The sequence below is a fragment of the Benincasa hispida genome, chromosome 8, assembly GCF_027475165.1.
Source record: "Benincasa hispida cultivar pf3 chromosome 8, pf3_genome.v1.1, whole genome shotgun sequence".
In the NCBI taxonomy this organism is placed as follows: domain Eukaryota; kingdom Viridiplantae; phylum Streptophyta; class Magnoliopsida; order Cucurbitales; family Cucurbitaceae; genus Benincasa; species Benincasa hispida.
Window position 1 is genome coordinate 34,573,726 of NC_143485.1, and position 63,486 is coordinate 34,637,211.

A 63,486-nucleotide genomic window follows, 5' to 3' on the forward strand; every position below is an offset into this window, starting at 1 on the left:
TAACAAATAGAGAGAAAAGGCAATTAGGCCAATACCCAATAGCCCGCGTCGACCAATAATCCCACGTGAGTGACCGATCCACAACAATCCTTTATTTTGGAACATCCCTAATAGCCTAAGTCCAGCCTCGAGTATCTGATTTCCAAGTAGGTAAATGAAGTAGATTCCAAATCCTAAAGGGATAAGGAAGACCCCTGAACTCCATTATAAATAGAACATGATAACCCTGCAAAAGGTAAGTTCATCTCTTATCTAAAACTGCTTGCTTTGATCTTTGTGCTGAGATTTGAATTAAATATCGAGGTGTTTGTAGCAAGCACTACATCGATGTGTTATTTTTTATTGTTTTGCAAGTGACTTTTCCTCAAATTCTAAATTTAGCATCAGGTGAGTTTGCTTGGCTGAATTTTGCCATCAACACTTAGCAACCAAATAAGACCCATAACTTCAAGTTAAAGTATAAAATCCTACAAAATCTCACAAAGTTCCAAAATCCCCTTTCAAACTCAGGAAAAGGATGAATTGTCAAATACAAAAAGGTTGATAAAAGAATATCAACTTCAACCATGGAAACCTTATTAAATGGCAACAATATATAAACTAATTTGATCAACCAAAAATAGAATCGATAAAATCTTCATCATTGCAAACATTATCGTGCCCATATTTTTCTTTCTTTTCCCTCCTAATAGTTGTCCATAGAACTATAACCCAAATTCTCAACAAGTCTCTCTTTGTATATATTGAATCCAAACACATTAGTTCACACTTTATAATTAAAGTATAACCTTATTAAAATATTCAAGTACTAAGATCTTTAGGAGGCATTTGGGACAATGAGTTAGTTATTATAGTCCTAGGTTATTATAGTTGGGTCATGATAGTTTGTTTTGAGGTGTAGATTATTTTAGTTTGGGTTATAATAGTATGTGTTTGAGGTGTAAACTATTTTAGTTTGAGAAGGAAATAGTAAACACTGTAGCAAATAATAAAAAAATGATGAATGTAAAATAGTAAAAACTGTAGTAAATAGTAAATACCGTAGCAAATAGAGGTTTTGAAATAATGTTGACTGTAGCTAATTTGAAGTTTTGAAATAGTTTTTACTGTAGCAAGAGGTGGTTATAATATTTTGATGATAATCCTTACCCCAAACGTCCCCTTAGTAATCTGTCTACATATTTCCTGTCCACTTTCAAAGCCCCTATGTTTGTTTGCAAATCTATAGAAAAACTTATGCATGATTTCTTATGGGAAGATGCTGATAAATCTAAGGGATCGCATATGGTTCATTGGGATCTTGTTACTTTGCCTAAAAATAAAAAGATCATCGCATTGATAAAGTTAAGATTCCTAATGATGCTCTAGTAAGCAATGGATTTGGCAGTACCTTGTCAATGACAACAACCTTTGGAAGAACCTTATTGATATTAAATATATTTCTAACCTACCTGGTTTGATTCCAAGCAGATGCAAATTTATTAGTGCAAAGGCTCCATGGTTCAAGTATTAAACCTTTATGCTAAGCAACATCAACTGGAAAATTTCCAATGGGACGAACACACTATTCTGGCATTATAAGTATCGAACCTTTTTTTTTCCAGTTAAATCTCTTAAGAATATGCTAGCGACATCTCAATTGATCACTGTTAACACTTCGGTGGGTTTGTATGGTCCACAAATCTTCCCAAAAATGTAAGTTCTTCATTTGGAGACTGCTTCACAAAAGTATTAATACCATCGTAAAGTGTCAAGTTTGCTTTCCTCAGCTTTGTCTCAACCCCAACTGGTGTTATTTATGTAAAAACCTCATGAATCAATGGAGCATTTTTTCTCTTAATGTCCATATTCTAAAAGAATTTGGTCCTACCAATATTTTAATAGTTTCTCAACTCGACATTTGAATTTGGATGATCGTTTACTACAACTTATGAGTCTTGCGCAAAGCTCCACTAAAAGCATTATCAGATGCAATTTAACTGGGGCTTCCTTATGGAGTTTATGGATTGAGAGAAATAATAGAACTTTGAATGTAATTTAAAAATCATCAACTCATCTATGGGAAGATATTATTTATTTGGCGGCCTCTTGGTGATAGCATCGAAAATGTGCTTTCTCTTTTTAATTTGAGGTCGTTATTGTGTTTAATGTATTTATTTAGTGTTTTTGTAGGTATCAAGCATCTTGGAGGTATAATTGGCCGTTACGGGCTATTTGGGATTAATTTGAATCAATTAGTAGCTAAATTGAGCAATTGGACTTCAAAGGGTGTAAAATGACGAAAATGCCCCTAGAGGAGCGTAGCAATGCTCAACCGAGTATAGTGCTATACTCAAAGGCAATAGCCTCAACGTGCTAGAGAAGTAGGGTAGTGTTGCAATGCTCCATGTAATGTTGCGATACTCCAAATTTTGACGGTGGTGGAATGCAGTGCGTGCGCACTCGAGCGTAGCGACGACCCCTACACTACGGCAACTTGAAAACCAATGTCGCAACGCTCTTGCTGAACGTTGCAATGCTACGCTGCTGGTATAAATGTGTTTCCTTTGATTTTAGGGCAAAATAATCACTCCCATTAGCAACCAACCAAATTTCTTCCCCCCTTTTTTCTCTTCCATTTATATTTTTCTTCCTTTCTCCTCATATAGTTGGTAGAGATGAAGCCAGATCTTGCCTTTTCCATCTCCATGGAAAGGTAAGGTTCATGGATTTCTAGTTTAAAGGATTTTGAGATGAGCTCATCGTAATTTTTGGGAGTTTTATTTGAATACAAATTTATATCTTGGCCATGAGTTTCTTTTCTGATTGAATTTCTTTGAAATTATATTTTCTTTTGATTATTTGACAAACTACTTGGGGATTTTATAATTGAATGCTTGAGATTGACTCGTAGTATAAGAGATGAAATTATAGGTTAATTTCCAAGAAGCAAAAGGTTAGATATATTTGCAATTTGTTGTTTATAACGAATATGATTGTTTCTATTGACCTAGGGAAAACTGTATTGAATGTTTAATTAGACTGTATAAATTAAATATTCATCCTAGCGTAAACCCTAGAGCTTAATGCAATAGGTTAAATGTGGTTAGTATGGATTCATTTAACATGTTTACCTAATTAGGTAATTAGGACCATTGGTTGGATCTCCAACCAATTAGGCCCGACATAATCAAGAGCCATAAAATTACATTTGAACAATTTGATGACAAGGTTATGTTGAGTCATTTCGATCTCCATCCTATAAGCTAGAACGTCTATATTAATTACATTTTTATCCTTTATTTTTTTGCAATTTACTTTTATGCATTTTCGATTATCAATCCACATCGACCCCTCCTTTCCCCCCCTTCCCATTTACCATTTTAACTAAAAATGAGCTTTGAGGAACTAAGCTTCCGTGCTTCCCTGTGGTTTGACCTTGGACTTTTCGTTTGTGCTACTAGTTAGTATAAGGTTTTAGTTTGGTGAGTTATAAATATTATTTGACTTGTGATCTTTTGCGAGCGACACTAAAAAGGCTTACGATCAAATTGGCGCTACTGTTGGGGAAGCCAATTAGTTCTTCTTAGTTTTTAGTTAAAGTTTCTTTTACTTTGATTTATTTTCATTTTGTGTCAATTGAGCATGACAAGATTTCCAAATCAATCTTGGATGTCCAAAAGCTGAGTTGCAGATCCTGACGATGAGGTAAGTGGACTTAGCCGCTAAATTACCGAATTAGCCGCCTTGGTGGGCCACATGTTGAGATGGAATTCGCATCAAGTAGAGGCAGTAGGCCTGAGGTTACAATGGAGTCCAGTACCACATGGCTTTTCTAGGTAGGGGTATTATAGTCATTAGAACTATGAGTCTCACCATTCTTGGTAAGAGGAGTCATTTGACCATGGATACTCAGGATGGCAACATGGCCTGGACAACCGAGATTTCACAGCACCCCACCAGTCTACTCATGCTCAGTCGTCAGGGTCAGGTAAGTCTTTAGAAACTTTGGTTTTAGAGTTTGTTGATAGTACTTTCGAGTTTCAGAAGGACGCCCTCCGTAGGCAGTAAGAGTTCGAGCGCTTCCCGCAGGAGAGTCTTTGCCCTGAGGTGGAGGCTATAATTGACTTGCAAAGTCTGAGTGATCTTGTTGCTCAGCTAGCAACTTTAGTTGGGAGGTCGAACGTGTTGGGGTGTATGCCCTAAAGCCTCGTAATTTTATGTTAGTTGAATCAACGGTTTTATACTACTTGTGCAATAATCCATTAACCTAAGATCCAAGGCTATCTGATGTAACTTAAACATGTATGTGGAGACATACAAGTGTATCATGTTTAAGTGATAACCTAAATGGTTTGTAGTATATAAATAAGGATGGGTACCTTATCCTGGTAACCCTTTTGATACGACCCGCTTTGTAGTTATTACAATTATTGTAAAATACTACAAATGATCTGATCTCGATCATTCTTATGGAGACATATAAGTGGAGGTATCTTATTGTTAGGTTTTATGTCCTAAAATTTGTGGTTTGTAAACAATAAACTTATTCTGTTATCAATAAAGATGTTATTGAGGCTTATTCAATAAAGCTGTTATTGAACGTATGAATTGTTCATTTTGTTTTAGAAAGAACCTAAGTCCAATATACTAAGATTCATGGCTCTTACATGAATACCTGAACTTTATATAGTGGCATAAAAGTGGATCAAGTTCGAGTAAATATTCTAAACAGTCTATAGTATATGGATAAGACTGGATACTTTATCCTGGGGATACTATCGGATGTGGGCCATTATGTATTTAGTACGAACGATGTGATCCTGAGTCGTTCATGTGGAGACATGCGAGTGGAGGAATTCTATGCAAAAAGTTTACATAAGACCGAACCAAGAAATAAGTCACTCTTACTTTATAACGCTGTTTAATGTTTAAGACTAACTATTTCAAAGCGATGGCCTAGGTAACTTGACCTTAATCCTGAGCTAACTATGAACTTCTGTTTATTCGGGATTATCCTTAGATTTGCATGGGTGAAGGTTGACTCAATAGCACTGATTCAATAAGCCTTTCATTTCAGGGGTAAGACCGGGTAGATAGCTGGGGACATAGGATGCAAGACGAAATTCACTTCTACCTAGTTTTAGGGATAGTAGAGAGGTTGTTCCTTTAAGTGTTGACTTCAGTTCTTGAACAAGAGATCCCACCTCTCATTGGCCTGAAAGAAACTTGATTTAGTGATTAGATCACAAACTAATTATTCATTAGAGGATCAATGGGACTTAAGGAGCAAGATGTAATCTCGGGGGTAAAACAGCTTTTGACCCAGTCATTATTACAAACAACTTGTGAAAGGTTGACTTACTGATTATAGTTATATCGGGTGGCCAGAAATATATCTAAAGTGAGGGGAATGAAACTACTGAGATTTAGTAGAGTGATCCGATAGTTAACGAAAGTTGGTTAATTGGATTAAAGAGTTTAGCCGGTTAATCTCAGATCGTTGGGGCACATGATCTGTAGGTCCATGAATTTTAAGTGTGACGAATGAATTTGAAGTGTGACGAATGAATTTGAAGTGTTCAAATTCGGTTTTTGGAGCAAAATGTTAAATATATACGATATGCTTAACCTAGTATTTAATTGTGAATTAAACATAAAGAGAGAGAAAATAGGAGATATTTAAATAAGATTATGAATAGGGATTCATATTGATTGAGATTATTGTTGGATTTACTATTAAATTAAATTAATTAATTAATTAAAAATATTAATTTAATTTTAAAATTAATTATTAGAATTAGTTGTGAAATTAAATGGAATCGGTAAAAATTGCAATAAAAGTCAAAATAGTTGACTAGGTTATTGCATCCAAAATTGTTGACTGGGTAAAAAATGCAATAAAAGTCAAAATGTTGACTTTTGACTTTGAAAGTCAAAAAGTCAAAATTTTGACTTTGGACTTTGAGAGTCAAACTTTGACCTTTGACAAAGTTAGTGGAGAGATCCAACGATTTTGTTTTCAATTGAATACACTTGCCCCACTAATCCCACATTGAGTTAGTTGATATTTTATTGTCAAATTCTCATCAAACTCAAAATTGCATGTTTTGCTTGATATGGCCTATAAAAAGAAGAGTTCTGTGAAATTTAGTCTTCTTGGCAAAGTGGGCTTTTATGAGATTTTTGAGAAAAATCTTAACTTAATTCTCTCTCAATTCCCTTCCCTTTTCCTCTTAAAACTAGTCATTCATCGGATCCTACCATCCAGTTTTAAGGTCGGAGAATAGTCGGGAATACTCTCTGATGGTCTACAAATCGTTCGTGAGGAAATTGGAGCGGATTTGGAGAAGAATTAAGACTACTAAGGTTGTATAATTTTTATCCCTTTGTTTTAATTGAAATTGCATGCTCATTCTTTTGAAATTAACATGATTAGAGTACTTTAAATCCTTTATTTCTTCCGTTGTGCATGTGTTCATTCCATCACTTATACAAAAAAGTTTGTATAAAGACCGGATCACGAAATGTCAAGTCTCTCTTTATGACGTCGTTGCTAGAAGAGACTTACATTTCACAAGGATGACCATAGGTAACTTGACCTTAATCCTGAGTGAGTTGTGAACCCCTACCTATGAGGGCGATCATTTGATTTTTATGGGTGAGAGTGGCCAGATTTACCGACTTAATAAGCCTAACATTTTGAGGATTCGTCTGATTGGGGATCTGGGAACACAACTACAGAAGAAGGAATTCACTCCTTCCCTATAGTTAGGATAAGAAGATAAATTGCTCTCTTAAAGACTGATTCTGGGGCTTGAACAATGAGGCGCCTCACCCACTCTTGGTCTAAAGGGGTTCGATCATAGTTAGACTATGACTAATTGTTCATTAGAGGGATCAATGATACTTAAGGAGTTAGATGTAACTACAGGGGTAAAACAGTAATTTGACCCAGCTATACTTTTGAGCAATTTGTAAAGGGTCAACACACTGTTGATTGGTTATATCCAATGGACACATAATTATATCTATAGTGCAAAAAGTTCAGCTGTCGGTCTTGAAGGAACTCTTAGAGAAAAGAACCTTGAGCGAAAGCAAGATCAACCAAAATCCACTTTGTATTGAATAGACATTTTATACTAAACAAGAAACAAGATATGCATTTATTTATAAATTACTATAGGATCTAAAGGCAACACTAGAGGGGGGTGAATAGGGTTGACTACCAATTTTTTTTTTTTTTGAATAATTTTATCTTCAAACAATGCTCAATAAAGTTAACCCACTAATTTGATTAAAAAAAATTTATGCAAGACAAAACTTAAATCATGCAAGCTATGATAACTTCAAAGACAATTTAATCAAGGATAAATTTAAATAACACACTAAAAATTAAATCATGCAATTTGGAAAGATTAAAAAAATAACTAAGACAAGAAGCAAAAAAATTTGAAAACAAAAAATAAAAGAGAGAGGAAGAAAAACCACCGGGAATTATAGTGGTTTGGCAAATTGCCTACTCCACTCTCCAAGACTCCTTGGGTATTTCACTAAGTGATCCTCTTGCAGGTGAGGACCAAACCGACATATGACCCTCTTTTTCCCAGGCTAAAGAGAAATCCAAGATCTTTTTTACTGGTTCAAGATCAAACCAATTTCTTTTTCTCACAACCCAAGGTGTACCCACACCTTAATACAATTCCCAAAAATTAAAAGAAAACCTCACAATATTACCTCTTGAAGGTTAAATACACAAGTTGAGCACTAAAAAAAAAACTCACAAAAATAACTCTAGGTCAATTTAGGAGCAAAGAGGACAAGAATTTGAGAGTAGAGAGAATTGAGAGCTTAAGACTTGATAGCTTTTTGGTGTGTCAATGAAGAGTAAAATCAAGTCGAATTTGTAGGCGAGGGAGATAAATTTTGGTCATTGGATATGATTGCAAATGAAGGGTGGAGATTGAATGAAAATAGAAAAGGAAAGGATTTGAAAAGGAATTTTGAAAGAATAGAATGATTGAGAGTTGGAGGATAAAAAGGATTTGAATGATGAAAATTTAGGAAGGAAATCAAATTTGAAAAAGCTGAAATTTGGTGAGAATTTGGAGAAAATTGGATTAGGAAATTAAAGGAAAATAAGAGAATAAAAATGAAAATAAAAAATAGTCGGATGATATGAGCACCATGTGCACAAGGGAGAAGATTGAGCATCAAGTGCCGCATTCTGTGAAGAAACCGCAGGCACGTGCGGCGCATGCGCGCGTGAAGCTGGGTGACCGCCACTTGTCATTATCTCATTCGTCCACGGTCGCCACGTCACTGCTACATCATGTGCCACGCCATCGCCATATCAGTAAAAAGTGATCGATTGGAGCGTCACGTCATCCGCCATGTCATCAATATTGACCGTTTGTGTGCCACATTAGCCGCCACGTCGGATGCCACGTCAGCAAGGTGCCATGTGTCACTGCCACGTTGGATTTCCTCCCAAATCTTCTTTTGCTTATAACTTTCCCGTTTGAACTTCGATTTAAGCAATTCAAATTGAGTTGGAATCGTCTTTTCGAGCTCTACAAGATAGTGACTCTGAAACACTGGAAAAAATCTGAGATTTTTATCATCAAAATACTTGGAAAAAATCTGAGATTTTTATCATCAAAATACTTGGTTTGATTGAAGCCCTAAAGCTAACAATCTCCCCCTTTTTAATGATGAAAAACCACCATAATACCAAAAAATACTTCTCCCCCTTTTGTTATCAACAAAAAGATATACAAGTGATTTTTCTCCCCTTTAATCATACAAATAATGTTCCCCCTCAATAAATTATAACACATAAATTCATAGAAATATGAATAATGCTCCTCCTATCAAACATAATTAGGCAATTCTAATAATACCAAGTGCCAGTCTATTTTTTGCAAAATGTTTCTTCATTTAATGCCTTTGTAAGAATATCTGCTATATGGTTCTCAGTATTAACATAATTAATGACAATATTCTTATTTTGCACATGCTCTTGAAGAAATTGATGTCTAATATCTATATGCTTTATTCTAGAATGTTGAATGGGATTTTTAGTTAAATTAATTGAACTAGTATTATCACAAAAGATTGGTACTTGTTCAAAATTTAAACCAAAATCACGCAACGTTTGTTTCATTCATAAAACTTGAGAACAATAACTAGAAACATCAATATATTCAGCCTCAGTGGTAAATAATGCAACAAAATTTTGCTTTTTACTATACCAAGATATTAAAGAACTACCTAGAAAATTACATGTTCCACTAGTACTTTTTCTATCAGTTAGACTACCAGCATAATCAGCATTAGAATATGCAATCGAATCTAAAGATGCATTTTTAGGATACCATAAGCCTAAATCAACGGTACCAAGCAAATATTTAAAAATGCTTTTTACAACATGTAAGTGCGAATCTTTAGGACATGATTGAAATCTAGCACACATGCATACACTAAACATAATATCAAGCCTACTCGTAGTTAAGTAAAGCAAGGATCCGATCATACCTCTATAAGCTCTAATATCTACGTTTTTACCTTTTTCATCCTTATCAAGCTTTGTAGTGGTACTCATCGGGGTCTTTGCTACTTTTGCATTATCGAACTTAAACCTTTTGAGTAGATCCCTTGTGTACTTTTCTTGATTTATGAAGATTCCATCTTCAAGTTGTTTAATTTGAAGCCCAAGGAAGAATTTAAGTTCTCCCATCATGCTCATTTCAAACTCACTATGCATACATTTAGAAAATTCTTCACAAAGAGAAGAGTTAGTAGCACCAAATATAATATCATCAACATAGATTTGTACTAATAAAATATCATTATCTTTAATTTTGATATAAAAAAAAAAAGTAGTATCAATAAGTCCCATTTTAAAACCATTTTCTAGCAAAAATTTACTCGAATGGTCATACCAAGCTCTAGGAGCTTGTTTAAGACTATAAAGTGCTTTATTTAATTTAAAAACATGATTTGAATTATCAAAGCTTTCAAAACCAGGAGGTTGTTCAACATACACTTCCTCCATTATGAAACCATTTAAGAAAGCACTATTTACGTCCATTTGAAATAAAGTAACATTCTTATGAGATGCAAATGCAAGTAACATGCAAATAGATTCTAATCTAGCAACAGGAGCAAATGTTTCCTCATAATCTATTCCTTCTTCTTGACTATAGCCTTGAGCAATTAGTCTAGCTTTATTTCTAACAATATTATCAGATTCATCCATTTTATTTCTAAATATCCATTTAGTACCTATAACAGGATGATCACTAGGACGCGGGACTAGTTCCCACACATTATTTCTTTCAAATTGATTTAATTCTTCTTGCATAGCAATTAACCAGAACTCATCAGATTTAGCATCTTTAAAAGACTTTGGTTCAATTTGAGACACGAAAGCAACATTATTGAAAGCATTTAAAGAAGAGCGAGTTCTTACCCCTTGAGATACATCACCTATTATTAACTCATAATGATGGTAAGTGGAGAATCTCCAATCCTGAAGGAGGTATTTTTCTGGCTCTTTCTGAGATTCATTTGATATTACTTCCTTATCTTTAATACTAAGATCTTCAATAGGTATTTCTAATTCATCACTAACAGAAACTCTATTAGTGGCAACATGTGTTTCATCAAAAACAACATTCATTGACTTTTCAAGTACATGAGTTCTTTTATTAAAAACTCTATATGCTTTACTACATATAGAATATCCTAAGAATATGCCAAAGTCCGTGTTTGACTCAAACTTTCCAAGTTTCCCTTTGTCTTTACTCAAACTTTCCAAGTTTCCCTTTGTCTTTCAAAATAAAATATTTGCAACCAAAGACTTTGAAATAGCTAATATTTGGAGTTTTATTATTAAAAAGCTCATAAGGAGTTTTATCTAAAACAGGTCTTATTAAAACACGATTCATTACATAAGATGTAATATCGATTTTTCCTTTCTACAACACCATTTTGTTGAGGTATTTTTTGGAGAGGAAAAATCATGAGAAATTCCATTTTCTTCAGAAAAATTTTCAAAAGAAGCATTTTCAAATTCTCCTCCATGATCATTTCTAATTTTCGAAATCATAAAACCTTTTTCATTTTAAATTCTTTTTGAAAAGCTAATAAAAGATTTTAAAGCTTCATCCTTATGAGATAAAAATAAAACCCAAGTAAATCTCGAAAAATCATCAACTATAACAAACGCGTAATGTTTTCCACTTAGACTTGTAACTCTAGAGGTCCAAAAAGGTCCATATGCAACAGTTGCAAAGGTCTAGAAGTAGAAACCATTTTCTTTGGTTTGAAAGAAGACTTAGTTTGTTTATCCATTCGACAAGCATCACAAATTTTATCTTTTTCAAAGTTTAATTTTGGAAGACCTATAACAAGGGATTTCTTAGAAAAATTTGAAATTAAATGCATGCTAGCATGACCTAACCTTCTATGCCATAACCACGAATCTTCATGCAATGCAGATAAACATTTATTTTCTACTATAGGACAATCTAATAGATCAATAATATAAACATTTTTATCTCTATTTCCTACAAACAGAACTTTTCTATCACATGCATTTTCTATTGTACAATTTTTATCACTAAAAATTACTCTATATCCTTTATCACATAATTGACTAATACTTAATAAATCATGCTATAAAACATCATCCAACAAAACATTTTCAATAAGAAAATTCGAACCGTTACTAATATTACCTTTGCCAACAATCTTACCCTTTTTATTGTCACCAAAGTTAATGAATCCTCCATATGTTTTGAACATCCACTGTCCAAGTACCACTTATTTGTTATGGATCTCAAACATACCTAAGAGAATTAATTCTCAAGATGTAACCTTAGGTACCCAAATTTGTTTGGGTCCTTGGGGGTTAGCTAACAAAAGTTTAGGAATCCATCTCTTTTCATTCATAATATTGATTTTTCTTAAATTGCATGCATAAGCTTTATGACCATGTTTTCCATATGTATGACAAATAATAGAACCTTATTTGACAAAGTAGTTTGTAAATTTCTTTTGTTTATGGTGAGGTTTATAACCTAAGCCACTTTTATCAAATATGCATTGTTGCTTACCCATCATGATATCTAAATTCTTTTTCCCATTTGTAAACTTTAAAAGAGTAGCTGAAATATCTTCATTTTTATTTTCTAATAATTTATACTCTTCTTTTAAAGCATGCAAATTTGATTTAGATAAATCTAGATCTTTTCCTAATGTCTCATTTTTCTGGTTTAGATTATCTAGCTCAATTAATAAATTATTATTTTCAAGAGCTAATTTAGCATTTTTCTTCCTAAGAGACATATATTTGCAACCTAGTTTTTCAAATTCAATTTTAACTTCATTATATGCATCAATGAGCTCATCAAAAGTAAGGTTTTCAGGACTTACCCCATCATCGTCGTCGTTGTCGTCTCCAAAAGCCATAATGCACAGATTTACTACTTCTTCCTCGCTTACAGATTCACTTTCATCGCTTTTGTCCCAAGTAGCTTTCATGGCCTTCCTGCTCTTTTTTGAAATGGATTTTCTTTGAGGACAGTCCCACTTCACGTGTCCGGACTTTTTGCATTCATAACAGATGGTTGTATCTCTGTTGCTCTTTTCTCCTTTGCCTTCTTGATTGTTGACTTTCTTTGAGAAGTTCATTTTCCTAAAATGCTTTTTGAACTTCTTGGTCAAGTAAGCGAACTCCTCATCATTTAGTTTAGCTTCAGTTTCAGAGTCCTCTTGAACTTGAGTGGACTTTAATGCTAGGCTCTTCTTCTTTTTGACATCTTCTTCCACATTGGCCTTCATGATTATCTCATGTGTCATGAGAGATCCAATGAGCTCCTCCAGTGGAAGTTTTGAGAGGTCTTTTGCTTCTTGGATTGCCCCACCTTAGCTTCCCAACTCTTAGGCAATGATCTAAGAATTTTTCTCACATTTTCAGAGGTGGTATGAGATTTTCCTAATCCCTTCAAAGCATTAACAATATTCGAACCTAGTAAACATTTCAGATATAGTTTCATTTGCATCCATTTTAAACAATTCATAATTATGAACTAACATGCTAATCTTTGACTCTTTAACTTGATTAGTTCCTTCATGAGTTACTTCAAGCATGTCCCAAATTTCTTTAGCAGAATTACATGCAGAGACTCGATTAAATCATCAGGACATAAAACACAAAACAGACAGTTCATGACTTTAGCATTAATAGAAAACTTCTTTTTATCTTCATCATTAAACTCTTTTTCTTCCTTAGGAATATTTTTATTATCAACTATCTTAGTAGGAGTTAAAGAACCATTAAAAACAATTTCCCATAGATTATAGTCAATAGAAATCAAATAAATTCTCATCCTAGTTTTCCACAATGCATAATTATTTTCATAAAACAAAGGTAGCCTAGTGGTAGATTGACCTTCACCATACCCATTTATTCCAGTAGTTGCCATAAGCTCGAACAATTAAGTTTTTCGAAAGAGGAAGAGAATATAATAATTTTTTTTAAAGATTTTTGTAAAGAGAAATACTTTTCCAAAATTTAGATTTTAATAAAAAAGATTTCAAAGATTAAGAAGTAGAGAAAAAAAACAAGGTTTTAATAACCAATTTTCAAGACAAAAAAATTCTAATAAAAACAGCTTTTAAAACTCAAATTTTCAAAAATTTTGCAAAAATTAGAAAAATTCCAGATTTAATAAGATTAAAAAAAAAAACAGAATGTAAAATCAAGAAAAAAAATACAAAACCTTTTTGAAATAAGAAAACCGATCTACCTGCTCTAATATCAATTGTAGGATCTAAAGGCAACGGTGAATAGGGTTGACTACCAATTTTTTTAAAAAATAATTTTATCTTCAAACAATGCTCAATAAAGTTAACCCACTAATTTGATTAAAGAAAATTTATGCAAGACAAAATTCAAATCATGCAAGCTATGATAACTTCAAATTTAAAGACAATTTAATCAAGGATAAATTTAAATAACACACTAAAAATTAAATCATGCAATTTGGAAAGATTAAAAAAAATAACTAAGACAAAGAAACAAAAAAAATGAAAACAAGAAATAAAAGAGAGAGGAAGAGAAACCACCAGGAATTATAGTGGTTTGGCAAATTGCCTACTCCACTCTCCAAGAATTCTTCTTGGATATTTCACTAAGTGATTAGGTGAGGACCAAACCGACACACGACCCTCTTTTTCCTAGACTAAAGAGGAACCCAAGATCCTTTTACTGGTTCAGGATCAAACCAATTTCTTTTTCTCACAACCTAAGGTGTACCCACACCTTAATACAATTCCCAAAAATAAAAGAAAATCTCACAATTTTACCTCTTGAAGGCTAAACACACAAGTTGAGCACTAAAAAAAAACTCATAAAAATAACTCTAGGTCAATTTAGGAGCAAGGAGGACAAGAATTTGAGAGTAGAGAGAATTGAGAGCTTAAGACTTGATAGCTTTTTAGTGTGTCAATGAAGAGTAAAATCAAGTCAAATTTATAGGTGAGGGGGATAAATTTTGGTCATTGGATATGATTGCAAATGAAGGGTGGAGATTGAATGAAAATAAAAAAGGAAAGGATTTGAAAAGGAATTTTGAAAGAATGGAATTATTGAGATTTGGAGAATAAAAAGGATTTGAAGGATGAAAATTTAGGAAGAAAATCAAATTTGAAAAGGCTGAAATTTAGTGAGAATTTGGAGATTATTGGATCAGGAAATTAAAGAAAAATAAGAGAATAAAAATGAAAATAAAAAATAGCCAGATGATATGAGCACCACGTGCACAGGGAAGGAGATTGAGCGTCACGCACCGCATTCTGTGAAGAAACCGTAGGCACGTGCGGCGCACGTGAAGCTGGGTGACCGTCACTTGTCATTTTCTCATTCGTCCACGGGCGCCACGTCACTGCCACATCATGTGCCACGTCATCGCCACATCAACAAAAAGTGACCGGTTGAAGCGTCACGTCATCTGCCACGTCAGCTGCCACACCATCAATATTAACCATTTGTGTGCCACGTCGGATGCCACATCAGCAAGGTGCCACATGTCACTGCCACGTTGAATTTCCTCTCCAATTTTCTTTTGCTTATAACTTTCTCGTTTGAACTCCGATTTGAGCGATTCAAATTACGTTGGAATCGTCTTTCTGAGCTCTATAAGATAGTGTGCAAAAAATCTGAGTTTTTTTATCATCAAAATACTTGGTTTGAGTACAAAAAATCTGAGTTTGTTATCATCAAAATACTTGGTTTGATTGAAGCCCTAAAGTTAACAATTACAACATGCTAATGAAAGGGTTTTAGAAACCTCACATTTGAAGATATTTCTTCAAGAATTCCCTCGAACAACACACAAACCTCTTGAAGACTTTGTCCAAGAAAAAATCTCGAACAAGTTCGAACTCGACCACAATGGTTCCCTCGGTATTCTCAGGGTGAGAACCCAGGAGTGGTGAACTCTGGCTATTTTGGATTTGAGGAATTTTGTGGGGAGGAAGAAGGAATTGCAAATGTTCACTAACAAAATTTAATTCCCACACACAAAACTCTTATGTCTTTTTCCCATTGTCAAATTCGACTATTTAGTAAGAAGAAGAAACCTTTTCTTTTTCAATATGCCAAAACCTTGCCAAAATTAACAACCACCCACTTACGTGGGTGGAGAGAAAAGAAAGGAAGGGAGTTATAACTCCCTCATATTAAAATAATAATGAATATAACTAACTTATCATATCATATTATATTTTATATATATATATATATATATATATATATATAATTATATGTTATATCAAATGTAACATATAACCTATAGTTTTAATATTGTATCACATACAATATAAACTATAGTTTTTTTTCTATTTTATATGGCATTTAACATAAATAACATTTATGTCAAATTTAACAACTATGAATCCAATTTATAGAAACTATATTTGAATCTCAATCAAATATTTATTTCCTCTCATTAAGCTATAATGTATCAATACATTACAATAATTATATCACATATAATTGAAACAACTTAATTATATCATATATATTTAAATCTCTCTATTAATTTGAACAATTTGAATTAATCCAAAAATTGATTCTCAATTAATCTTATTAAGCTACCAAGGGAACCTCATGGACCTGTAGCTTGAAGCTCCAACGGTATATGAATAATTAATTAAACTCTTTAATTAAATTATTCATCATCCGTTAATTGTCGAGCACTCCATTAAAGACCGACAACTGCACTCTTCGCACTACATATATATTTCTTTGTCCATTAGATATAATCAATCAACAGTACGATGACCATTTACAAATTGCTCGTAAGTACAGCCAGGCCAAATTATCGTTTTGCCCCTGTAGTTACATCTAACTTCTTAAGTACCACTGATTCCTCTAATGAACAATAGATCATAGTCCAACTATGACTAAACCCCTCTCGGGCCAGGAGAGGGTGTGGCGCCGCATTGTTCAAGACCTGGAATCAGCTTTTAAGGAAGCAATTTATCTACTTATCCCTGTCTCAGGGAAGGAGTGAATTCCATCTTGTGTAGCTGTGTTTCCAACTCTCCAATTAGATGAATCCTCAAAATGGTAGGCTTGTTGAGTCAAAGGATCACCCTTATAACCAAAAGTTCACAACTTACTCAGGATTCAGGTCATGTTACCTATGGTCATCTTGGTGAAATGTAAGTCTCTATTATGAATGACGTTATATAATGAAACTGAACATTTCATGGTCCGATCTTATACAAACTTCTTTGTATAGAATAGCTCTGCTCACATGTCTATACATGAATGATCAAGATCAGATCATTTGTAGCACTTTACAACAATTATAACACCTACAAAGCGGGCCATATTCGTAGTGTCACCAAGATAAGGTACCAAGCCTTATCCATCTACTATACACCATTTAGGTTATCACTTAAATATGATCCACCCGTATATCTCTACATACATGTTTAAGTTGCAAGGATAACCTTGGATGTTAGTTTATTGGTTTGTGGTTAATGCAACTAAAATATCATATATTTTATATACAATGAATTTGAATAAAATATCATATATTTTATTAAATACACAATGAGTTTGTTCAATAATATTTACAAACTATAGGAACATACGAGATTTAAGGCATCAACCCAACCGGTCTTTAGTGGAGTGACTGACAGTTAATGAATGTTAATTAATTTGTTAAAAGAGTTTAATCAATTAATCTCGTATCATTGGAGCTTCAATCTATAGGTCCGTAAGGTCCCCCATTGGATCAATGAGGACTTGTGGGAATCAAATTAATTTTGGTGTGATTTGAATTGTTTAAATTAATTAAAGAAAATTAATTGTATAATATATAATTAAATAATGTATATTGAAAATTATATAATATAATATATGTTGATACATTTTTATTAGAGAAATAAATATTTTAATATGATTCAAATATTAATTATATGAATATGATTCATATAAAACTCAATGTTAAAGGCCAACAAGAGCATAGCTCAACAAGCATAGTGCTTGTACTATTGACCTTGAAGTCTGAGGTTTAATTCTCCACTCTACATTTTAATTACAATACCTTTTTTTAAAAAAAAAAACTATATGTTAAAACTTAGTGTGAATATGATTCATATAGAAACTATATGTTAAAATTAATATTATTATGATTCATGTTAAATTTATATAGTTTGATGAGAGGGGTTGTTATTTGAATGTGATTCAAATATTAAATTATATGAATGTGATTTATATAAACTATAAGTTATATATTATATGTGATATAACATATAATTTAATACTTATATATATTAAGTTAGTTTATATGTATATATACACACACATATATACATACATATATTTTATTAAATTTCAAATTCTAAATTTGAATTAATTTTTTTTTAAAAAAGGAGTTATAACTCCCCCAACCCTCACATCTCTCAATTTTTACGTAAAAGAAAGGAGAGTAAGAGAAAATAGGTTATCTGATCATCATCTTCTTCCTCCCTCTCCTTCTCTTTGTTTTATCTGCAGAAAATTTTCTCAAAAAAATCTCTCATACTCCTCCCTAAGCTGAGATTGAGTGCAAACCCACATCTCTACATGATTCTTGTCTCTGATAATAATGAGAAAGACCCTGTCGTGGTGTCCGGTTGCGATGTTCGTGGGATCGAGAAAAGATTATGCAAATTAGAGAGGAACACAAAGAATTGATCTTCAAGGGTATGGTGATATCCTAACCCTTCTTCTTCTTCTTGTACAGTAGAAAACATGTTTAATTAGTTTTGTTTATCCTGTATTTTTGTCCTCTAATTATTGTTCTATAAAATTAAAATTGGGACATAATTTCTTTCGCAGTGGGGAATTTCAATCCCTTTAGGAAGAGCAATTTCCAAACCATTTCCTTGACTTCTTAGAGGCCCAGAGGCATGAGGTAGTCCATGTCGATGCAGTGGAGAAGGATGAACCACTTCCAAGAGATTCGTGCCAGGTATGACTTTAGAGTTCTTAATTTATGAACCTGTTAATAGTTTTCTTTAGTTTTGGTAGGACACTCAAGCTCAAATGCAAAGCATGGCTGACCATGTTGCCCAGTTGATCAAAGAGCCAACCGAAGCAACCCATCATCTTTACCTCAGAGACAGAATTTCTTGCGGAGTACTACTTCTCTAATGATGATAAGGATATCACACCATGCTTGCTCGTTTGTGAGGCTAAGGAGAATCTTGAGCCTAAACCTGACGACATCCAGGTATTAGAATTAGAGGTCAAAAGATCTTGGCCTGTTCTAACACCTGGTATTTCGTATATTGTTTAATTTTCCTCCTTTTGTTCTTATGCGTCTGTTAGTGTTTTGTTTCTTTCGACTCTTTGGGCCATTTGAGTCATTTGATTCTTTCTTTTTCCTTTTTTTTTTTCATTATTCCAAAAATCACAAATTCGACCTGTTTGGTTCTCTTTAAAAGATGAAGAGCCTTGTAGCCTATATCGACTCATCTAAGAAGGGACTAGAGAAATACGATAATTTCTTTGTGCCTCGATAGGGGATAGGTCACGTCAAACAACCGACGTTAAAAATTTGCCCTTTCTGGAGGAAGCTAGGTGACAAAATTTATTGCTTTCTTTTACTGCTTTCTAGTTTAACTTCTTGTTTTTCTTTTGTAAGTTCTTTTCCTCTATGCTAAAAGAAGAAGAAGATCAATTTAAGTGTGAGCCCTCTTACCACCATCCCGTGCATGAAAACACCATCAAGGGAGGTTTCTGTTCCTTTGACTCTTTTATTTTAATGGGCTTAGACTAGAGATACATTGGGGACAATGTATCATTTTAAGTTGGGGGTGTTGAGTTTTATGTCCTAAAACTCGTAGATAGTAAATGTAACTATTGATTGTTCATTAATAAATTATTATTAATGTTTTTCAATAAAGCATTATTGTTTATATTATGTTAATCATGCCTAAATAACTATAATCTAATAAACTAACATCCTGGGTTGTTGTATGAGTCTTGAGCTGTATGTGGAGACATACGGGGATCACTATTCAAGATACAACCTAAAAGGTCTATAGTATAGGGATAAGGTTGGGTACCTTATCCTGTAACACTATGGATACGGCCTACTTTGTATTTGATACAAATACAATGGTTCAAAGTGCTCGTGTAGGAGGCATGTGAGTGAGGGTATCCCATGCAATGAGTTTGCATGAGACCGGACCGTGAAATAGTAACCCTTAGTTATAATATTGTTGACTAGTTAGGTCTCTATTTCACTAGGATGACCTAGGCAACTTAGTCTCAATCCTGAATGAGTTATGAACTCTTGTTCATGAGAGATTGTTCTTTGATTTGTATGGGTGAGAGTGGCTGGCTCACCAACTCGATAGGCCTACCATTTTGAGGACAAAATCGAGTGGATAACTGGGAACGTAATTTCATAAGATGGAATTCACTCCTTTCCTACTTTAGGAAAGTAGATGAGTTTTTCCTTAAGTGGTATTTTTGGGTCTTGAACATAGGGTGTCGCCTTCTCATTGACATGAGAGGGATCTTTGTTTGTTTGTTGGTTGGACCACAAACAGGTTGTTCATTAGAGGAACATTAGTACTTAAGGATGTAGAAGTAATCCAGGGGCAAAATGATAATTTGACCCAGCTGGTGTTACGAACACTCGTGAAGGACTAACTTGTTGTTATTGGTCTATATCCGTGGACATAGAAATATATCTACAGTGAGAAGAGTGCAACTGTAAGTCTATAGTGGAGTGTACTCACAGTTAACGAATATCGATTAACTCGATTAATGAGTTTAACCAATTAGTCTCATATCGTTGGAGCTTCTGATTTGTAGGTCCATTAGGTTCCACTGGTAGCTCATTCAAGGGTGATGAGGAAATTAAAGTAATTTGAATAGTTCAAATTTACTAAGGGAAAATAATATAATGTATGTTGATACATTATAATATAAAGTTTATAATTTAATTAAATTTTATGATATACATTTGTTTTTGAATTTGATTTTAAAACTAATTTATGGGGGAATTAAATATTTGAAGGATTTCAAATATTAAATGTAATATGAATTAATTTCATATTAAAACTATAGGTTAAAAATAATACGCATAAGATGCACATTAAAACTATAGATTATATGAGAGAAAGATAATTGAATGTGATTCAATTATAAGGTTAAATTAAATATGATGTGATATTTAATTTAATGATTAATTAATTGGAGAATTAGTTATTTTAATTTAATTATATTTAATCAAATATGATTTGATTAAGTTAATTGAATTGAAACTATAGGCTACATGAGAATGATGTATTAGAATATGGTTCTAATACATATTTAATTAAATATGAGAGATATTTAATTATTAGTAATTAATTTGATTAATTAGTTTTAATAAATTAAATATATTTATTTTTATTTAATTAATTAAAATTAGATTTATTTATTTTAATTAATAGTAATAATTAATTAATTAATTAAAAAAATTTGTAACTCTCCACGTTGGGGAGTTACGTTTTTCAAGGGGAGAGTGAGTTTTCTCCTCATTTTTCTCCCTCTCCCTTATATGCTCTCATAGAGGTTAATTTTGTTACAGAGTTAACAACAAAGAAAAAAAACTCTCTAAAAAATTTTGTCCTTCCAATTTCTTTTTCCCTTACTTCAAGATTGAGAAGAGGGGATCCTACCATCCCGCCTCATAAAATCCATCAAAGGATACCAGTGAAGGTCTTTTGGGAGTTATTTTGATCAAGTCGTCTAAAGGTAAGCAATTCTTCTCTTTTTTTTTTCTTTATTTTGTTAAAAATGTATGTTAAGCCTATGTTTATTTTCCAATGCTATCTTTGCTTGGTATTAAATTAGAGTTAAATTTATTTTTTTTCGCTGCACAGGGCTTTAATCCCTACAAGGGATGGGCTATGTTGTGATAGCTTAGGGTCCTTGAGCGTTGTGCTTGGACAATGATGTGTGCTTGAATTGTTTGCTTTCTCTTTTGCTTGGTTTGTTATGATGAATAGTTGTTGACATGCCCTTTTTGTGAATATACTTGCATGAAATAATATTTGAAGAGCATAATCATGTTTTTTAGCCCGTTAAATTTTTTTTATCTCTCATACATCTTTAGGTCCTTTGTCTAACTAAATTAGGTCTTGCATGCATAGAGTTGTATTATTTGGCTTATATTTTTGTTGTCACCCCGAAAGGCCTAGGTGACAAGTGTTAAGTGATTGAAAGCTCAACCTAGCCTAAGTTTTTGCCAAACTCTTGTTTTGTATTGTAAAAGCCAAGTATGTTGTAAAGTAAAAGAAAGTTTGTAAAAGGAAAAACATGTTGTAAAGTAAAAGCAAGTTTGTACGCAATTTTTGAAGGGGATTACTCCTCTTTCTTGGAGTTATGATTAACCTGGGACGGCTATTGTTGGGTTTTATGTCCTAAAACTTGTGGTATGTAAACAATGGAGCTTATTCTAAAATTCAATAAAGGTGTTATTGAATAAATCTATTGCTTGAATGGAAATCCAATAAACCTAAAAATCTTTTGATTATTAGATGAGTAGTGAACTTTGTGTGGAGACATAAAGGTGGATCAGGTTCGAGTAAATAGTCAAAATGATCTATAGTATATGGATAAGGTTGGGTACCTTATTTTAGTAACACTATTGGATACGACATGCTCTGTAGTTGTTACAAGGAGTTGTAAAGTGCTACAAATGAAGTGATCCTAATTCGTTCATGTCGGATATGAGGAGTGGGGGTGTCCTTGTGCAAAGGAGTTTATACAAGATCGGACGACGAAATGAGTCACTCTTACTTTTTAACGCTGTTTACTGTTTAAGACTGACTATTTCAAAGTGATGACCTAGGTAACTTGACCTCAATCCTGAGCTAACTATGAACTCCTGTTTATCTGGGATTACCCTTAGATTTGCATACGTGAGGGTTGGCTCAACAGCGCCGAGTCAATATGACTACCATTTCAGGGGTAAGATCGGATAGATAGCTGGGGACATAGGGTGCAAAAGGGAATTCACTCCTACCCGCTTTAGGGATAGTAGAGAGGTTGTTCCCTTTAAGTGCTGATTCTAGGGCTTGAACAAAGGATCCCACCCTCTCATTTGGTATGAGAAGGACTCGATTTTGTGATTGAATCACAAAACAATTGTTCATTAGAGAATCAGTGGAGACTTAAGGAACAAGAGGTAATTTCGGGGGTAAAACAAAGATTTGACCCAGCCGTTATTACGAACAACCTGTGAAATGTTAACTTACTCATTATGGTTATATCGAGTGGACATAATATATCTACAGTGAAGGGAGTTCAATTATGGGCTTTAGTGGAGTGACCCATTAGTTAATGAATGGGGGTTAGATCGGTCTAATGAGTTTAGCCGATTAATCTCGGATCGTTGGAGTCTTTGATCTGTAGATCCATGAAATCCCCCTACTAGCTCATAAATGGATTAACTCTACTAGCTCATAAATGGATTAACTCTAAAGTAGCGTGATAAGTTAATTTGAAACGTTCAAATTAGAATCAAATGGGATTGGAAAAAATATATTTAAATATGATTTAAATATATGAAGATGAATTTGTGTAAAAATTAATTTAATATTGGATCTTAAATTAATTAGAATTATTTAAATTGTTTAAATAATTATTTATTAATTTATTAGAAAATTAATTTATGAAATTAATTTGTAAAATTAATAAACTTTGATTTTAAAATCAAAATAGATTTTGGAAATTGAAAAATTAGACAAAATTAAAAATGGGGTTTTCATGTTCATCTTCAACTAGCTTACAAGGAACCCACCTCTTCCTTTGGTTTACTCCAAGCATGAGTTGTATCGCAGAGCTTAATGCGGTTGGTTAAACATCTTTAGTATGGATTCATCTAGCATGTTTAGCTAATTAGGTAATTAGGACCATTGGTTAGATTTTCAACCAATTGGGCTAGGTATAATCAAAAACCATAAAATTACATCTAAACAATTTGATGAACAAGGTTACGTTGATTTATTTCTGATCTCCATCCTCTAAGCTAGAACGTCTTTACTAATTGCATTTTTATCCTCTATTTTTTTGCAATTAACTTTTATGCATTTTCGATTATCAATCCACACCAAATCTCCCTTTTACTTTAACTAAAAATGAGCTTCGAGGAACTAATCTCCTGTGCTTCCTTGTGGTTCGACCCCAGACTTGCCACTTGTGCTATTAGTTAGTATAAGTTGTTAGTTCGATGAATTATAAATAGTATTTGATTTGTGGTCTTTTAGGAGCGACGCCAAAAAGGCTTGCGATCATTTGGTTTACTAGATTACAAATAATACTAGATATTATTTGTAATTATGATGTTGTTACCATCGTTATAAATTGGAAGGTTTCCTCTAGCCTTCTCTTTTTTTTGTTCTTCATTACTGTTGTATCATACTCTCTTGTATTTTTCATCACATGGCAATGAATCTTTTCTCTATCGAGACTGGGTATGATAAGGACGCTACAAAGGTGTCAGTCAACCTAGTTGAGATGTTTTGGTGCGTCTAATGATCCTTTCTATTCCTTAAGTGATTTTTTTTTGGGGAAAATTGCTGAAAATTATTATTTTCTCTTAGGAGGAAAGAGTTTATGAAATAGAAAAAAAACTCAATTACAAATAAGGAAAGAATATACAACAAATAAATACAATGGAGAATTTTACAAAAAAAGAAAATAATTAACACTCCCTCTCTAGTTCGTTTAAAGATATCATTCATGGCTAGCTTGTCAATCAAATAGTTGAATTGCCACTTTGGAAGACCTTTAGTTAGCACATCTGAAATTTTCTATATTGTTGTAAGGTAGGGAATGCATATTATTCCTGCATTAATTTTCTCCTTTATGAAGTGTTTATCAATTTCACTATATTTCGTCCTATCGTGAAGGAATGGATTATGGGCAATGGAAATTGCTGACGTGTTATCACATTAAAGGCGTATGGGCACTGTCTAAGAGAATTTCTGAAGAGATTGAATCCTACAGTGGAAGCGTTGTGAACATTTTGCATCCCACAATTCGATTTTTACATAAACAAATTCAATATACTAAAATAGAACATAAACATGTAATATAACATGTTGTAGGGAAAAATATTAGAACCATTCTTACCTTTGTAGATTCACAAACTTCACGAACAATCTTCTTTAAGTTCCAATGAACGGCTCCTCCAATGATCTTGATCACGAATGATTTCTTGAACAATCTCTTACACTACACGAGAATAACCTTGTTATTCTCTAAGATTCCAATAGAGGGATAGGTGGTGTCCTATGAAGCACAAATACTTCAAAAGGTGCAGAGAATTGGTATCAGATACGTATCTGATACTGATACGTTCAGATACATGGCAGATATATGAAATAGAGTATTTAATTTTTTTTTAAATTTCGGATACGCGTATCCCCATCAAGATACGTGAAGGGGATACGACAAGCTAAAATTTGTTAATTTTTCCTCTTCAGCCCAATAGCCCATTAACCCAAAAATAAGTTAAATAACCCACTTACTACTTAGTTTTCTAATTTTATTAATATAATTATTAAAAAAAAAAGTCTACAATCGAATTCCTAAAACAAAAGTAAAAGTTAAAACTAAAACTAAAAAATAAAAGTAAAAAAAAACCCTAAAATCTAAAACTAAAAGTCAACTGTAAACTTAAACTCTCAAATTCTCATCTCATCTTCTGTTTGACGGGTGACGGCAGTCAACACTCAAGTTCCTTCTAGTCCAGTTCTTCTTCTTCCCTTCGTCTTCGACTCTTCCTCTTCACTTCACCAGTTAGTCCAGTTCACTTCTTCTTCTTCAGTTTTTCTTCATCAACCCAGCCACCGACGACGACTTCGACCGCTCCAGTCAGCAGAGTCTAGATTCATCTCAGGTTAGCCCAGACGACGACGGCTTCGTCTCATTCGTTCAGCACATCGTCAACTCACCGTGGACACCATAAACGTTCATTCTTCCTTAATCCTTCCGTTCAGATTTTGATTTCCATTTTTTTTTATCAAGTTTTCAAGTTTTCATTTTCAATCTCTGAAATTTCCATTTCTTTTGGTTTGAATATTTGATTTTAGGTGTTTAATTTTAATTTTTAACAATAGTAAGTTTCCTTTGGTCTGAAATCTGAATCTTTGATTTTAATTTTTAATAGTAGTAAGTTAAATTTTAATTTTCCATTTCCATTTCTTCTCCGTTCTTGTTTATACTGGCTCTGTTCTTGTTTAAATGACATCTTCATCAAGCCAAAGTCAATCATCAAATCCTTCCATAAACTCATCCTCCTCCATTGTTGAAGATGATACAAAACCTCTTTGGACATATGGACCAAAATTCAAAAATTAGGCGATGGGGGTGGAAAATTCTTTTAGCAATGTAACCTTTGTAATATTTCAAAGAAGAGCTCTTATACACGGGTTAGAGCTCATTTATTGAAGATAAGTGGTCAAGGAATTGGACCTTGTTTAAAAATCACTTCTTCCATTTTGAGTGAAATGCAAAAATTGGAAGAAGAAGTAAAGACTCGACTAGAAAAAAAAGGTCCAAAGTACGTTCCCTTACCACCTCCAGTCATAACAATTGGTGGTGTTAATGTTAGTAATTCTCCTATTACAAGCAAATTGGACTTTGAGTAGAAGAGAAAGTATAGTAGTAGTGATGCAAATACAATTGAAAAATCATTCAACAATGCATCACGAGACCAATTACATTCATTAATTGCCATAATGTTTTATTCCGCTGGTTTGCCATTTCATTTAGCAAGAAATCACATTTTAGAGGAGCATTTTCTTATGCAACAAATAATTTATTGTCAGGATATTTTCCTCCCAGATATAATATGTTGAGGACAGCTCTTCTTTAGAGAGAAAAGACAAATATTGAGCGATTATTAATTCCAATTCGAGATGGATGGCGTACTAAAGGGGTGAGTATTGTGAGTGATGGATGGAGTGGCCCACAAAGGAGGCCTTTGATTAATTTTATGGCAATTTAAGAAGGACAACCTATGTTTCTAAAGTCAGTGGATTGTTCTGGCGAGACTAAAAACAAGTATTTCATTGCAAATTTGATTAAAGAAGTTATTAATGAAGTTGGGCATGAGAAAGTGATTTAAGTGATAACTGACAATGCTCCTAATTGCAAAGCCGCAAGACAAATTATCGAATCACAATTTCCCACGATTATATGGACATCATGTGTAGTGCATACCTTGAACCTTGCTTTGAAGAATATATGTACTGCTAAAAATGTTGAAAACAACTAACTTGTGTATAAGGAATGCAGTTGGATCTCTGATATTGCTAGTGAAGTCATGTTTGTGAAAATTTTTATTATGAATCATTCGATGCGGCTTGCCATGTTTAATGAATTTGTATATCTGAAATTGCTTTATGTGGCTAAAACACGCTTTGCATCTAGTATCATCATGCTTAAGAGGTTTAAACTTATTAAAGGTGGTTTTACAAGCCATGGTCATCAGTGATAAATGGGAAAATTATAGGGAAGATGATGTGATAAAGGCAAGGCGTGTGAAGGATTTGGTGCTTAACGACTTTTGGTGGGACAAAATTGATTATATTCTTGCCTTTACTACACCTATCTATGACATGATTAGAGCTTGTGATACAGATGCACCTTGTCTACATTTGATGTAAGATATGTGGGATGAAATGATTGTAAAAGTGAAGACAACTATTTATAAGCATGAAGGATTGCAACCAACTGAACCTAGTGACTTTTCCTCTTTTTATGACGTGGTTTATAATATTCTCATTGTTCGCTGGAATAAAAACAATACTCAACTTTATTGTTTACCACACTCCTTGAATCCGAGGTACTTGATTACACTATCTTGTTTATCTTTTATATATATATATATATATATATTATCCATCTTATATTCTAACCTTTATCTATTTTAGGTACTATAGTGAAGAATGGCTTTTAAAGTCCCCTAATCGAGTGGCCCCACACCAAGATATCGAACTATCTCGAGAGAGGATGAAGTGTTTTAAGAAATATTTTAGTGACCCTGGGGATCGTGCAAAAGTGAACATAGAGTTTGCAAACTTTTCTACCAAATCTAAAGATTTCAGTGACCCTGGTTCCATATCTCAAAGATGTATAATTGATCCTATAAGTTGGTGGGCCACTCATGGTGTCTATGCCCCAATGCTTCAACCAATTGCATTGAAAGTACTTAGGCAACCTTCTTCCTCTTCCTGTTGTGAGAGAAATTGGAGCACATACTCTTTTATTAACTCTCTCAAAAGGAATAAGTTGACACCTCAACGTGCAGAAGATTTGGTATATATTCACAGCAATCTACGCCTTTTGTCAAGGGGTACTCCAGAATATTCAAGAGGAGAGACTAAAGCATGGGACATTGCTGGAGATAGTTTTGATTCTTTTGAAGATGTTGGTATGTTGGAAGTAGCCAATTTATCTTTAGATGAACCAGAGCTAAAAGCTGATGTTTTGGGAGATCATGGTGGTGGTGAAAGTGATAATGATGTTGATGATGATGATGTTGATTTAAGATTTGAGTGTTTCAAGTTTTTCTATTTTCTAGTCTTTATGTTACTAATTTGGTTTGTACTAAGAACTTTGTGGTAGGACAAAGTGATAATATTTCAAGTTTCTTTAGTTTGTCTTTGTACTAAGAACTTTTATGTTATTAATTTGATATCTTATGTTTTGGACTACATTTTAGTATCTTTCTTTATGGTTAAATTTATATATATGAAAAAATAAAATTAAAAATGACGTATCCTTAGACATATCTGTATCTTAGTTTTTTAGAAATTGACGAATCGCCGTATCTGATCATATCCGTATCGCGTATTCGTATCGGTGTCTATGCTTCTTAGATGGTGTCCAACTATTGGGAGAGGGAGAGGAGAAAAGGATTTTGGAGAGTAGAGAGGATTCTCTTTGTGGCTTAGGAAAATTTTTGCACAATAACACTTGTGTGTCGTGTATTGTCAATGTGTCCCAAAGGGGCCAAAGAGAGGTCATTATATAGAGAAGGCCCAAGTCCTTTTCCTAATCATTTTTCTATTTCCCTTTTCTACAATTAATTAATTAAATAACACTTATTTAATTAATTAGCCCAATTAATTAAATTACTATTTATGTATTAATTCCAATATATATATATATATATATATATATATATATATATACATATTTAATTATCATAAACATAGTATGTATGTGTACAATACCCCTCTATTAGTTAGTTCTTTGTGAATCTAATTATCTTGAATTAATTAATTGAATCTTATTCAAATATTACTTTCCAATTTAATTTGAATTATAGATCATAATTCATAATAAATTAATATTAATCACATTAATATATGGTTTCCTCAAATTAATTTGAACAATTTAACATCCCTTTTAAATATCCTCTAGTGGGTTAACAAGGGGGACCTGGTGGACCTTTAGATCAGAAGCTCCAACGATATGAGATTAATTGGTTAAACTCATTAATAAAGTTAATCAATATTCATTAACTGTGGGTACACTCCGTTAAAGACCCATAGCTGTACTCTTCTCACTACAAATATATTTTTGTGTCCACGGATATAGACCAATAATAGCAAGTTAGTCCTTCACGAGTGTTCGTAACACCAGCTAGGTCAAATTACTGTTTTACCCTTGGTTTACCTTTGACTTCTTAAGTACCACTGCTCCTGTAATGAACAACCTATTTATGCTCTAACCAATAAACAGAAACCCCTCTTGGGCCAATGAGAGGGTAGGACCCTTTTGTTCAAGTCCCGGAGACGCCACTAAAGGGAACACTCATCTACTTACCCTTAAGACGAGAAGGAGTGAATTCCATCTTGTATTATTATGTGCCTAGCTCCCACTCGATCTTGTCCCAAAATGGAAGGCATATTGGGTTGACGAACTGACCACCCTCACCCATACAAATCAAAGGACAATCTCTCGTGAACAGAAGTTCATAATATACTCAGGATTAAGACTAAGTTGTCTAGGTCATCCTATTGAAATAGGAACCTAACTAGTTAACGGTGTTACATCTAGTGGTTACTATTTTGCAGTTCGATCTTATGCAAAATCATTGCATAGGATACCCCCACTCATATGTCAACTGCACGAATGCGTTGGATCATTGCGTTTGTATCAAATACAAAGTAGGTCGTATCCATAATATTACCAAGATAAGGTACCTAACCTTATCCCTATACTATAGAATCTTCAGTCCGTATCTTGAACATTGATCCCTATATGTCTCCACATACAATTGAAGACTCATAAGGCAACTTTGGATGTTAGTTTATTGGATTTAGGGTTATTAAGACAAAAGTAGACAAACAACACAAACAATAACATTTATTGAATTAATATTTATGACTCTTTATTGATGACAATTGATTAATAACATTTACTATCTATGAGTTTTAGGGCATAAAACCCAACAATTTCAATTCTTCCAATAGTTTTCTTATTCATATACCCTCACAAATATCATGGTTAATGCCCTAAATTCTCCTTCAGTGCTACTTTTTGTAACCACACTTTGTTTTTTACTTCACCAAGTAACTAGATTTCCTCCAATTGCAGCTATCAATTTTAAATTTTGCTCAATAGGAGTTTCTGCTATCTTACAACCAAATAAATCTGCCTCGTTTAATAGGTAAAGAATATACTTCTTTTGGTTGACAAGAATTCCATTTTTGAACCTGACAAACTCTATGCCTAGGAAATACTTTAAGGTTCCCATGTCCTTGATTTGTAAATCATTAGCGAGTTTTTTCCTTCAAGATATTCAATCTTGTTTCATCATTACCTGAAAGTATAATAATATCATCAACATACACTATCAAAACAACCACCTTGCCACTTCCAACATGTTTATAGAACATAGTACCGACTTGACTTTGACTTAATCTGTAACTCGTGACTGCCTTTCCAAAATGTTCAAACCATACTCTAAGAGATTGTTTAAGGCTGTATAATGATTTCTTTAACTTGCATACTTTGTTAACCTCGAGATCTACCTAAAAAAATAGTGACAAGTCTATAAATACCTCTTCTTTAAGGTCCCTAGTGAGAAAGACATTCTTAATATTAAGTTGATAAAGAGGCCAAACAAAATTAACTGCAATAGACAATAGGATTTTGATAGAATTAATTTTAGCAACTGGAGCAAATGTTTCTGGATAATCAATCTCAAAGATCTGAGTGAACCCCTTGGCAACCAATCTGGCTTTGTACCTTTCAATACTACCACTAACTTTACATTTTATAGTGAACACCCATTTGTATCCCACTGTTTTCTTATCTTTTAGTAGTTCAACTATGTCCCATATGCAATTTTTTTTCAGCGCATTAATTTCTTCCATCACTACTAATTTCCAATTCAAATAATTTTGGTCCTTGTGTATATTCCTTGGAATAAATAGGTTATTATTTTAGATGTGAAGGCTTTATGACTCTCGGATGATCAAGTATTACCGGGTACTCCGAAGATTTAGAAAGAAAGTCTTCTTATTTCACAGCTCATTCAGATAATCTAAGATAAGAAAGATAGTTTGCAATGGAATATTTGAGACATTTACGAGTACCTTTCCTATGGGCAATTAAAGAACTAGGAGGAATAGTAGTAAAGTATCTAATACCGGGATCTTCAGGATCATTCATAGAAGCATTAGATTGGTCATATGACAAGTCAACTTTATAATCTCGATCTCATTGAATCAAGTTTCTTCTAATATAAACTTGAAGTTCAGGATTTCAACTTGTTGAGTCAATTTTTAGTGTTTCTCTCCTTGAAGAAGAACTTTTTACACTTGGCATCGAAGAACTAGAACGCTTCATTTTAGAATCCATGATGTTTGAGAGTGGTGGAGTGTCCCAGAAATTATCTTCAAGGTTAGATGTCTCCTCTTGAAGATAATTTGGGCTAAAAAAATGGTTGATTTTAAAAAAAAAGACACATCCATACTCTCAAAATACTTGATCAAAACATTTGCAAGTCTTCTTATGAGAGATATAGCCTACAAAATACATTTGATGGCATGAGGATCAAGTTTGGTTCAAGAAAGGGTGGGAGTATGAACATAAGCAGTAAAAAAAAATAATTTTATTGGTAAATTAGAGAACAACCGGACATTAGGAAAAAACTCTTTGAAGAGACTTAGAGGAATTTTAAAATTTAAGACCTTAGACGACATTTGATTGATCAGATATGCAGCTGTAAGGGTTACATCACCCTATAAATATTTTGGAACATTCATAGAAAACATAAGGGCAATAGCAACTTCAAGTAAGTGCCTAATTTTTTGCTCAACAACCATTTTATTGAGGAGTATCACGACACATAGCTTGATGAAAAATACCCTTATCTTGCAAAAAATTGGTTAATTGTTCATTGAAATATTCAGTGCCATTATTAGAGTTGCAAATTTTTTGAAACCCTAAAAACCACAATTTTCTAAAAACCTAAAAACCTTATCTCTTACCACTGCTATTGTTGTTGATTGATCTCCATTTGTTCTCCACGACCACTAGTCACTTCAAGCTCCGTCGAACGTCGCATCTTAGCTGACGATCGATTGCATCTCTACTGGTCAAATCCCGAGTGTTTCATATCCCAGCCACTCGATTGGTCGCATATTTTAGGTATCAACGCTCGTCTGCAGGTTGTCTCCACTGGTTGACTTCTTCTGCATCGCTGTCCATCATTTTTACCACTCAAAGCCGCTTATCATCGCTGATTGCAAGCTTGGTGTTTTTAGCCACTATTTGATGTTTTCCCCCCTTCATATCTATTGTTTTTTTGTCTTTGTTTCTTCAGTAATATGTCAGACTCTAAGGCACCTATCGCAGTCTTTGACAATCATATCAATTCAAACGATCCCCCTATCCAAATAATCGCCATTCAAATTAATGAGGATAATTTTCTTTGTTGGTCCCAAAGTGTTCAGATGCATATTCATGGACAAGGGAAGATTCATTACATTATGGAGGGAAATCGCCCCTAGCTCAAATGATCCTTCATTCGTTGGGTGGGATGCTGAAAACTCCATGGTTATGATTTGGATCGTAAATTCCATGGTTTAAGACATCAAGTGTAACTACATGTGTTACTCTGTTGCCAGGATTTAGGCAACCAATCACAAGTGTTTGAGTTGAATCTTAAATTGGGTTATAAACTTATATATGATAAAGAGCTAACTCAGTTACTCAATACTTTCACTCTGTAAAAAGGATTTGACAAGACCTTAACCTCTTTGATACGTATGAGTGGAAGTCTATAGAGGATTAAAAGCACTATAGGAAAAATGTTGAAGATGATCGTATTTACAAATTCCTTGTAGGCCTCAATGTTGAGTTTCATGAAGAGGTAGGATATTTGGAAGAACTACTCTTTCAACTATTAATGATGTTTTTCTAAAGTTCACAGGGAAGAAAGCACAGAAATGTTATGATTGGAAAAGAAAATGTTGATTCAGTTGAATGCTTTGTGTTGGTGAATGAAAATACTACAATGAAGGCTTTTGATCAATTCAAAAAGCCACATGAAAAGTCTTATGTCTGGTTCAACTATTGTAATAAACCTTGACATACGCTTGAAACTTGTTGGAAACTTCATGGAAAACCTACAAATTGGAAAAGTTCTAAGCAAGGTGAGAGAAATTCCCATCAACTCTAATGCTAATGTTGTTAACTCCATACTATTTAATGAAAAGCAAATCGATAAACTTTTGAAGCTGCTAAAGACAAATTTCATCATTTGGTAGTCCTAGTATTTCCTTGACACAATGAAGTACTTGTCCTTAAGCTCTCTTCTGCCTCAATTCCTCTCCATGGATTATGGATTATAGATTATGGAGCCTCTGATCATATGACTAGTTTCTCTTGTTTATTTGAATCATATTCTCCCGTGTATTGCAATGAAAAAACTCACATTGTCAATGGTAGCTTCACCTTTATTACAGGAAAAGGAACTATTCCTTTGACTAAAAAACTTACATTACATTATGTCCTCATGTTCCAAAATTAACTTGCAAATTTTTATCTATTAGTAAAATCTTTAAGGATGCTAAATGTCGTGTTATTTTTTTGTGAAGCTCATTGTATCTTTCAAGATCAAGACTTGCACTACAAGAAAAAGAGGATCTCCCAATACGTAAATCCGCCATCCATCAGGAGATCGGTCATCGGGAGATAGGGTATCTCCTGACGACGTGAAGGACGCTATGACGTATACTATTCTTCGGAAGATTGGAACAATTACAATCTCCCAACGGTGTGACATTGCCCATCGAGAGTTATTGTAACTCCCGACGATTCTCCTAACGACCATCAATGGTCGTCAGGAGATCTGGTATAAAACCCAAATCCCAGAAGGTAGATCGTTTGCCTCCTCTTCTACCCCCAATTCTCAAACCCTAGGAGTTTTTTTTGTCACCATCACCGTCGTTGGTTTGTTCGTTCGAGAGAGTGAAGCGTTGTACCGTCGTCGTTCGTTCAAGAGATTGAAGCATTGCCATTGGTGGTTTGAAGATTCACCGTTGTTTGGTTTGAATATTCGTCGTCGTTTGGTTTGTCTGTCATCGTTGGTCATCGGCCGCCATTCGAGAGAGTGAAGCGTTGCCTTCGGTGGTCTGATAGTTTGTTTGCCGCCATTCGTTCGTCGTCATCACTACTGTTTCGTGAGTTCTCTTCTCTCCAATTTCTATTATTTTTGCCTTTACTATGATTTTCTATGATTTTTGCCAATTTCTAAGATTTTTCCATTTTTTTTTAAATCAATGGTCATCTTAGAATTTAAACTTTATTACTACTGTTAAGTAACTACTAGTGTCAATCTAGAGTACTTTCATTCTTCTATTTTGTCATTTAAATTTGTATCACATCAACTTTGATTCTTCAATTTTAATTAAATTTCTAGAAACAAATTAATAAAAATTGGAAAATGTGAATGAGCATTTCTAAAGTACAAGCCCAAACTTAAAGGCAAGTAATTCTATCAAAAAATTCTTCAAAAAGAAAAACCCTAGTAAAACTCTTATAGTTAACTTAGTGCCAAGCAAATATAGCTTCTTTCATGCATATATATATATGGATGTTAAATAATTTTTTAGTACAGTAAATGTAAGGTATATTGAAGAATTTGAACTCTGAACCTCAAATAAAGGAGTATACATTTAATAATATAAACTATGAGGGTGTTTGGGCCTCTAACATGCCTTGAGTTGAGTGAGTTATTATGCCTTGAGTTGAATATTATGCATTTTTGGATATAAAATTCTCTTTTGAATTCAATTATCATTGGTTCAGGATTCAAACATAGAGATTTGGAATGCCAATTTATTGCTTTATCTAATGAGTTATATTTGATATCTCAGAATATCCTTTAATAGTGGATGTCCTAGAATATTGGTTCTTTTAGTATAAAATTAGACATATTGTTTGAAGTTAGCAGCTATTGTTGGTTTGTGCAATTGTTTCAAGTTGGAAGCTATTGTTTGTACAATTGTTGCTATTTCTGCAATTGTTGTCCTCAATCCTCGCCGATAGAGATGTTTTTGGAAGCTATGAAAATCTATCCACAAGTTGTAAAAAGTATGGTCTAGAAAAGCTTGATCTGAAAAAACATGACCAAATTTGGCTTTGTCCTTTGTCCTTTGATCAAATTGTTCATTAAATTAATCAAAATTTATGCTTAATACAGGTTATTGTTTTGGACTACAAGTTGGTCAGAAGAAAATTATTTTTAAGAATGAATAAAGAATGGATTAAAATAAGGAATAAGTTATCAGTTATGTGTGGGGGTGGGTCGAACTTGGAGTTCTTGTGTGTTTATGAATATTTATAGAGTTTGAACGTGTTGTGGGGGGTGGGTCAAGTTTGATTTAGATTGTTTTGGGGAGCAAGTTTGAGTTTTATGTGTGTTCTTTCTTGTTTATGAAGTTTGAATATGTTGTGGGGGTGGGTAGAGTTTGGTTATAATCGTTTTGGAGTTGAACTTGTAGGTTTTTATGTGTTTTTTTTTATGTTTATGAGCATCAGAAATATCGTGGGGGTGGGTAGAGTTTGATTATACTCATTTTGCTCGTTTTGTCGTTGAACTTGGAGTTTTCTTGTGTTTATGGATGTTTATGAAGTTTGAACGTGTTGTGAGGGGTGGGTCGAGTTTGGTTTAGATTGTTTTCGGGAGAAAGTTTGAGTTTTATGTGTGTTCATTCTTGTTTATGAAGTTTGAATATATTGTGGGGGTGGGTAGAGTTCGATTATAATTGTTTTGGAGTTGAACTTGTAGGTTTTTGTGTGTTTTTTGATGTTTATGAGTGTCGAAAATTCGTGGAGTGATGTGAATTCAACCATTGAACCGTTGCATGTTCCTAAAAGACCAATTACAAGAAGCAGGGCAAAGAAGATTCAAGAGGCATTCACACTACAACTTCAAAAACTAGAAAATTCACAAGAATCGATAAATAATTTTGAGACCAAAGTTTTATATAATGTTAGTTCAATGAGTCAAAAAGAGAATAGAATGAAGATGACATGGGAAAAGTCCTATAGTTTGGAAGATGACACGGTGGTAAAAAAAAATGTGCAGATTTTATGAAGAAAATGCTATCAAGTGTGCACTACATGGGGAAATGTGATGTCAAACCTTGTCAAACGTGCATATCTACTTTGCCGCCTTCTAGAGGAGATATTTAAGACAATTTGATGACTTTCTACATTCCTAGTTTTGCATTTTGACTTATAATTTAGTATGCAATTAAGTTTCAAGTTTCTAGGTGTTATTTTCTACAATTTGCAATTAATTGTATTTGAATGACTTTTGAGTTTCTTGGTCTATCCACGACCATTTGACCTATAAAATGGCTTGTAATATTCTTCAAAACACAGATTATCCATAGTAAAAAAGCTTGTGCTTATTCAACCCTTTGGTGTTGTCTTTTTCTTTCAAATCTTGCTTTAGATTTGATGTTTAAATCAATTCATTGGATTAGTCTTGATCAAGCTAATTCTGGAGTGAGTTCTCTTAGGATCTAAGAGTGACCATCATAGATTCTAAGTTTGATCTAAGTTAGCTTTCTTTGTGAGTATTTGCAAGGATCCTAGAAGGACCTCTAGCTTTGCATCTGACAAGCATCGCGGGCACTTATCATGGGGATGGGTAGAGTCTGATTATACTCGTTTTGCTCGTTTTGTCGTTGAACTTGGAGTTTTTGTGCGTTTATGGATGTTTATGAAGTTTGAACATGTTGTAAGGGTTGGGTCGAGTTTGGTTTAGATTGTTTTCGGGAGAAAGTTTGAGTTTTATATGTGTTCGTTCTTGTTTATGAAGTTTGAATATGTTGTGGGGGTGGATAAAGTTCGGTTATAATCATTTTGGAGTTGAACTTGTAGGTTTTTGTGTATTTTTTTGTGTTTATGAGCGTCAGGAATGTCGTGAGGGATGGGTAGAGTTTGATTATACTCGTTTTGCTGTTGAACTTGGAGTTTTTGTGTGTTTATGGATGTTTATGAAGTTTGAATGTGTTGTGGGGGTGTGTTCGTTCGATTATGACATTTGAATGTTTTTGTTTTATTGTAGGATGCTATTCGGAGATGAGGTTGGACGATTGTTCAAGATGCTGTGTTCCAGACGTTGTTTTCTTTTCTATATTTATTGACGTTGTTTTCATTTTATTTCTTCTATGCATTTCTGAAAACAAATTTCTGTTATTTAGTATCGACTTTGCTTTATTGTAGGATCTTGTAACTTTTTATTTATTAGTTATAGTATGGACTTCGTTTTATTTGTTTTATTTATTATGTGAATCTATTTGAGTTGGTTAGGATGCTTTACAGGTTATTCAGATCAAATTTAAAAAATTATAAATTACAAATTAAAAAAATTTAAAAGCCAATATTCAACAAATGAAGGAACTCTCCATGCATATTTTAGCGTATTGGGAGTTAGAAGAACTCCAGATGAATAAAACAAGATGTCGAGAGTTCCTAAAACTCCCGACGCATAGAAGAGCGCGTCGGGAGTTCCAAGAACTCCCGATGCATAGAAGAGCGACTTGGAAGTTCCTAGAACTCCCAACACATAGAAAAGCGCATCGGGAGTTCCTAGAACTATTGACAACGTATACTAACCGTCAGGAGTTCTGGGAACTCTTGATGCGCTCTTCTATGCATCGAGAGTTCTAAGAACAACTCCCGACGATCCTTTTCTTGCGTCAGGAGTTCCTCTCCTTATGGATTTTTCCCGACCAAACTCCTGAGGATCTGTTTTACATCGGGAGAGGATCTCTCGACGCGTTTTCCACCATTTTTCGGCGATTTTAGGCATCGGGAAAAGTGCAATTTTTTGTAGTATTAGAGGGGAGGGAGGAGGGATGATTATGTTAGGATTGGTATCCTAAATCTTATGGTTCTCGTAGTTTGTAAACTTGTATAAACAAATTGTTATTAATAAAATAAGAGTTATTTTATTTGTGCATTAACTGAATCCAATAAACTAAGATCCATGGTTGTTTTATGTAACTTAAACATGTATGTGGTTGACATACAGGTGGATCATGCTTAAGTAATAACCTAAATGGTCTAAAACATATGGGTAAGGTTGGGTATCTTATCCTAGTGACATTACGAATAAAATCCACTTTGTAATTGTTACAATAGTTGTAAAGTGTTACAAATAATTTGATCCTAATCCTGTGGAATGCGAGTGAGGTATTCTATACAAAGAGTTTGTATAAGATCGAACCGCGAGTACATATTGCGGAAAAGATTGCATCCCAATTTTAATTTTACATAACACGCAAAGAATATATGTGATAGAAACAAAGTACACATGATCAATTAAACATACACATATATATAGAAATTAAGAAGAAGAAAAGATTTAGAAAACATACCCTTGAAGACTAGTCTCTTCATGATTTCCTCTCCAAAAACTTCAAACACGAACAATAGAACATACAACAACAAGTGTTAAGAACCAACAGACACCACCATATGGAGATCTCAATATTCTCAGGGTAGAGACCCGTAGAGAGTTTGTGGATTTCTTTGAATAATTCGGGGAGGGAATGATTATGTTTTGAGAGAAAAACACTCTTCCAAAAGCTTCAACAACTCCAATATTTTCAACACCTTAGAACTCCAACACATTTTGGAGTATTTATAATAGTGCAAGTGGATGATAAAAGAACATTTCTTTTCTATCTTCCAAATAATAATGAGAGAATTTCTTGAAGAAATGAAAGGTTTATAAATTATTTGAAGAAAATGAAAGGTTTATAAATTATTTGAAGAAAATGAAAGGTTTATGTAATTAAAAAATACATATAATTAACAGAACTAATTTTCATTTAATATATACTTTAATTAATAACCTATTTTATGTAACTAAAAAATATACATGTAATTAAATAAAACTAATTTTTTATTTAATTTATATATATACTTTTATTTAATATTGTAAAAGCAAATTCTCTCAATTATTTAATATGAATCAAAATCATATTAAGTTTAATAGTTTCTCTCAAATTATATCTCATATAATTTTATATAAATAATTCCCTTTATTAATTTGAACAATTCAAATTAATCTGAATTAATTCGATTCTCATTTTTATCCCAATTGAGCTAACGAGAGGACCTTATGAATCTATAGTTTGAAGCTCCAATGGTACTCGATTAATTAATCAAATTCTTTAATTAAATTAATCAACCTCCATTGACTGTCAATCACTTCACTAAAGACTGACAACTGCAATTTTTGTACTATATATGTAATTTTATGTCCATTGGATATAACCAATCAACGGTGCGTTGACTCTTCACAAATTGCTCGTAACTATAGTTGGGCCAACATTTCCTTTTTGCCCTTGTAGGTACATCTAACTCCTTAAGTACCACTTATCCCTCTAATAAACAATAAGTTATATTCCAACTATGACCAAATCCCTCTTAGGCTAGGAGAAGTTGTAGCGTCACATTATTAAGCCCTGGAATCAGCTTTTAAGGGAGCAATTTATCTATAGCCTCTAACTATATAGAATAAGTGAATTCCTTCTTGTATAGCTGTGTTCCTAGCTCCTTAATCAGATGAATCCCCAAACTGGTAGACATATTGAGTCAACAAAATTGGCTACTCTCATCCATACAAGTCAAAGGATCATCTTCATAGGCAGAAGTTCACAACTTACTTAGGATTCAAATTAAGTCATCTATGGTCATCTTGATGAAATGCAAGTCTCATCTACCAACGGTGTTATATGGAGAGACTATACATTTCGTGGTCCGGTCTTATATAAAGTCTTTGCATAGAATACCCCTACTCACATATCTACACATGAATGATCAAGATCAGATCATTTGTAGCACTTTACAACAATAACAACTACAAAGAAAGTTGTATTTGTAATGTCACAAGAATAAAGTGCCCAACCTTATCCATCTACTACAGACCATTTAGGTTATCATTTAAACATGACCTGCCTATATGTCTTTACATACATGTTTAAGTTTCAAAAAATAACCTTGGATCTTAGTTTATTTGTTTTTTTAGATAAATACAACTAAATGATAAATAAAATACCTATTTATTTTGTTAGATAAATAAATTGTTTGTACAATACAGTTACAATTACAAGACCTAAGAGATTTAGGACATCAACCCTAACAATCTTCCACTTGTCTTAAAGCCAGTGGAGTGCACAAAAGAAAGATCAAATAAGTATAATGTACATAAAAACAAGAAACTATGACATACAATAAGCGCCCAATATTTCCCACTTGCCCTTGACAAAATTAAGCATGTCTCGTAGACCTAGACTCTTTAGATGACCCTTAAACACCTTCATTGTAAGAGCCTTTGTAAACGGATCAGCAACGTTATGCACCAAAGCTATCTACATGACAATCACGTCTCCTTGATGCATAATATCTCGAATCAAGAGTAAACACTGATCCTAAAGTTGATTTCCTAGAATCCCTATCAATCTGAAAATCAAAGTCAGTGTATCTTATAAAGATCAAATTCTTAGACCTATACACAAGTATGTAGTCCATCATTCTCCTAAGATAATTAAGGATGGTTTAACGGTAGTCTAATGATTTAATCCTGGATTAGATTGATATCTATTGACTATCCTCATTGCATAGTAGATGTCGGTCTAGTACATAGCATCACATATATCAGGCTACCAACAATCGAAGCATAGGGAATCTGTCTCATCTCCTCAACTTCTTGAGGTGTCTTAGGACATTGTTCCTTAGATAAAGCAACTCAGTGCTTGAAAGGTAGTAAGCCTCTCTTGGAGTTTTTCATTGAATACTTGATAAGTATATTGTCAATATACGATGCTTGAGACAAAGATATCTGAATGCCTCAAACTAATTGTACCTCTCCCAAATCTTTCATTTGGAATTGGGCCGACACCCACTATTTTATGCTAGTCAGTATTCCTATATCATTCCCAATGAGTAGAATATCGTATGCATATAATACTAAGAAAGATACTGAACTGTTGATGGTTTTCTTATAAACACAAGATTTATCAACATTTTGATCAAAACCATAAGACTTGATCACAGAATCAAATCTTATGTTCAAGATCGAGAAGCTTGTTTCAGTCCATAAATGGACCGATTAAGCCTGCAAACTTTTTGCTCTTGACCTTGGGTTATGAATCCCTCTGGTTGCTACATATAAATGGTCTCCTCAAGATTGTCATTCAGAAAAGTAGTCTTTAACGTTCATTTGCCATATCTCATAGTTATAATATGTGGTAATGGATAACAATATCCTGATAGATTTTAACATGGCAACAAGTGAGAAAGTCTACTTATAGTCAACTCCTTCAACCTGGGTATAACCTTTTGCTACTGGTCTAGCCTTGAAGGTTTGCACCTTACAATCTGTACCCCTTTTTCTCTTGTAGATCCATTTGCAACCTATAGATTTTACCCCATCAAGTTGATCTACAAGATCCTAGACTAAATTGAAGTACAAGCTGCACCCTTTTTCCTCTTCTAAGTGTATCATTTTAATTCAAGTGTATCAAGGGGTATCGAGTGTATTAGGTATTTTCGTATATTTTTTTACATTTTTTGATTTAAATCATGGGCTCGACTTCTTTTCTGCTATTTTTGTAAAACAAAAAGGCTTGGGCTACGAACCTAATATTAAGAACTTATTTTGCCCATTTTGAAATTAGCCCATCTATAAATATATTGGAGTCTTTGTTAGAATAATTATAGATGTTTTAATTATTGAAGTTTAAGATTGATAAAGGGAACTACCTCAATCACGTATGAGAACCCCCCTTTATTCTAGGTGAACCCCACAATGATAATAAGAATAACCCCAATTAACTATTTAGTAAGCAATCCCAAGAAAGCTAAACAGATTTGGCTTGGAAGATTGATCGATGATCAAGAAGAAAGAAGAACTTGTTACTAACTTCAAGATTTCGAACTCTCCATAATCTAAGTGATCAAACTAGATTGAAAGTTCTAATACATGCATTCTAAACACAAGAATACAAAGAAAAAGCATAAAGTTTGAGAGACAAAAACTCTAATGAAATTTCATTCAAATTCAAAATGTTTCCAATGACCAAACTACATAGGTATTTATACTAATTGAAAAGACAACTTGAAAGGACACAACTTTTCACCTAATTGACTAGGTTCAACAAAAATTCTTCAACTATATACATGAACCTTAATAAATGTAAATACATTGAAATAAATTAATACATCAAGCATTAAATATGGGGATGAATTTGAATTTTCAGATTTATTAGGACTTTTGGGTGCCCAAGTGACTCTTGGAGCTTGAAGAGTTTCAACTCTTCATGATGGACTGGAAATTTAGCTTGGAAGTAAGCATTTAATCCTTCTTCAAATCTTTTATGAGGCATAATGATTGCCTCATGATTGGATTGACTTGGAAAACTCTCCCATGGATTTTCAGCATGAGTTTCGATTGAGCTTGTTGAGCTTCATTTTTCACTTGTAAAATTTCATGTTCTCCTATGATGGTCAGCTTCTTGTCAAAGACTTTATTACTTTAATTCCTTAGATGCTGTAATATTTTAAATAGGATATTGTACAAATTATGAAATTTAGTATTTAAAATTTTTAATTATATCTTTTAAAATTGCATATGTACTATTGTTTTTATTAGGGGTGTTTGTGGGTTGGGTTTAGGGATATTTTAGGCCCAACCCTATGGTTTGGTTTGTGTATTTTTCTAATCCAAACTAACCGTTGTTAAATTATGAACCTGAACCAAACCAACCCATAAAAAATGGGTTGGGTTGGTTCGATTCCATTGGTTGCCTTAAAAAAAAAAAGTTGGAATCACCAATAAAAAACACATAAGATTCCACAATCCACAGAACGATATCCAAAATCTATTATAATAAAACAAGTCTCCAAAATTCACAAGAAAGACCATAATGTCTACAAAATTTAAAATGTAGGCAACAATGTTTTCAAATGTCTACAAAATTCACAAGTAAGACTATAATGTTTACTAGGGGTATTCATGAGTTGGGTTGGGTTGAAAAACTTTTTTTAGACCCAACCCAATTGTTCTGGTTGTAAATTTTTTCAACCCAAATAACCTTTATTAAAAAATGAACCCAACCCAACCCAACCATGAAATATTTGGGTTGGGTTGATTCGAGTTAATTAGGTCATTTATTTAAAATTTTATTCTAAAAAAAAGTAAAACGTAAATATGTAAAAGTCTAATTTAATTATTTTCATATATTGAATTAAGATTAACAACTCAAATATGTAAAAGTCTAATTTAATTATTTTCATATATTGAATTAAGATTAACAACTCAATTTCAATTTATATAGTGAAAATTTTCTTTCTAAAGTGTAAAGAAACTACTTCTAAGAGTTGTTGAAAAATAAATTATTCAAAAAATATTGGAATTAAATAAAATCAAAATCAATATATGTATAAGTAAGAAAAAACATATATTTTAAAGTTAATAATAAATTCGGGTTGGTTCGGGTTGGTTTGGATTATATTAGTTGAACCCAAGAACCAACCCAACCTATAAAATTTTCATTTATTTGAATCCAATCCAACCCAAATGAGTTGATAACCCAATCCAAATTGCACGGATTGGGTTGATCGGATTTTTCGGGTCATCGGATTTTTTGAACACCCTTAATTTTTATTAGCAAAATTGATAATGTTTTATTTAAATGAAAATTGTGTTAGAAGAGTTTTAAAAATTGTAAAAAAAAATATATATTTAATTAAAATAAAAAATTATTAAAAAAATAAATAGGAAAATTTTTTCCTACAAGATTGGGAATGGAATAGGGACAGATAGGGATGGGGTGTTTTCCCATCTCCGCTCCTGGACTTCCCTGGCTTCTCCACACCACAGGGCAATTTGGATATTTCATATGTTCATTTGTCCCAAAAATCTTTAAATTAAAAACTTATCCTAAATATGCTTAAAGTTAAACCTCCTAAGATTGTCCTATTTTTGGCTTGGACGTTCTTCTGAAGCCTCACCGCCTCCGGTGGTTCTTTCTTCTCTGTTCCTTTCTTCTCTCGCTCAGATACACAGCTTTCAGCTCCTCGTCTCCATCATTCAATTCTCAGAGCATATCCGAAACCAATCTCGATTCTATGAGCATTTCCGGAATCCTTTTTGGTTTTCCGGTAGTCGGACAACAGTGGATTGCGTTCCACCGGGGGCGATTGAGTGGGAAGAACTGGCTACACAGGGCGAGTTTCATTTGATAAGACATCAAGTTGCAGCGGGTGGTTTTCTGATCAGACAGTACGTTGAGGCTTTGGTCTTTTGTTTAAACTTTTCATTTAATTTTGAGTTTGTGTGATTGCAATTAGTTGTATGCTTAGGTCTTTTGTATTGATGTACTGTTTAGATTATCTTTTGAAGAATTTTTTTTATTGTTTCTTTTCGTTGCTGTATAGACTTCCTCTATGTTGTCCTCTATCTCTGCTTGCTTACGGGCCGGTTAAATCCAGGTTTGCAGAGAATGACAAGTTTCTGGTTCTTCTTTTTGTTCTGTAGTTTAGTTTTCTTTCCTTTTTTTTTCCCTCTTTGGGGAATGATAATGGATTTTGGATTCTCAGATGTTTCTGCTTTATTATTCTCCCCCTGTTCAATCGAGTCTGACATTCTTATTGTGATAGGTATAAACGGGTATTGTAATTTCTAGTGTAGAGTTAACAAGAAGAGGGAAACATGATTATTTTCTTTTCTTTCTTTTTTTTTTTTTTTTTTTTTTTTTTTTTTGTCATTTGGATTTTGGTACCTTGGTTGCGCTATTTCAATGTGTTGATAGGTTTATTAGATAATATGCTGATGGTTTCTGCTTAATTTGATATTTTTATGTTGATTTGTTATGTTGTGAGAGAATTTTTTTTTGGTTTCTTATAAATGATGCGTTTCATGTCCTGCTTCTTAAATTATTGACTCATGCAATTTCTTTGTCTCATTTGTAGATGGCCAGATGGGACGAAATTTTTTCTCTTCCAGTACAGAATCCGCCAACCTTGGAATTTTCTTCTGCTGATCTTGTGTGGTCTAAGGTAGAAGGATGGCGTGACAACATGGATAGAGTTGCTGTAATCCCTTTTGCTAGAGTTGATGATTTTGTACGTGGTGAGTCTTCAAATAAAGAATGTCCAACCAGATTTCATGTTGAAGCGAGGCGACGACGAGCATTGAAAGCACCTTTCAAGGCAAAGGTTGATGGTGTACTGGAATATATTTTGTAAGTCCCACATTCGTGTATTTGTGTAATATGTACAGATGTTTTCATCTAATTCTTTTTGTTGTTTTTTCAAATTTAAGAAGATTAGTTATTTCATTCAATATATAGGTATTGGTGTTCGTTTGGACCTGATGACCACAGGAAAGGGGGAGTGATACGACCCAGTAGAAGTACTTATGTACCAAAGAAGAAAAATGCTGGACGGCCAAACACTAAAAGGGGTTGCACCTGCCACTTTATTGTCAAACGCTTAATTGCTGAACCATCTATTGCACTGATCATATATAATGAAGATAAGCATGTAGATAAAAAGGGGTTGCCATGCCATGGTCCTCGAGACAAAGAGGCTGAAGGTACTCGTGCTATGTTTGCACCCTACATCTCTGAAGATCTTCGTCTACGTGTATTGTCGCTTCTATATGTTGGTGTTTCTGTGGAGACCATTATGCAAAGACATAATGAATCGGTGGAGAAACAGGGTGGTCCATGCAACCGTGATGACCTTTTAACCCATCGATATGTAAGAAGACAGGAGAGAAGCATCAGACGTTCCACTCATGAACTTGATGAAGATGATGCAGTAAGTTTATCTATGTGGGTTGAAGGCCACCGAAGTAATGTCTTCTTTTATGAAGATTTTACTGATACGGACACCTTTACCTTGGGAATTCAAACGGAATGGCAATTGCAACAAATGATAAGATTTGGCAATCGTGGCCTTCTTGCATCAGATTCCAGGTTTGGAACAAACAAGTTGAAGGTATGTCAATCAATTCTTATGTCTTAGTTCTTTCAACATTATTAAATTATAAGATCCGATTTCAATGTCAGATGAAGCTAATTATGCCTTTTCTGCATTTTTGTCCAGTATCCAGTTCATAGTCTGGTAGTATTCAATTTAGACTACAACGCAATTCCAGTAGCTTGGATTATATCACCGAGATTTGCTAGTGGGGATGCCCATAGGTGGATGAGGGCTCTTCATAGTAGAGTTCAAACCAAAGATCCTTCATGGAAGTTGGCTGGTTTTGTTGTGGATGATCCTCTTGTTGATGCACAGACAATAAGGTTATCCTATTTCCCTCTGCAGTTCTGAAATTAAGGATATTTTTGGAAGTTAAACTTGACTAACCTAAAAAGTCTTTCCCAAATCTTGTAAGATTAACATTGGGCTCATAGAATGAAAGATAACCTGCTTAATAGGTCATGAATATTTATAAATTTAGGCTTAATGCGTTTCTTCATTCTGTCTTTCTGTCTTCGTTGGAGATGCTGATAGATCCATACTGTCTAGTTAAAGTTTTGTTGGATATGAGAAGAATGTTCCGACTTCTCTGTTTAACTGTTTGGTGGATTTAAAACAATGCATACCTTGATAAATCCACTTAAAGAGCTGCAATTGATCTTTCTTATGATTCCCAATAGGACTGGTTTCGAAATATGTTTTATGTACAAATGTTTGCACCTGCCTTAGGTTTACTTGATTAGTTTGATCTAATTATTTTTATTGGTGAGTGTGAAAGTTTCAAATTAATGAAAGTCAAGCCATTATACATGATTGAAAGTTTCAATACTCTTCAGTATAAAAAACTTAAAATTCCTTCTGTTACCATTAAAGTATGTCGCCCTTTGGTGTTTGAGTTTTGAGATTATTTCTTTGATTTTATTCAGGGAGATATTTCAGTGTTCTATTTTATTAAGCTTCTGGCGGGTCCGCCATGCATGGCATAAAAACATACAGAAGAAATGTGCAGAAAATGATAAACGAGCTGAGATATTAAGACAACTTGGGAAAGCAGTGGATGGAGTTTGCCGAGGTGATGAAAATGTGGATTCATTTGAACTGCTGATTAAAGATCAAGTTGATGATCCAGAATTTATTGACTACTTTAAAGCAACCTGGTGTCCGAGACTAGGTCTATATCATCTCTGTTCTAATAATGAGTTTTTCTTAGAAAAAATAAGTTTCTTTCCAATTTATCATACTTTCTAGGTATTGTTGTGAACATTTTGATATCTGCGTAATCTTTATCATCCAAAGTCTTCTGATGACCTCAAATTGATAATTAATGTTAGTATCTTCACAATTCCCTTATATTTGAATTAAGATACAGTAAATGCGAGTGCTCTGTGTATGAGCACTATCATTCAGGCACATGGCTTTTTTTTTCATTCTTTTCTATTTGAAGGAAGGATAGGTTATCGATCACTAAACAAATAAGTTACAGGATTTATTTTAATATTAGTGACTTTTAGTTTTTTGAAGGCTAGATTTTTTGTTCATTAAATGTGCAACAAGTTACATGACCTTGGTGGCTAGGAACACTTGGAATTCTCATCATCTGAATTTTCTTTTTGGTCTTAGGTATGTGGACTACTGCACTAAAAAACCTTCCACTCACCAGTCTTGAAACATGTGCTGCAATGGAGTTTTACCACAGCCAGTTGAAGCTCAGATTGCTGAATGAGAAAGATAGTGCTGTTTATCAGCGTACAGACTGGTTGGTCGACAAGCTGGGTACAAAGGTACATTCTTACTTTTGGCTTGATGAGTACTCGGAGAAGAATAATTTTTCTCGGTATTGGAAAGATGAGTGGATGAGTGGTTTGACATATTGGCGCAGAGCATTGAGAATTCCAGACTCTGATGTTATCATTGAAGATGGCATTGCAAAAGTTACCGACCAAATTACTCGAGACAGGAAATTTGTTGTTTGGAATCCTGGTTCGCAGTTTGGTATTTGTGATTGCCAATGGGCAGAAATGGGTAATCTATGTGACCATATGTGCAAAGTTATTAACGTATGCCGTAAAAAAGGGACTACAAGGCCATCAGTAAGCTTATTACAGTACCAGCAGGTATTGACCAACATGCTACGTTGTCCACCTCATGATTCTTTAATACGTGATCATGCTGTATCCTTTGCAATGTCTGTCCAGAAGCAGTTGAATGCACTAATCAGTATGGGAAGCGACCTAGAATCTAGGAGTCCTTGTCGGGACCATATGATAAAAACCCTGGAACATCAAACTGATAGGGAAGTTACTGGGGACACAGAATTTTTGAGGGATAATGTACTTAGAAACAAGTCCGAGTTGAATCAACACGAGAATGACTGTGCCTCTGGACAGGAAGCTTCTAATAATATTACTGATAACTCTAGTAGCGAGCTTGTTGATTTAACTGTGACTGGAAACCGTGTGGATGGTGAAACTGCTGGGCGAGAATGTCCTTGTACTGAGATGGATATCGATACAACTTCAATCTGTATATCGCCACATCGTCTAAATACTGTTGAAGAGGTTGTAGGTGGGAATTCCTTCCGCCAAAGTAAAAATAGAGTACAAATTGATATGGAGTTTGATAGTCTACCTTATGGTTTCAATACTGTCTGTAATTTAAATAAATTTGTAGACAATCAACGTCAACAAGAAAAGATAGAAGTAGATCCATCACCTATAAATGATCCTTTAACAGCAGCCGATTTTGCGAACCAGTGCATGATGAATTCTCAGAATGGTATTCTCAGGGATGGTCCTGAGACCACTATTGCGTCATAAAAGGTTATACCATTCAGATATGAACTCTGGGAACTCCAGGCTCAAGAATGCTGTTGTGATCTAAAACTTGCAGGGCTATGTGAACAAATGTTGGTCCTAAATTCTTCACGGCCCCATTCTTCCCACGTTTAATAATTAAGCTGTTCGCAATTTAACAGCAATTCATTCTCCATCTCATCTGCCTGGCCACAGTAAGATTTCACTTTAATCTATCAATGATGGTTTGATGAGGTTTGTGGATTGATAAAATTTCATTGGACAGAGAGAGGTCAAGGCCCCTGAACTAAGAAGTTTCAGACCACCTGCCAGATATGATATTTTTCAAAGTTACAACTCCGAATATGAAAGCATGAGATTCTTTCTTCAATTCCACAGGGCCAGCCATGGCCGTGTCTTAGTAGGGTCTGAACATTGCTACCTGGGATGCTCAACTCTCTGGATGTTCCTACATGAATAATGATTTTTTGTTTTACAAATAAAGTACTATTGTACAGTCAGCCACTGGAAAATGAAATTAGATGACATGTGGTAGAGTTTACTAGAGATGTGGAACAGTAAATTCGGTTCCTCTCATGTTCACATATGGTTACTTAACCTTCAGTGAAGATGAATAGACAGTGGAATATCCATAGGTGAAGGTGAAGATGCCATTTCATGTTCTTACTGTTCTTGAGTTCTATTGTGAAAGATTTGACTGAATATGGTTTGGCATTGCTGCATACTAACAATAGAAAGCAGGCAGAAATTCGACACGAATTGCTGGGATCATTACTTTAGGCTCTGCTTGTTAAACTTTACTTGATCAAACTGATGTTACAACCAGATTTGTTGATTTGCCCGAAGTCTCGGAGGCTTGTGTAGTTTGTTATCGACCTAGTTTGTACGGTGGAGGTGAAAACAGAGCAGCAAAAGTTAAACAGCATAGAGCTGATCCAATTTTGGCCAAATGCGATAATTGATTTGTCCATAGCAACGAGTTCAAAATCCTTCTGAGATCACTGACTTATGTTTTTTGTTTAATTTCCTTATTAAATCTCGTGGGTTCTGGAATTTTTCTTAAATTAAATGACGGGCTGACAATGACCAGAGGATCAATATACTGCAGTTTGATGCTGAAGTTTTGTGAATTTGTCTGCTCTCTCTGTCTCTGCTTTATCTCTCCCCGTCTGGGTAGTTCAATGATCCTTTAACCTTCTTCAAATATTTTTGCTTTGGCCTCTAGATGCTGTTTTATGAAATTTCAGAAATACTTCTATATTTTAAAAAATTGTAATGTTACTCTTGACTTTTCTTTAAAATTTCAAACAAAAGCTAGGACATGAAATAATGTTATGGGGATTTAGAATAGAAATTTGGATTATCATATTATTTTAAATCTCAATTTGTGTTTAGATTTCTACTCCAATAGTAATTTTGAAACGTTTATAAAAACGATAGGAATATTTTTTAACCAAAGGACAAAATCGGTTATTTCTTTTTTGACAATACGTGTAGGATGGAGAAATTGAATATCTAACTTTGAGGTTGATAATATAATGTTATGTCAATTGTGTTATGTTCGTTTTGGCGATAAATCTTTTACTATGTACTTGTGAAATTGATTCTTTGGTACTCTTGCGTTTTTCTCCTTTCAACTTTGGTCCTATCTCCTCAACAAATTTCAACAAATCTCTCATGACCATAGCAACTTGAAATCAAATCAAATCTTGAGAGACAAATCTGTGGATACTATTACATGCCTTCTCTCATCTCATCAATTATGAAATGCTTTCAGTTAAGGAAAGGGAAAAAGAAATTTACCCTTAGGCACATCAATTTTTACACTAAATTTAGACACTCTTTTTATAGACGTTCAATGGAAGAATAATATATATATGCACACACAACACATGTATATACATACATATATATATATATATTCTCGTGTGTGTTTAATAAATTATAAAATTAGAATTATAAAATTAGTCCGGTACAAAATAAATATAACTTCAAGAAATAAATGATAGATGAAAGTTTTTTAGCTCAAAAATTATGTGGTAGATTATGGAACCATCAATATTTGAGATGATAATTAGTAACTTATCTATTGAGATATTCTTAATAATAACAAAAAAAAAAAAAAAAAAAGCTTCTTTTGACTAACATATCAAAATAAAAGCACTAAAGACTCACAGCAACAACCTATGAAGGATAATCTTTACCCTAGACACCAAGATAAAAATTAAAAAGATATTTATACTCAATTAACAAGTGCATGAAAATTAAGTTTGATAAAAAAAAAAATTGTGACATGTATGCAAAGTTTAAGATTTAACTCAATGGCTAAAACGAGCATAGTTCAACTGACATATTAATATATTTGTGACCAAGAAGTCTGGGGTCGAAACTCCCTATTTCTATTGTACTAAAGAAAGATCTAATTTGATGAAAATTGAAGATTTAAGGTGAAAATTAAATATAACGTATCAAAATTGGGGATAAATATTTAATTTTCTCATATGTATAACTATACATAAAACTTTATAATTGTTACATGGTCTATTTTTAAGATATGGTGAATCAATCAAAACCGTTTATTTCTCTCTTAATCACCAAATCACTTTTTTCCTCAATGAAAACTATAGCAAAGAATATCAGAACAATATTAAATTTTTATAAAGGTTAAATTGTCATTTTTCATACGTCATGGACCCATTAAGATAATTTTTCAAACTTGAAAAAATTACATAATTTGAATTATAAAATAAAAAAGAAAAAAGAAAAAGAAAAGAGAAAAGATAAATGTGAATTGTTGTTGGCTGATCAATAAATGTAATAATGAGTAGTTAGAAAATAGTGTTTTGGATTTGCTTAGTGAGATTGTCTGTTTTTTGGTCCCTCAGTCTTTCGTTTTTTTTTTTTTTTTTCAAAAGCTTTAAAAAAAATAATAAATAATAATAACAATAATAATATGGAAAAATTTTTCCTATAAAAAAAATGTCAAACTATTTATAGAAATAGCAAAAAATAAATATTGATAAACATCAATAGACTTTTATCAGTGTATATTAGTAATAGACTTTTATTAATGTATATTAGTAATAGACTTCTATCAGTTTCTATCACATATAGATAATGATAGATTTCTATCGGTCTCTATAAAAGAAAATCGAATTTTTTTTATTTTGTATAAATGATTTTTCTTAAAAATAATTTTCTAATTAAAAAAAGAAGAAGAAGAGGAAGGTTGCCTCTCCCTAAAGAAAAGAGAATTCGATCTGTCGGTAAATACAGAGACGCGTAACTTTGACATCTCTTCTCTTTTCGACTTGTCGACTATTGGGGTCAATTCAATGTCCTTAATTATTCAACCTTTTTAGATTTGCAATAAATGGAAGGAATTAGGTCACGTTAGATATCTAGGTTTTTTTTTGTTCCTTCTTCTTCTTCTTCTGAGTTGTTTCAATTTAAATTTTAATTTTTTAGGCCTCGATTGGTTAACTATTTTGTTTTTTATTTTCTATTTTTTATTTTTGAAAATTAATCTTATTTTCTTTCATTTTTTTATCATGATTGTATCAATCTTGAGTTGAAGAGTTGTATTTTAGACAAATTTTAAAAATAAAAATAATTTTTTTAAAATTACTTTATTTAATTATCAAATTTTGACTTGGTTTTTAAAAACATTGGTAAAAAATAAGTATCAAAGCAAGAGATTTAGAGATTGAAAAGGTGTCTATAGACTTAATTTTTAAAAACTAAAAACAAAAATAGGGCGATAAAGCGCAGCAGGAAGAGGAACTGCTTTAGTGAACCTTAATCTAAAGCCGACTAGCGAGAACGGTTTTTCCCTCAATTTGAAAGCAGGTGGCAAGAACCACTTTTTCTACTGTGATTTTTTTTGCGGGTTCGGTTGTATTATTTATTGGTATTATGTGTATTCGTGTTTACCAAATGGAGGCGCATAAATCAAGTGAAAATAGTTATAAATCATTGACAAAATGTCTAAATTGATTCACTTATGAAACTTTAGAGTTTAACTTAATACAATTATTAGTTTGAGGTTCTAATTGATACATGTTCCAAAGTTTAGGGGTGTCAATTGATTTTCTTTTTTTTTTTCTTTGTTATTTTTTTAAAAAATATTTACTTACTAAATATATTTTCAAAATCAAAGGTAAGTTTCGTAAAAAGAAGAGCTGAATTTGATTAAAAATTAGGAAAAGTGAAGAAAAGAAACATGCATAAATTTCAAAAACAAAATACTAAAGCTAAAATTAATATCAACCCATTGAGATTTTAGTTTTAAAGTTTTTACATTTTTGAAAATTATGTTTAAAAGATACTATTTTCACCCCTGCATATTTTTCTTTTGTCATCTGGTTTCTAAAATATTTTCAAAATTTAAGAAAAATTTTGAAAATTAAAAAAGTACTTTCCTTCAGACAACAATTTGATTTTTAATTTTCTATTTTTGAGAATTGAACTTATAAATACTACTTTCATTATTTATTTATTTTGTTATCTTTAGGAGTTTTTTTTTCAAAAATAAAGTCAAATTTTGAAAAAAAAAAGTTTTATTTTTTAAATTTAACTAACAATTCAAATTAAATGCTTGGTTAGTAAGAAATAAACTTGGGCAAAAAAGTTTTTTTTTTTAAAGGAACACAATTTTCAAAAATAAAAAATATCAAAAGATTGTCAATTGGAATTAGTTCTCTAAGAATTTGTTTATGTATTTTGGAATTGAGCTAAAAATTCAAACTTTTCCTTTTAGAAAAGTGAAAAACTAAAATAAAGAAATGGTAAAGAAACAATCCTGATTGCTACTAAAAAATTTGATAGCTATTGCTTGTTATATTGTTTTCTCTTGTAAAAAATATAATTGTGGTCATTAGTTAAGAGGTAAGTTTTATTTTAAACAAAATATATATGACTAGGTACAAATCTATGTGTTGTTTTAGGTATAGTTTTGATTTTATATGTTATTAAACTCTCAATATATATCTACTTTTATCTTTCTGAATTCGAAGATCAACAAGTTTCCAAGGTCTCACTTGACAATCATTTAGACGCGGTTTAATAACCATTTCGTTTTTTGTTTTTTATTTTTCAAAATTATGCGTATCTCCTTATATTTTCTTATAATGATTTGAATCTTTTTTTAGTATAAGAGTAGAATTCTTAACTAAATTTTAAAAACAAAAAAACAGTTTTTAAAATTGGGCTTGGTTTTTGAAAACATGAGTAAAAAGTAAATGAAAAAACAAGAAATTTAGAGGTGGAAAAGGTGTTTGTAGGATTAGTTTTCAAAAACTAAAAATAAAAAACTAAGGTCTCGTTTGATAATCATTTCATTTTTCGTTTTTTTGGTTTTTGAAAATTAAGCCTATTTCCTCTCATTTCTTACAATGATTGTATTTTTCTTAAGTACAATGATAGAACTCTAAGCCAAATTTAAAAAACAAAAGCAAGTTTTAAAAAACTACTTTTTTAGACCCCGTTTGATAACCATTTCGTTTTTTGTTATTTGTTTTTTAAAATTAAGTCTATTTCCTCTTCATTTTTTACAACGATTTATATCTTTCTTGAATACAATGGTTGAGTTCTTAACCAAATTTCAAAAAAAAAAAAACAAGTATTTAAAAACTATTTTTTTTATTTTCAAGTTTTTGCTTGATTTTTTAAGTATATGTTATCTTAATTTCTCACAATTCTTAGCCAAAATTCAAAAATAAAAACAAATTTTTAATAGATGATTTTCAAAATTTGGCTTTTTTTTTTAACACTGATAAATAACAGATAACAAAGCAAGAAAATTTGAGATAGAATGAGTATTTATAGGTTTGATTTTCAAAAACCAAAATCTAAAAAAAAAATGATTATCAAATTGGCCCAAATTCTCAAAATGTTTATATTGACCTGAGCCTTGTTTGATCGTCTCTTGATTTTTGAAAACTATAAATGGTATTACTATTGATAAGTTTATTTGTTTTGTTATTTAACATACTAACAATATTTTAACATATATACAAAATTTTTAAAACTAAAACATTGCTTCTTAAAAAATTATTTTTGTTTTTAGAATTCAACTAAGAATTTAAGTGTTATTTATCAGATAAATATAAGCTCAATCGAAAGATTATTAGAAAATAAGCATAATTAAAAAAAAAAAAAAAAAACCACTATCTAGCTATACTCAAGGAGAAAAAAAAAGTCTTAGCTTTATAACTTTTGCAAAATAGTCATTATACCTATGATATTTATATACCAATTAATGTCTACATCTACTAACCCAATATTCATTTAAAAATTTCCAAAAAAAAATTAAATTAAAAAATTTAAAAGATATTCATTTAAATAAGATGACCACCATTAAAAACTTGGCCGCTTTATTCTAGAAGTAACAATTTAATCTTCGAACTTTAGGTGGTTATAATTTAGTTTATGTATTTTTAAATTTGTAACAATTTAATATTTAATTTTTAAAGAATAATAATTTAGTCTTTATACTTTATTATTTATAATGACTTAGTCTCTATTGTAGATTTTTTGTCGGACAATAAAAAAATTATACATATAGATCAATATAATAATTGAACATCAATTCTTTTTATAGATTATGAATCAAAGATTCTTCGTGATAGTGACTAAATTGTTACAAATTTAAAAATATATATAAAGACTAAATTGTTACATATAAACGTTTGGAATTAAATTGTTACAAATTTTAAAGTTCATAAGCCCTTACCAACGATGATCCAGGGACTAGATTGTTAATAGTATAAAAGTTCGGGATGAAAAGTGTTTTTTTAATCATTTATTTATTTATAAAAAGGAGAAACAATCTCTTTTCTCATTCTTTCTAAGCTATTCTCCCAAACTTGTCAACAACTAAATGATGGTCAAGAAGAGGTTCTTGCTTAACCAATAAGTAAGTAAATATTTCCCTATTCATTTGGGTCAACTTATATAGCTTAAACACATGTCAATCTCAACATATTAGTTTAAACACTTGGTACATTACCATCTATTTTTAACAAAGCAAAATAACAACAATGACAAAGAATAATCTTTCTTAAATCTTCATATATTTTAAAATTAAGAGACTAAATGGAATTGTATTGAAATATATCTTTTCTTTACCACATGTTAATATAATATCTTGAGATGATTAAATGGTAAAGGTAATTGATTACTTATAACCATCATAGAGTATCACTAATATGATTTTCTTTTTCTTTTTCTTTTTTTTTTTTAAATCTAATCATGAATATCTAACCTCTTAAATATTAGTTGATTATAATTATGTTATCTCTAATTGACATTTATATATATATAATTTTTATGAGAAATATTTGTATAAACTTTGTCTCAATTATGCAATAACTTTTTTAGGCACCTTAACATCTAGTTTTTCTCACACAAAAGTAAATAGAGGGCCCAAATTAAAAGATGAAAAAAGATGTTTAGTAACCAATCCATTATTGAAGTACAATTACCTATGGGGAAAAAGACATAGCATTCAATTATTAATTTATTGCTAAGATATTCATAAAAAATGACTCCAACTAACCTAATAATAATAAAAAAAAAAACTCTTGAACAATTAAAACCTTCCTATATTTAAGAATAGTATATTAACATTAGCGTAGCAAATTGTACTATCGATCTCGAGGTCAGAGATTTGATTCCTCACCCCGCACTTTAATTACAATACCTTAAAAAAAAAGAATAATACTAAAAGAGTACTTAGATACAAAATTTCGTTCTAATATATACATTAACAAATATACATACAAACATTTAACATGAGCATATAACTAATAGATAATTTATCTTTATAGTTTAAATTCTTTTCCTTATTATTTTCTTTTATTTATTTATTTTTCTATTATTTGATTGGGGTGAATTAAAAAAAAAAAAAGATAGGTGTAGCTAACAATACACAAAAAAATATTACTCATATGTTAATAACATAGTTTTATTAATATAATAATAATAAAAAGACTAATATTAGTATAGTTCAACAACCTTGACTAAAAGTGAGAGCTTGGTTCAATTTTTTATTCTCAAATAGGATTGAACTCATTTTTTTTTAAAAGTAAAAATAAAAATGAGGGGTTTAAGAATATAAGCGAAATATTTTAAAGTTTATAGATGAAATATAGACTAAAATACAGTTTTGTCATTGTAATTTGAACTTAGTTTCTATCAAAATTAACATTTTTCTAATCAAGATTTATTATTGAGATTTGAATTTAGTTTCCATTTAGTCTAGGAAGTTTTAAAATGACATGCTTGATCCTCCAAATTTGAATTTGGTTCTTAATTGTCTCTAAAATTTGATATTGGTTTTTAAGTGATATCCGAGTTTACAAAAACGCGTAAATTTTTTCCATAAAAACTATATAAAAAAGACATATATAAATTTCTAACTTTTTTAAAATACATATAAATAAATTAAAGTCTAGACATCTTATTTCAATTTCAAAATCATCATTCCGTTAAAACAGTTGACATCCATTTACTTCAAATACTATTTGAGAAACTAATTTTAAGATTATTATAATCCTAAGAATCCAACATTTAATAGTATTCTCTGAATTATGAATAATAAATAGACAACAATTTTGATATCGGAATAGTAAACCTAAACTAAATTCAAATTTCAAGGACAAAAAATATTAGTTATAAGAATATAAGAACAAAAACAAAAATCAAGTTCACAACTTGAACTATATATATATATATATATATATATATATATATATATATATTTATGTATGTATGTATATATATTTATGTATGTATATATATATATTTATGTATGTATATATATATATTTTTTATATGTAAAAATCAGATAAAGAGGGGGAAATTTAGGGTGGGAGGAGTATTTAAATTAATAGGAGGGACAAAATAGAAGTGTAGGTAGGCTAATATAAATTATAGGTTTGGCGTAATTAATTGTATTAATTTTGTGTTAATACAAAATCGTTCAGCCCTAATCACGGAGCTACAGTCGTGTTCACGAGGCTCTCTCCCCACATTTCCCCTTTTTACCCCCACAAAAAAGAGACAACCAACAAAGCGGCGGGGTTCTTTTTTTCAATAATTATTTTCCTTTTTTTAGAAATATTATTTCTATTTTATAGTTGAAAGTTTTAAGGGTATAAATTAAAATTATCATATATTTTAGGGTGAATTTTGCAAATTCAAAATTTATTTTTACCTTGGGTGTGTTTAGGCGGAAGCCATTCTCTGCCACACCCTTCCGCTATCTCCACTACAATACGACAAAAGGCAAAAGCTACCCATCCAAATCCGACGTCGTTTCGCTTTCCCCCAAATCCGATTCCCTTCCAAAGCTCTTTTCTTCTTCCATCATAAAACCAACGGCGCCATTGCTCCTTCTTACACACACTCTCTCTCTCACAGATAATTAACATTCAACCACACACCACCAACCAAATGGCCGCCATTCCCTCACAGATTCCCTCCTTCGCCGCCGTCTTCTCCTCCCTCGCCGTCATTCTCCTCGCTGGAATCTCCAATGCCAGAGACCTCCGTCCATCGGAGCACGGCTTAGAGTACCAAAACCCTGGCGCCATGGAAAACTCCTCTCCGCAGATGCAATCCTTCTTCAAAGGAAACTCCTGGTCCTCCTCCGACGTCGCTCTCCCCAAGGCGATGAACACTAGCCTCCCGCCGCAGTGGTGGAATCGTAGCCACCGCAACCGCTCTGGAGCCGCTGCCGATGGAGGCGGCGGAGATCACATTCGCGGCGCATTGCTTGTGGCGAGTTTGGTATGTGGAATTATAGGCATTTCTTTACTCATTGCTTCTGCTTTTATTTACTTCTTTAAGTTCAGGAAGCAGAGTAGATCGTCGTCTTCGCTCTCTGTCTCTGAAACTACTAACATTATACCTAACAAGTGATTCTGAAGAGGAATTTGCATGTACATAGACTCTGAGATCTGGTTGTTCGCTGATCTTATTATTATTATTTTTTTGATTTTTCCTCTTGAGAGAGTTGCTGTGTTAGTGTTAATTTTGGATATTAGATCTTCTTCACATTCTATATCAGATTAATTGTTGCAAATTTCAGATTCGTATTATATTATACAGTTTTATTTTGTTGAGATGTTTAATTTGATGAGAGAGATTTGGAATTGCAAGTGGTTTGGTTCTGGATTCTAATAATGAAGATGAATGAGTATTTTTGCTTAATTAATCAGAGAGATTTTATAGTGTTTACAAGAAGTAAGACAAAAGATGGGGAAAGAAACAGTCTCCATCTCTCTCTTTCTTATCCCATCATATTCATATTCTTTAGTTTTAGAAATTTGAGCTTTCATTTGAGGTTGGTACACAGAGAGAGAGAGAGACAAAGAGACAGGTTGCTTCTCAATTCCCAAGTGAACTTTTGTTTTTTATATATCTAAAAATAATTAGCTTAAAATAACATTTTGGTCCTAAGTATTTTTAGGCTCTATTACTATTTTATTGTTGATTTTTTTTTAAAAAAAACTTTTTACTATGAATTTTGGAAATATATTTTATTTGATTGCATTAAAATTATTATCATTATTGAATTAATTTTGATAAAGTATGACTATGGGAGACTAAATTTAAGATTTACGAGAAGTATGAAGGCTAAAATTGGATATCCAAAAGTATAATGATTAAAATTAAACAAATTCCGAAGTATGGGAAACAAAATGATATTTTAACTAAATAATTATATGGATATTGAAGGTAAGAGCTTATCAAGGGTTCTTATGATCAAATAATATTTATTATTCTTGATCTAGAACTTCTACTACTGAATTGTATTAGTAGCAAGACTGAGTCGAACCACATGAAAACACAAATATATTATTGAACAAGTTAAGTTTTCTAGCTAAAGTAGTAAGTGAGGGTTTTTGTGGTGGTGGTTTGATAATTAAAGCGCAAAAAAAAAAAAAAAAAAAAAAGAAGAAAAAAAAAGGGGTAAAGTTCAAGAAAGTAGTGCAAGAAATATTAAAATGGTCTAGCTTAGGAATTAGAAAATTCAACCAATTATTCAATTGATCATATGACTTCTAAAGATAATTTCTTATTCATGCATGTCTTAATTAGCCTACTTGTCGTCATCGCAGTCACAAACACTCGAATTGACTAATTAAATTCATAATTAAGCTAGATGCTCAATTAATTGGATTTGATAACATCCATCAAAATCAAACATTTGCATTAAGCCTTGTAGATTTTGCTAAGACGATTAGACTTGGATGGCCTAAGTTACTAATCGGTTTTGTTCTTAAATTAAACCAATCATGGAATATTCTAAATGGGTTATTCTAAACAACCAATCAATTTACACACAAGTATGCTTTGATTGTGCTACTTGACAATTCACGTAAGGTTACATGTCACATACCAAATATGAATCTCTAGCTTAACAAAGAAAAGATGAAGATTTTACACAGATTCTAAGCATATAATTTAAAACACTTTGAAGAACCATAAACCTTCAATAAGAAATCTGAAGTTAAACCAAATTCTCATAATCCAAACAATGGTTTTTTCCTATTCCTAAGCTAGAAACGAACCTTAACAATCTGTCGGGTGATATTGCCAAAACCCGACACCATTTCACTTTATTACAGAAAGAAGTCCAAAGAAAAGCTAAAATCTAATACTATAGATGGATAGGGTACAAAAAAAAAAAAAAAAAAAAAAAAAAGAAAGAAAGAAAGAAAGAAAAAGATTGGTCATTTGCCTAAAACGGCCACTCGAATTAAAAGTTATGACCTAATTACGAACTCCTAAATTTATAGTCGTGCCATGGTGCCCCGGTGCTGCGTCTCTCCACCTGCGTATCTTTGTTCTCTGTCTTGATGGCGCTGCGATGCCAACATTCCAAGAGCGTTTTTCTGTTTTTCACATCCTTTTGACTCGATAGATTCATTAAGGCTCTAAAGTGATCCGTTTTAATTTAGTTTTCTCCCGAATACTTGATTCTACCTCCAAATTGATCAACACCTATAAGATAATCAATTAAACACACTAAATAGCATATGATCTTGAGTTAAACGAAGCAAGATAACACATTTTAGGTACTATAAGATATTTTATAAATATCAATTTGAAATACCTCGTAAACCCTATCTTTTTTTCCTACCATTAAGTTAAAGGGCTGAGCATAAGTTAATTGTAAAAGAATATGTACTATCAATTTGAAGATCAAATATTTGAATCCTCCACCCACATGTTGTAAAAGAAATAGAAATTGCAAAAATATGAAGGAACTGAATCCCAATATGGAAGCAATTTATCGCTTTGTCCCAACTTTGTTATAGAAAAATTACAGAACAGAAACATAAAGAATTAAGTTAAACATGCTTTATATAGTGATTAATTAGGGAAGATGAATTACAACCTTTATAGAACAAATTCTTAAAGACCTTTTCATATCTTCTAGATCCATTACATGATCAAATCACAAGCAAGGCACGACCACCGATTTTCTTTGCTATTCTCTTTGGAACAAGGAAGCTTGTTGGAACTTTAGTAGTCTTGAAGAAGGGGAAAGTTAAACCAGAGTACTCCTCTGTTTTGTTTTGTTTTTTGTTTTTTTTTGTTTTTTTTACGTGAGAGTGAGAGAGGGCTATTCTGTATCTCTTAGTCTTCTAGGATTTAGAATAAAAGGTGAGGGGAGTTAAATACCCTTATCCCACTAACCCACTCCCTTGCAATGCAAGGAGTTGACTGATTAATTTATTTAATTTGAAATTTAAATTAAATAATTAATCAAATTAACATTATTTAATCTTTAATTAAATATCAAACATTTAATTATTTAATATTTGAATCATATTCAAATATCCTTGTCTCTCATAACATATAGTTTAATATGAATTTTATTCACATTAAATTACCATATATGTTTAATATGAACCAATTCATATTATTTAAAATTTGAACCTCAAATATTATTCTCCCGTATTATATAGTTTTAAACTTGAATCTAATTTAAATAAACTATATATTAAAGTGTATCATATACAATAAATTTTCTTAAATAATAATTTAAACACTTGAAATTTACAACACCTAAGTCCTTGTTTAATCTTGTTATGAGCTAGCAGAAGGACCTTATGGACCTACAATTATAAGCTCCAACGATACGAGATTAATTAATTAAATTATTTAATTAAATTAATCAACATCCATTAACTATGGGATATTCCACTGTAGGCCCATAGCTGCACTCTTATGAACTGTAGAATATTTATGTGTCTATTGATTTCTAACCATTTTCTATAAGCCAATCATTCACATGTTGTTCGTAACTACAATAGGGTCAAGTTACCGATTTATCCTTGTAGTTACTTCTTACTCCTTAAGTACCACTGACCCTCTAATGAACAATTTGTTTATAGTCTAACTATAAACAAAATCCATCTTGAGCCAGTGAGAAGGTGAGACCTCATTGTTCAAGTCTCGAAGTCAACACTTAAAGGAATGACCTATCTACTTACCTTAAAGGAGGGAAGGAGTGAAATCTATCTTGTGACGCTATGTTCTCAACTCCCCACTTGGTATCATCCCTAAGATGGTAGGTTTATCAAGCTGACAACTAGGACCGTTCTTACCCATACAAATCAAAGGATGATCCTCATGAGCAGGAGTTCATAACTCACTCAAGATTCAGATTGAGTTTCATGGTAATCATTTAGAGTATCTCTTTAGTTAACAGTGTTATAACAAGAGACTATGTGGTCCGTTCTTTTACAATCTCATTGCATAGGATACCTTCACTCACATATCTTCACATGAACGATTTCAATATTTTTGTAACAATTACAAAATGAGTGATATCCATAGTGTTACCAAGATAAGACACTCAATTTTGTCCATATACTATAGACCTTTTAGGTTATTACTTGAACATGATTCACTTGTATGTTAACCACATACTGCTCAAGTTACATGAAAATAACCTTAGATCTTAGTTTATTGGATTTGAGTTATGCGATTAAATAAATAACGATTACTTATTAAAGATAAATAATATTTTATTTATATAGAAAATTTGTTCAAATTTACAGACTACGGGTTTAGGACATAAATTTCAACAAAATCACCCCTAAGGTATGATGTTAGTTGCAATTTATCCTCAAACTTTCAACTGTAAAAGTTGAGCCTTCAAACTTTATAACTGTTATAGTCAAACCCTTTAACGTACATAATTGTAGATATTCTAACAATTATAGAAGTTTGAGGACCCAATTTATACAACTAAAAGTTTGAAGGTGCAATCGCACCTACATTCATATTCAAGAGTGACTTTTGTATTTTTTTTAAAAAAAAAATAAAATGAAAGACTTAACACTTTTTAAAGTTTAAAGACCAAATGACAAAAAAATGAAAGTTTCAGAATAAACTGCAATGTAACCAATAAATTATTAATGAATTATTGGCTAAATTGTATTTTTAGTTATAATAACCCAAATAGACTAATCATTTTAATTTTGGGATATTTAAAGATTCAATCCTTTTTCAAAACTTATTTTCATAAAGGTCCATTTTTTTTTTATATAT

At 32.4% G+C, this 63,486-nt stretch overlaps 2 protein-coding genes and 1 pseudogene across 3 annotated transcripts; all 3 read left to right on the top strand.

Moving 5' to 3' along the window:
- The first annotated feature begins 25,798 nt into the window (after positions 1-25,798).
- LOC150034533 (uncharacterized) lies at positions 25,799-44,648 on the top strand (annotated as a pseudogene).
- Positions 43,934-50,042, top strand: LOC120083056 (zinc ion binding protein). 2 transcript variants are annotated; one of them, XM_039038578.2, is made up of 6 exons: positions 43,934-44,393; positions 45,083-45,354; positions 45,463-46,114; positions 46,223-46,422; positions 47,026-47,270; positions 47,720-50,042. In XM_039038578.2, exons 2-6 carry the CDS (start codon positions 45,083-45,085, stop codon positions 48,913-48,915), a joined length of 2,565 nt encoding a protein of 854 aa, XP_038894506.1. In that variant the 5' UTR covers positions 43,934-44,393; the 3' UTR covers positions 48,916-50,042. The 2 variants fall into 2 exon arrangements, with proteins under 2 accessions (XP_038894506.1, XP_038894507.1); XM_039038579.2 differs by having other exon boundaries at positions 47,026-47,171.
- Positions 50,043-58,100: 8,058 nt separating this feature from the next.
- Positions 58,101-59,048, top strand: LOC120083432 (uncharacterized). Its single transcript, XM_039039194.2, has one exon. It carries the CDS (start codon positions 58,369-58,371, stop codon positions 58,834-58,836), a length of 468 nt encoding a protein of 155 aa, XP_038895122.1. The 5' UTR covers positions 58,101-58,368; the 3' UTR covers positions 58,837-59,048.
- The last annotated feature ends 4,438 nt before the right edge of the window (positions 59,049-63,486 follow it).

Coding starts and splice junctions, on each gene's coding strand:
- LOC120083432 (XM_039039194.2), top strand. CDS start 58,369: ATGGCCGCCATTCCCTCACAGATTCCCTCCTTCGCCGCCGTCTTCTCC.
- LOC120083056 (XM_039038578.2), top strand. CDS start 45,083: ATGGCCAGATGGGACGAAATTTTTTCTCTTCCAGTACAGAATCCGCCA. Junction 45,355..45,462: donor GGTGTACTGGAATATATTTT/GTAAGTCCCACA, acceptor TTCAATATATAG/GTATTGGTGTTCGTTTGGAC. Junction 46,423..47,025: donor GTTGATGCACAGACAATAAG/GTTATCCTATTT, acceptor GATTTTATTCAG/GGAGATATTTCAGTGTTCTA.